We start from the raw sequence: 72,089 nt of genomic DNA, 5'->3' as shown, positions 1-72,089 counted from the left end.
AATTATTGGTACCTAATAGTAAATATATGCAATAATGATAGAAATTTTCCAAACAAAATTTTACAAATTATACCACATATTACACTCACCTCAGGTTCAGTACCAGTCTGAGGTCCTGATTGCGTCGGTTGCAGCTCTTTTACATGCTATTTAATAGAATTCCTTGGTATCGCCTAAATATAGGACCCGTTTTTAATTGGATTATTTTACATGGAAAAGGTTTTCGCTCAAAATATTTGAAATTCAACTTTTTATTTTCTTTAACTAATGCTATATGTGTGTGAATGCTTCACAGGTTTCCCTGAAGGTGAGCTGTTCTATCAGAGCGAACGTTTTAATGGTCAACTCTACTATTGTCCTGAGGGCGGTGAGCTCTGGGTCAAGATTTTCCGTGAAGTTATATTTATCTTCTGGCCGTAGTTAGAGTCGTTCCTGATTGGCTGTCGTCGATCTCATTGTTGTTTTTCGGTGCTGTCTTAATAATCTTGAGCGCTGGCTTCCATGCATGGCTGACTGAGTATCCCGTATCGCGTTGATGTATTTTTATGCCAACCTTATCTCAATAGCCTCAATAGTCAACCGGTCACAGTAACCGCTATAGTCTGTATGTCGTAGGGTGGCGCACGGGCCCGTGAACTACCTGAGCTGCGAGAAAAGGGGGAAGGAAAGGACCGACCAAAAAAGAACTGCATCCGACCTACTCGGGTAGCTGGCGAGCCTGCTCGCCAGTTCCTTTCCTCTACCCAGGCGGGGTTTAGAACTCGCGACCGCTAGGTTGACAGTCCCTATGTTACCCGGCGCCACTGAGTCCGGCAGTTGAAATAATTCCGAATAAAAGGTTATGTGGATTTAAGCACAGCTGATTTTATCGTTATGTCATTCCGAAATGTTTTATAACTCATGCCTTTTAGCAAAAGTGGTAAGTTTCCATCCCTTGGTATTTCAAAATGTTTCCTTCTTTAACTTTTTCGTTGCATGTCGGAAAGGCGATATCATATTGTCGAATATTATGAATATAGTGTTAGTCAATCGCGACTTTTAAGCTCTTAACTTAGGAAAACGCCTTTGGGAAAATATGTTATGATGTGTCTCTCCAAATTGACCCCCTCTGGAATTTAACCATTTCCATGAGTAAAATAGAGGATTGGGTTGGTGTGGTGGCTAGAGTGTTGGCTTCTCACCCGGCGGTCCCGGGTTCAAATCCCGTCAGCAGCAGAGAATTTTCAGAGACTGCCCGATCTCTGCTTGAATGTTGTGTGGAGGACATTTTAAGCGCAATACTCCGTCCGTTGGATGGGACGTTAAGCCATGGTCCCCTTGGCGCCTTTCAATAAGAGCAGGCTAATGCCAACGCCGGGTTTCTTTCCACCCTTCCTTCAATAATCTTCCCTCATGGTGCAAATAACCTCAGCTGTCGGTCGCCTCCCAATACCGTACAATGAGTAAACCCCCATGAAAATATTTTGGAAAGAGTTTTTCTCCAAGACGCAAATTTATTTGAAGATAAAGTCTGCAAATTGGATTTTGGTTATTTTATTTTTAATATATTTTTATTGACATGACCGATCTCGTAAGATAAATTTTACTAAGAAGAGTGTAATGTAGTGATTCGGAAATGAAGATTACCATTTCCAAATATACATTTATATGCTGTCGTGAGACATATCGTTCTCAGACTAGTCCATATGTGAAACTCTGCCCTGCAATTTGTACCTCTCACTTTCAAGAACTGCTAAACGTTTCCCTTCCAATTTCTCTTTGTCGGAAACATCCTTGTTTTACCTTCCCTATATATTGGCACGGTGGAGATGCTATCGTCACTCAGTTACTCCGTCGACACTGACAGTCTCAGACTCAGTCATCAGTCAGCCACTTGCTCGCCTCACGTCAGTGGTCGGTCTCAATGTACCCGTAAGTGGGAGTTTAAGTGTGGGAAGTATTGCTCTTACTACTGATACTCCTCGCTAAACACCCGTGTCATCACCAGCAGCTCTTCAACTTCCCGAAACATTGGTAATATCATAAATTTGGCTATTATAGACGAACAAATTCATTACTTTGTCTTTTGATGGAATTGATTTGCAAAGGGGTTTTTGGAAAAATGGAAATTAACTTTAAAATAAAGACTTTAAACATTTTTGTGTGACAATTCGCTTCTTGCCACCAAGAGCAAGAACCTACACTTTAATGGTGCGTTCGCGTAAAACGTTGGTTACAAGCGCCTGAAAACCAGCTGCTTCTTTCCGGCGTGTAAACGGGCGCGCAATTAATGTGGCTTTTCACATAAAAAGCTGGAAACAAGTTCTAGTCCTCAGTTGTCCAGATGTCTTCGTCAAGTGATCATGAATTTCTTTTAATTAGAAAACCTCGAAGTAGGAAAAGAGTAGGGGCGTATGGTATTAAAATTGAGTGAAAGAATCTAGGCGAGTGCCATCATCTCTTTCCTCCATAGAAGTATTACAAAACTAGATTCTTTTTATGTGTGAGAATGGTATTAAAGACATTTTGCTACAATCTAAAAAGAGTTAAGGGAAAATTCACAAAGAACCGGAGAAATTGGCAATAGCAGCCAATGTACCCAGAATAGCGACTGGTTGGCGAATGAAATTTCAGAAAATTACCGCACACGCACCGCGCCGCACTTCACTCCTATACAGTTGAAGTCTGCCTGCATTGTAGGCGCTTGAAATAATGTTTCAAACATTCTGTTTCGCAGGCGGGCGCTTCCGTCCGGCGCCGACAAGTCCGAACAAGCTTTGTCTGTCAGACACATATGAAACAATGAAGACTTTTACTCTCGCCTATTTGCGCTTATCGGCGTCGAGCTGTCGGCGCCGGTAAACGGCGTTCTACGCGAACGCACCCAACTTCGCACATTACACGTTTTCACCCGCGCGATCAAATCTCGCACGGGCTAAAATCGTGACTAGTTGTTTTTCATTCTGTTCAATTTTAACCGCACAAAAAGGTTATTTCATCTCTTCTGTTGAAAGTGAAACCGGGTAAAGTTGTTGGTATAAAATGCGACCAAATCGTTGCATTATGGATGATTTTTATTTATGACGTGGAAGGAAAAGACAAAGGCGCAATCTCCTTAATATAGTCTATACACTTTGTCTGCGGGTGAGCTTTCGTGAAAGGCCGGACAATGTCGGAAGGCTTCGCTGATAGGGGAGGGGTAGTAACGAGAGAGAAATGAGGAGCAAACATAACGTTGCCAAATGTACAGTCACTTTAAAAAATCGGTCCCCGCGGCCAGCGCGAGCGACTACGTTTTCCGCTGCGCTCGAACTTCGGGTGTCGCTTATGCCTTCTGTGCCTTGAATGGGCCAGTTTGACTTACTCTCACCATCCGCAAAATCTTACCGAGGCATTCTTCTCTATTCCTGAATTCTTCGCGACCTCCCCGACTCTCGGTGCCAGAACACAGGCGAAGTATAAGTTCTCAGTCACGCGAATATCACCGTAATAGTACTCTGAGACAGATGATCAGAGTAGTCTGGCTTGTACTCACATTGCCGAGACGTATCTGCCGCGCAACGCCCATATAAGGAAGGAACGAAAATAGGAATTTGCGTCTGAAAGAGTATTCTAAAAGTTGCCTCCAAAATAACATTCTAGATTATATCTGTAACACACTATTACCAAACACGAGCAATGCATATTTTCCGATATATTAATATTTTAGACACACTGATAGGCGCATTCATCATTCCTAAGCATTTTCTCGAGATATTAATTATCCTACAGATTTCTACGCGTCTCATCATACGATAAATAAAAATACTAAGGTGCGCCAAAGTACTACGTTTACTTCGTTATGATATTTATTCCAGTCGTTTCGAACATTTCCTTAAGAGAATATTTAAATAATGCTTAATGTATTCCAGGTATCAGTAAGTAATTAACACATTTCTTCGTGTTCATTGAAAGTTGGAATGTCCAAGCTGTTATCATAAATATATTTTCGACAGATAAAAAAGCCTTTGGAAATATTAATTACATGACTTGTTTTCCTCTTTCTTACCATTTTAAGGCACATTTAGTATTTGTTTTATCTCTCACCCTTTCACTGAGAGGTCAAACTAAGTCTTTCCCGTTTTTTGTCTCTTTTTTTCTGCTAGAATTAGTCGTAATTGGCGCCTGATGATATATCGAATAGAACTTACACTCACGTAATGAATACCTTGTGGCAGTCTTACGGGTAAAAAAATGCTGATCATTCTGAGACAAACAAAAAACTACGCATGCATAGTTTTCATCCGATAAAAATATACCGTGTTGGGTACCTGATGACTATTTATGCGCTATTAATAAAAACGATATGCATTAGCTACCAAATACAAAGCTTGTGATGTAGCGATTTACGGTGCGGAAACTTAGACGACGACGAAAGATGGACAAGGAAAGGATGAAGGCATCCGAGATGTGAGCATAAAAAAGCAACAGAAAAGGTGAAATGCAGGAAGAGAAAAAGAAATGAAGAAGTGCTATCCATAGAGGAGAGATTTGAGGTACGGGGGCAGGAGAGGGATGAAGGGAAGGACAAGGATAGAGTGAAAGGGCCCTAATTCAACGGGCGTTGTTGTTAATTTAAGTGTTAAGTTCAAGTTGGGAGGGGCGCAGGCGGGGTGATTCGTAAACTCTTCTTTGTACTCAAGCATAACCAGGATACCTTTATTGATACTCAAATATACTCCCTCTTTAATTTCAGAAGGGTAGGTAAATCATGTTTTTCTATGACCACCATAAATGGTTAACATACAATTATAGTTCCAAGCTGATATTGCTTGCTCTATTTTTCTTTAAAAAAATCTGAACAATACTATTGTATGAGTATTCCCCAGAAAGAAAAGGGCAACACTTCCTACGTCGCATTGTGATGTAAAATATGTGTCATTCTATTCAATTCCCATAAATATCTCGTTACTAATTTCATTAAAACATTATATTTATCTTAAAAGCATTTCAAACCAATCCGATTTTTCATTTGAAAAATATAATGTATGAGTTATAAATTCTCTCATAAAACAATTTCATTACCGTTAGATTTGGCCAGGTTAAAAAATAAAATACTTGATTTAATTTCTATTTTCAGAATATAAAAAAGTTGCGGTATTCAAAATGCAGGCACCACTTGTGCTCCGAATAAACTTAAACTTGGGGAATAACTGATATTTCACTTGTAAATATTGAAAAATGTCTGAAAATCCTTCGCCCTCGACATGGGTGAACGCGAGAATGGATGGTAGCTGTGAGGTAGACAAAATTAACATTAACGTATATGTTTCTGTATTTTTCTCAAGACCATGTTGAGAAAGAAATATTGAAGTATTATGGTCGAAATTTTCTGAAAATTTTATTTGTACTGTATGTGCTGTATAAGTTTACCAAACAATTCGGATGTCCGTCTCACATCCTCTCACGCGCCAGAAAAATCCTTAAATTATTATCCGGTTTCTTCGATGGTGGAATTGTTTGGCCGTCGTGAGGGGGTTCACGGAACCTTCCTACCTTTGAAATCGTGCTTGGGGCTCTTGGCGGGGGTTAAAGTAGTCAACTTGCACCATTTGCACAACCCGATCAAATCACCGATCGGTCACCAGCGGACAAGGAACGCGTAAGCAATACGCGAACATAGAGTTTACATTACTAAGGAGGCCCCACTAGGTGGCGGTAGCAGTCATAATTTGAACACGGGTCCCGCGCATTAATTCAAGCTCCAACTTTTGCCACTTGTGGCGCGACCGACACTACTATTCCTTTCATTTGGCTTGTTGTCAGTGGCGGCTTATGAGTGAGCGGCTGTTATCATCCTCTGTGAGCCGAGAATTTCACCGATTTTGGTGTTTTTTTTAGTATTTCTCCACCAGTAAGATATTTACGAAATATCATGGGTAAATCTCGGTGTTTTGTGCCCGGATGCAGCTCCGGCTACGATTGGGAGCTGAGGGAAAATAAGCGGTTGGGGATACAGGACCATAGCAAGAATTTTTATCATACAGACTGTCCCAAGGGTCGTGTGTCATTTTTGACCTGTAATTATAGTAACTTTGCATCGAGCAATATTCATGAAAATTGTCACACTTATGGGGAAAGGTCCTAAGTTTTGTTGAGTGTAAGCAAAATTTTACAATTTTGACCTTTTGACCTCACAAAGTGGGTCCAAACCAAAAATTTGAATTTGCCTTATGGGGTTTCAATGTTAAAAAAATCGAGATAGACAAAAGTGTGAATTTCATTGACCAATATGTCAATTCTTAGGTTTTAGGACACGAGAAAACCGAAAATAACACTTTTATTTACGAATATTCAACCGTTGACTCAGTAAGGTCACCGTCAAGGTCATAAGGGTGGCAAAAGGAATAGCATACCAACAAAGGTGTCGATCCATGGGTTTTGTAGGGTGCCCAAGTCATTGGTATTGTCCAAATACCCGTATTATTCACTAATTGACCTCCGAGGGTCACCACGGGGGTCAAAGGTCATAGAGTTAAAGTCGGGCAATCATAAAAACCAAAGGGTCAAACCATAGGTTTTGAGGGGTGCCAAAGTCGGTTAGGCTGTTCGTAGATCCGTATTGTTGATTTTTTTCACCTCCGAAGGTCACAATTGGGGTCAAAGGTCATAGAGTCAAACGTCGAGCCATCATGACAACCAAGGTGTCAAACCATAGGTTTTGAAGGGTGCCAAAGTCGGTTAGGCTGTTCGTATGTACGTATTGTTGATATTTTGACCTCCGAAGGTCATAATGGGGGTCAAGGGTCATAGAGTTAAATCGGCCCACCATGACAGCAAAAGAGTGTAACAATGTGTTTTAAAGGGTGCCCAAGTCAGTTTTGCTGTTTTTAAATCCATATTGTCGACTTTTTATTACCAGCGAGGGTCACAATGGGGTCAGAGGTCATAGAGGTATGTTTTGAAATAATAGGAAAACTAATGTCCCCAACCAAAGGTTGTTTTGTTGCTTGTTTCCTATTATTTCAAAACATACCTTTATGACCTCTGACCCCATTGTGACCCTCGCTGGTAATAAAAAGTCAACAATATGGATTTAAAAACAGCAAAACTGACTTGGGCACCCTTTAAAAAACATTGTTACACTCTTTTGCTGTCATGGTGGGCCGATTTAACTCTATGACCCTTGACCCCCATTATGACCTTCGGAGGTCAAAATATCAACAATACGGATCTACGAACAGCCTAACCGACTTTGGCACCCTTCAAAACCTATGGTTTGACCCCTTGGTTTTTATGATTGCCCCACTTTTAACTCTATGACCTTTGACCCCCGTGGTGACCCTCGGAGGTCAATTAGTGAATAATACGGGTATTTGGACAATACCAATGACTTGGGAACCCTACAAAACCCATGGATCGACACCTTTGTTGGTATGCTATTCCTTTTGCCACCCTTATGACCTTGACGGTGGCCTTACTGGGTCAACGGTTGAATATTCGTAAATAAAAGTGTTATTTTCGGTTTTTTCGTGTCCGAAAACCTAAGAATTGACATATTGGTCAATGAAATTCACACTTCGGTCTATCTCGATTTTTTTAACATTGAAACCCCATAAGGCGAATTCAAATGTTTGGTTTGGACCCACTTTGTGAGGTCAAAAGGTCAAAATTGTAAAATTTTGCTTACACTCAACAAAACTTAGGACCTTTCCCCATAAGTGTGACAATTTTCATGAATATTGCTCCATGCAAAGTTACTAAAATTACAGGTCAAAAATGACACACGACCCTTGGGACAGTCTGTATGATAAAAATTCTTGCTATGGTCCTAATACCGGATCTGACCCGTCCCCAAGTGTGCCTAGGTGGTCTGGTAATGATGTCAACGAGTGCTCTTCTTTATGAGCTGCGCAGGAATCATTCTTAATTCTCTAAAACATAGGTGCCGGAAGTTTAAAGACATGGTTGATATCTATGGGCCCTCAAACTTAATTCAGGCTAGGGAAAGTTAACAGCGTTTCCTTACCCACTTATTCTTCCCTTCTCTCAACGTGAATTAGCGTACCGATTTTGTGATTACGTACATTTTCACCTCCAGGAAACTACATAAACTCACGGTGATATTTATATTTTCGTGGGCAGTTGACACGAACTTTATTTTTTAGCAATGAACGATTGAGACATGGATTCAAATTCGCCGCAAAGCGTGCCTCTCGCGGCCATATTAGGGTGCCTTCACAGCTCCGCGTTGCGTCGACGCCACGAGAGCTCCCGCTCCGCCAGCAAATTTTGCCCTTCACAGCTCTGCGTTGCGAAACGTGGATTCAAATTCGCCGCGTAGCGTGCCTCTTGTGGGCGTGTATTGCTTGGGAACAACCGGGGCTCGCTACATCAGCGCCGCTATTTGATGCGATCGGTGGGAATCACAGGAACCAAGGGAGTGGAGAATCCTGTGTAGAGTATTTATGTACGCGAAGGTCGACTTCGGAGAATAACAGAGACGGCTGCGCCAGGTATGTGGACCGACTTTTGAAAGTGACTGTACATAGCTGCCCTACTTTGTCACTGAAAACAAGTGATTCATGGGGTGGCCACAGGTATTTTGGCCCCGGCTTCGAAACAATATACCTCCTCATTTGTAAGGCATGAGGATAATCCTTTCACAGAAGCCCATGACATTGTCAGCTACCGCGCTGAATGAGGCACCGTTGGTGAAAGGTATACTTAGTCACATACTAGGAGAACGTGTGAGGTTTGGCAACACTGCTCCACGAGCGGATTCACGATACTCACTCGGTAGAGGTCTGAGAGTGACTGACTGAGGCTACGCCTCACAGTGGGCTGAAATCGAAAAAAGCTGACCAAAAATCATATCTTCCATATTTTTATAATTAGCTCGACGAAATTTTTCCTAATATTTTTATTTAGGTTATATAGCATGAATATAAAGTCATTTTGCCGATAAATTGATCCTGGGAAATTTTTAAAAACAAATTCGCGGAGACGGAAAAGAACCAAAAACCGACTATTTGGACCGTTTCAGTAAAGAGAGAACTATTAATAGAAATTAATAGTTAGGAATAAAAAAGTAAGTAGTTTAACATGAAATTTAATAATTTCAATAAAAAATTTCATATAAAATGCACAAATTATTATTTTTAATATTATTAATGATTTAGTCAACTAATTTTGCGTCAACTTTTTGTCTGAAAGGACATACATAAGAGATTACCTAGCAAACAATTTATATCATAAACCAAAATGCCACATAAAATTATTTATGAACCATAATAAATTATCATAAATATATAAATCATAAGAAAACATGAGGGATAAATTTACCAGCCCACCACCAGTTTTCAACGGATTCTCAGCCGTCACTGTCCTCATCAGAAGTTGGCTCCTCTAATACAAGTAAGTTTCGTACATATTTTGAAACATTTCTTTTAGCATTTCTACATACAAACTATTGGATATTAGATGATCCGAACCAAGGAGTAGTCTTCGGAAAAGATCTCCCATTTCTGCTAAGCGCATAATTTTTCGCGTGTGGTGGGCTCTGAATCTTTTGATATCTTTGTGGTGAGATTCCAAAGCTTCCTGAGAAAATTGGCGAATTGGAAGCACTGCTGCCTTGGGAAGTGATGCTCCATTACACTGTACTTTTTTCACCGTGGGAGGCATGTAGTACCACGGATATCCATAAAAAGGGATACAGCTTCTGAGCAGTACTCGCTGAAATTGGCGTAATCTATCTCAAGTCCAGATGTCAGAGCTTTTAAAATAAAGGCAAACCTTGAGATGAGTTCCTCGCAAATGCCTATTTATAAAGGAAATAATGTCCTCACCAAATCCTTCTTCCAAAAATTCTAAATATTCATAACAAGTTTTGGAATTAATAAATAAAAATCTATTTAATGTGACTCTTTGATGGTAAACATACCGGTAATTTCTGATGTTAGCTTAGGTTCTGAAAAAAACGTTTGCCAGTGTTCACATTATTAGTCGTACCTTGACCTTGCTTTAACAAGGAGGCTCAAGAAGAGATTCATGCATATCTGTTGGGAGCGGTATGTCCTTCTCTAACCAACATCGAAATTTTACTGCAAATCTGACACTGGTTCTCTTGCATTATTTCCATTTCTGGATATACCAAATGAAAACGTATTTATCCATGACATTTTTCAATATTTCCTTTGTCATCTCGTCTTTCCCCAATTTTAACTTATCTGAAAGATATTGAAGGGCCACATTTTGACGACGGCGAATTTTCACTTTCATTAACAATAACGTCATGCATTTCTTTGCGGTTTACTTTCATGCGCTCCATTTTCTCTCAACGGTAATATCAACAATCTAAATCACCGCGTAAGGAAAGTGGGATTAGAACAAAATTCCTTGAATAATACACACGATCACAGAGATATTTTACTTGGAAAACGTACCTCTTTATCGTTCCGAGATATCCTTCACTAGTGGTAATTCGGCTTCAACGCTGAAATTTCACGATACAGGGGAAATAAATTCTGGTTCTTCGCTTCCGCAGCACAAGCACTCGCATCCTTTCGCACTCACGAAGATAAACTGACTAATTTTCTCGGTAAAATTGTGGAAGAGAATAGTTTTCAACCGATTGGAAAGTAGCATTTGTGGAAAACCGCGTGCGAGCTACATCGTAGAAAACATTTGCGCGGATGTGGAAGGGAAGCGATCCTCAACAGTGCAAAAAGCCCTTTCATAGACCTAGGAAATAAAGCAATAAGCGGCATTTGTACAAAGGGACAGTTATGAAACGAGTACAGAAATTCTTTAACGCTAGATAAGAATCATAACACGGTGGTTGGGTTTTCGGGTACAATAACGCGGTCGGCAGCGTAGTGCCCGCCGCAGCGGCGGCGCTCCGCCACACGTGTGCCCTTTCCACTGTTTGAGCTGATGGGAGTTTTTAAAGGGCTAGGAGGGCGTGAAAAGCAAAATATGTGAGCGTATAGTGTTTATAATTGAGTTTTCTAAGAATTAATATATAATGCTATGCAGCCACCCGATTTCCGAGACAATCTGACTAGCCGGCGCAATCGTTAAGGCCATTATATGTCTTATGAAAGAAATCGTAATGTGCCCTTGAAAAATTGGAAAAAAAAGATGGCATGCTAAATGCATGTAGTGTATGAAAGTGTAGAAAACTGGATTTCCGTCTCATATTTAACGAATTATCCTCGACTACAGCTAAGTCTGAACAAATGTTCGCATCTAACCACCGCGTCGGGCGGTCGGACATTCACTCACATAACTTGATGGAAGCGGCGGGGTGGCAAATTGGGGTAGGATTTTTCAATTGATAACTAAAGTTGACACTTCATTATATAATGTGGTGCTAAACACTTCGTGATGCAAAGTGAAAAACATCAAGTTTTTCTCTACATTATGTTAAAAATACGTGAAAAATAGGATATTTTAATTCTTTAAATAAAACTACTCGCGGCTGAGCTTTAAGCCACCAAGTGCGTCCACCGGGTTGCGGATGGTGGGTCAACCTCTAGATATAGAGGTTAGCTGCGATATAAGCAAGTTTACTTGTCGAATAAGCAGTCGTGGACAAAAAGCGGCGGGTATCCGAGGTGGTATGGGTCTATCCCTGGGTGAGATAGGCCATCTAAATGATACACTAAGCCTGTGAAGATACCGTGACTTGGCGATGAGAGGCCGCCAACAATTATGCCTCACATCACCCGGAGGAGAGGGTAGCAGCTCTTCTTCACATGAGTGAAGGTGGAGATCACGATGGTCAGTACAGTGACACTCATTTCACTTCAGGCGTGGTAACATTTACTTTAACGGCTGTAGTACTGCGATGTGGAAGGCAAGGGGAAACCACCACATTATTATCCCGAGGAGGCGCAGCTACTCCAACTTTAAATTGTCTGACATGGAATTCTCTTAGGTAAAAAATTCCGGAGGTAAACTAGTCCCCCATTCGGGTCTCCGGGCGGGGACTACCCGAGAGGGTACATCGGTCAATTGTGATAAAGTTATGAGGATAGGTACATGGAACGTGATATCACTCAGGACTTGCGGTAAGCTAGAAAACCTTAAAGTGGAAATGGAAAGATTGAATATCGACGTGCTAGGAATCAGCGAAATGAAATGGCCTGAGGAGGGAGACTTTTGGAGTGGAAGCTATAGGATTATACACACAGGATCCCTGAACGGTAATGCTGGGGTTGGGATAATGCTCAGAAAGAGCGCCGGAATGCGTGTGAAAAGCTTCCTACAGTACAATGAAAGGATAGTTATGGTGAAGATAGAAACTAAGCTAGTAGATACCGTAGTGGTACAAGTCTACATGCCCACGACAGACTACGAGGATGAAGAAGTTGAAAACGTCTACGATGATATAAAGGAAGTAATCTAAAAGGTAAAGGGTGAAGAAAACCTAATTGTTTTAGGTGATTGGAACGCTGTCGTCGGCGAAGGCCAGGATGGAAGAATAACCGGAAAATATGGATTAGGAAATAGAAATGAAAGAGGAGAAAGGCTGTTAGAGTTCTGCACAGAACACAAATTAGTGGTTGCCAACACTCTATTTAAGAATCACATGCGAAGAAGATATACATGGAAAATGCCAGGAGACAAAAGAAGATTTCAACTAGACTATATTTTAGTGAAGCAGAGGTTTAGAAACCAGATAAAGGACTGTAATAGCTACCCGGGGGCAGATATCGACAGTGATCATAATCTAGTGATGACGAAATGCCATCTGAAATTCAAGAAATTGAAGAAATCAGCAAAGAACACCTGGCAATTAGAGAAACTTAAGGAGCCAAAAAATCAGAACAGGCCTTTCAAGAAGTAGTGGAGCGCAAGATAGGACTATATCAGTCTGAACTACCTTAACTCAGTTGAGAATAACTGGACTACCTTAAGAAGTGGATTTCAGGAGGCCGCTAGAGAAGTTCTAGGGATAAGAAAATGTGTTAAGAAATAGCCATGGATCACGGATGAAATCCTAGACCTCATTGAAGTAAGGAGAAAGTATAAGAATACGAATACTGAGGAAGGACAGGCTTGTTACAAGAGAATAAGGAACGATATTTGCCGCCAAGCGAGGAAAGCCAGAGAAGCGTGGATGAGGAATATATGTGAGGACGTACAAAATAACCTCGTAAAAGGGAAAGTGGAAGCGGCCTATAGAATAGTGAGGAACCATTTCAAGGAACGAAACACAAAATGTAATAGCATAAGGGACAGGAATGGAAACATTCTAATTGAAAACGAAGACAAAGCCGAGAGATGGAAGGAATGCCTGGAGGAATTATACAACGGGAGCAAACTTAGCTCAAAAGTTCTCGAAGCGGAAAGTGAAGTTGAAAAGGATGACATTGGAGCAAGCATCTTAAGATCGGAATTTGACGCTGCAGTAAGAGACATGCGAAATAATAAGGCCCCAGGAATAGATGACATCCCAGCAGAGTTAATAAAAAATGCAGGAGAAAAGGTCTTAACTCAACTGTATAAAACTATCTGTGATATGTACTCAACAGGAGATTTACCTAGTGACTTCGAGAAGAACATCATCATTCCCATACCCAAAAAGAAGAGAGCTGAGAAGTGCGAAGAATTTAGGACCATAAGCCTGACGACACATGCGTCGAAGATTCTGACAAGAATCATTTACAGGAGAATTGAACGAAGAGCAGAAGAATTCCTGGATGAGGACAAATTCGGATTTAGGAAAAGCAGGGGCACAAGGGAAGCAATTTTGGCTCTTAGGATGATCATAGAGAAGAGAATGGAGAAAAGCAAACCAACTTTCATAGCATTTGTCGATTTAGAGAAGGCCTTTGATAACGTGGAATGGAATTCAATGCTTAGAATTTTGAAAGAATTCGGCGTACTCTACAATGATCGTAGAATTATTCATAGTTTGTATAAAAACCAAGTAGCTGTGATCAAATGTGGACCAAACGGTGCAGAAGCGAGAATAAGAAAAGGGGTGAGACAAGGTTGTGCGCTTTCCCCCTTAATTTTTAGTGTTTGCATAGAGAAAACCATCAACGAAATCAAGCAGAAAGCTTCGGGTGTCAATATCCACGGAGAAAAAATTAGTATGCTGCGATTTGCTGACGACATAGCAGTCATAGCCGAAAAAGAGAAGGATTTGAAGAAGACGTTGACAAACATGGAAAGGACAATGGCCAGATATCAGCTGAAAATCAACAAAAAGAAGACTAAGATATTAGTTTGCATTAAAAGAGAGGAGGCTAAAACAAACATCAACCTAGGAAAGCATAAGCTTGAAGAGGTGAACGAGTTCTCTTACCTGGGAAGCCGAATTACCAGCGATGGACGGAGCAAGAAACAAATACATAGTAGAATAGCGCAGGCGAAGAGGGCTTTCTACAAAAAGAAGAATCTTCTTACAGCTGAAAATACCAGCATAGAAGTAAGGAAACAATTCATCAGATGCAACATATGGAGTATGTTTCTCTATGGAAGCGAGGCTTGGACGTTGACAACAGCAGAGAAGTCAAGCATTCGAAATGTGGTGCTACCGAAGAATGATGAAGATAAAATGGATTGACCGTGTGAGTAACCATGAAGTGCTAAGCAGAGTAGGAGAAAAGAGAAGCCTCCTAAAAACCTTAAGCAGAAGAAGGGACAACTTAGTTGGCCACATTTTGAGGCACGATGGTCTGATGAAGACAATCGTTGAAGGACAAGTGGAAGGGAAAAAGGGCAAGGGACGGCCCCGAATGAGTTATATCGGACAGGTTATAAAGGATGTAAAAGAGAATAAATATGTAGCTATGAAGAGATTAGTGGATAGGAGAGAAGAATGGAGAGCTGCGTCAAATCAATCTTAGGATTGTTGACTAATGATGATGATGAAATAAAACTAATAAAAATTATCCCTAGAATAAAAAAATTCACTACATTAGATTTTAAAAATGTTAATTTTTATTATGTAATGATTTAAATTTAGGAATTTTTAAAGATAACGCAACAGTAGCAAAAAACTTCAGTCAATTTTTTCAAAAAATGGGGAAAATATTTTGAGATCATTTTTCATTAAAATAACAGACGTCTTCTTCTTTAAAAAAAATGAGCTATACGTGAACTTATGTCGGGGATATGGTCACTGATCATTCTATAATTTGAAAAAATAATAGTTTTTTGCAAATTAAGAAGTGAAAAAAATCATTTTTGGCCAGCATTTTTCGATTTCAGCCCACTGTGCGCCTACTGTTTGTTGAATGGCAAAGGCAGTCTCATGTGGAAAAACTTTCCTTCCCCTCATCTCCACTAGCGTTGGCCACACCAGCTAACCCGCAGAGATAAAATGAATGGAGTATAGGTTCATCCAATAAATCAGGGAGACTATTAAGTTGGTATGTCCCATATCTCAGGTTTTTCTTCGACGAGCGAAATCTAAACTTCAGCGTCTATTCCTTCCAACATTGATAAAATTCTGTCAAAACATAAGAAACGGAACCAAGCAAGGAACCAAGCCCATAGCAGTTACTGGAGACAGCTGCTGCGCGACTGAAACCGTCAAATCTGAAAGTTTGCATTTTATTACGTTGATCACTGAGAAGAAAGACGATGCGGTAGCTGGGTGGCTTCAGTGGCATGACGTACGACTCGCATCGCTACTTCAGTACGTTACGGGCCGAGGACGTTATACTTTCATGAATGGTTCCGCAGGAAAGGGAGACAGAATAAGGAATGGAATGAGTAGTAAAATTTATTATTATGCATCATTTTACTTTTGTGATCATAATCTTTGACGGGATTCTGAGAGCAGTTTTTTATTGGTAGAGGTCATGCCGCAGAATTTCATTCAGTGGCTGGTTTTGTCGGGGTTCCTCTGCCGTAGTAGTCCTTACAACCTGGCACATTGGATGGCGTATTGCAGGTTAACAAGGATGGGTCAAAGACGAGGCCGCCTTCACAAATGACATGCATGACTACCAACTTGCCGGATCCATCGTAGAGGCAGACATAGAAAGCGGTGCAGTTTTCAGTATCAGGGATAATTCCGGGTTCTCTGCATATCTCGCCGGGTGACGTAGTTGAAGTGGTCCCTGGTGGCAGGATGGTTGAACTCTGTTTGAGAGAAAATGAACATTAGAAGGATGTGCATGTCCACTGGAATTTTATCCTGCAAAATATCTACTTTTTCCTCTACTGCTGGAGACTGGACGGTACAGATCTAGCAGCCCAACAGAGGCCCTGCCCCCTCCACCTCCTCGTTCCCCTACATCCACCTAGCTTCTCCCTTTAATGTTCCCGCCAGCTTTGCCAGTCCCAGGAAATAAATGTATCGGAGGCCAAGGTGCGTATTGTAGGAGGTGGTCTCAGCTGAAAGTGGGGTGAGGAAGTGCGTTACGTGCGTCACGATGTTCCACATTGCCTTTCGGTTCCTCAGTGAAACTTGTGTGATAGCTCGTTTGATAAAGATCCAGAGGTTTTAGAATGTATGATGATTGGTGATGCGGACCATTTGATGTGAATGCTCCATTTCACTGTGAAATGGAGCTCGATATTCATTGAAATTGTTGAATTATTTTTTTTTGTCTAATCAAGTTCAGCTATTTGTACTCATTTTCAATTACAGATTCAGCTATTCCAGTAACAATGGAAGGTGCGTGGCGGCTTCCATGTCCTATTCATCATTCTCTCGTCAATTTGAAACTATTTCAATAGAAATGTTCCATCATTTGTACTTAATATTTATTTTTAATTTGCTTACTTTGCATTGATTGCGTAAATAATCTTATAGTTTCAATGGCGTTCTCATATCGTTCTGGAAATCTGAAAATGTAACATATGACGTGTGTGTTCATTATATTAGTTTGAGAAAACGTGAATTGTTCTCCTTTTTAATACCTTTGTCTGTGATTTCACTTGATGCAGCTGTTATCCATGCTGCAACTCTCATGAAAAGCTCATGTACTGCATGTTAGGTTGCGCTTTCAGCAGTCGTTCTTGTCTTATTTCGGGGAATGATAATATTTCTGATGAGTCAGCCCTTAAAATTGTCCAGATTCGTTCTCGATTCTGTTCATTTCACTACCTTAATGGAAGGTTACTTATAAATTATGTGCGGAATTTCTTCTATCTTGTTTTTCAGCTTATATTTAACTTTCCTAAAGCTCAAATTACTCCATTGTAAGCATTGCTACTTCGTGAGCATGAGGTTAATATTAGTACCCTCAGATATGATTTACCATGTAAATATGTAAGTTCCACACCCGGAAAAACGTCCTGTAAAACATCAAAACTTGGCTAAGACACGCTTATAGTTTTCCCTTCATTACTTTTTTGTGGCGAATTAACTACTACTGGTACTCATTTAGCTCATATTACGGTCTTCAATTAACAGAGGATATATAGGTATATTTTAGCCAAAATAATAGTTGGGATACATATTTACATTACATGTAACTGTTTTATCTTGTTGATAATAGAATTTCATTTGCAATTTAAAGTGACTATTAATCTGCAGTCGTGGTTTTCAGTTTAAATTTTAAAGCTGGAAATACTTAAAAATAAACGTGTTTACCTATTTTTTACGGTAGCTTTGTCCTCTTATGAGTTTATAATTCCAAATGACATGATTCATTTCGATATTTTACGGATGAAACTATAGGATGTATAATACTATATTTCTCCTTAATTTGCTAGTCTTATCATGCGATTGAAAAGGAAACAGGGTCATTCCGTAAGAGTATACAATGTAATTTGATCGCTAATAACGATATTTTTCTTGTAACTCATAATAATTTGATGCGGAAAGGCGATATCACGACCCGGTACCTACTTGTTATTCCCTGGCATACGTCTACGTTAGGAACTCCGTGACGTCACGCCCGCACGGCTGTTTCAGCTGAGACCACCTCCTATTATACGCACTTTGTCGGAGGCGGAACAAACGACGATAACCAGCAGCAATTTGGTAACACTATGAGGCAGAGATCGATGATTACCGCGCGGTCGATGTTTAAATCAGAGAGACACTGCAGACTATTCCACCCTTTCGTGAGCCACTCTTCTGAGATTGGCTAGAAGAGTGAAAGGGATACAAGCGCGTTCAAAGTCGCCCGCCATCAGTTGGGAAAAAGCCTGTAGTCCATAAGCACGTGCAAAATGGTGTCACAAACATGTCCTAATGAGTACTCTCTGAGATCCTACCAGCATCATCAGGTTAGAAGTCCTAAACTGGTGGAAACCTGGAAATTACGTGGGGATTAACTAATAATAACGGAAACCTTCGTAAGAACGTGGTCATGAGAGCTTTCTTTATTTCCAGTTGTATTGGAATTTCCGTTATTACAAGATTTTTCCAAATAAAAATAGAAATATTGTTCTCATCAACTTAGGTTATTTAAGGTTGATGCAGAATTTTAGTTTTTCCCAGCGTTTAGTTCTCGGTTTTCCCTCCGGGTTTGGTGTTTTGGGAATTAGTCCCTACAATTCAACCGCTGAGTCTGCTATCGCCTACAGAGGCAGAAAATGGAGCCAAATTATTTATTTATACCTTAGGATTCCATGATTCCTGTTTACTCATATAGCATTTTATTATGAAATTCCACGTATTTTTTTGGAAGCCTTTGTCTCTATTTCGAGGAAGTCTCAAGAAGAGAAGAGGAGAAGAGAAGTCTTATGACAACTTCGGCATGAAGACCGAACAACCTTAGAGATCTTCTTGTCTCACAGACCATCATGTCTCGAAATGTGGCCTCTGAGGCCATATCTCGAGACATGATGGCCCGACGATCGTCGAGGGATAAGTGTGGCTAGAACGGAAGATGAAGACCTCGAACGAAATGTATGGAACAGGTAAAGAAGGTTGTGAAAGAGAAGAAAAACTTAGGTGTGGGAAGATTAGCTGATAGGAAAATTAAGTGGAGTGCCCCGTCAAACCAATCTTAGGATTGTTGACTAGTTATTATAATGAGGCGTCTGTTATGGATTCCAAGGCCTTGGATCTGAGTTGCAAATTGAAAATTATTGGGATGCAATATACATTGTGTGTGTGTTAAAAAATAATTTATAGGTTGCTTGCCATGAGTATTAAAATTGCAAATACTCTGTTCTAAGACTCTCAGAGGACGGGAGATACCGTACGGTTCAGTTTTTTTAATGGGCAATATTTCTTCAAAATGTAATCGATGAGCAGCCCCTCTTGAAAGATCCCTCCGAGTCTCTTCTAACATATAAGTGTATTACTGTTCGAGGATAAAAAATTTCCCACTACTGCGTTTTTGGCAAAACATCTCTGAATACACAACTGCCAAAGAAAAGAAGAGTAAATTGTTATAGCTCCTGATTATGAATGTATGATTTTCATCTTCTCAGCTACCTATCGGTTCCTCTAATTCAAATGAACAAACTGTTGTTGCATTAGCGAAGTTACATAGAAAATACATGACCATATTTTCACCTCCATTTCAGAGCGGAAGTGCCAAATATTTATTCAATCACTAGACCGTTTCGTGTGAGCAAACTATCTTTCTACGCCTTACGTTTTTCTTAGTTTCATGAAATATACGAGAATAAAGTATCACTTCTGTTTCAGAACAGATGTAAATTTTTTTGAAATTACACTCTAAAGAACTCTCTAAATGATAAAGGGATGGTTTTAAGGCCTAAGATATCGGTATGCGTCGATCATCTCTAGATTTGGTCATTTTGCTCTCGGCAAACTTCAAACTATGCAACTAAAATCTAATGAACACAATGCTTTTTCACCCCGGCAACGTTTATTCATATAAAAAAATATTCCTATTAAAAGTAAAAGTTACGTTTTTATCATCATCAGTCTTCGGTGGCACCACATTTCAAATGCTACAACCCTTGACTAATCTGTACCTGTCAACGTCGAAGTTTCGCTTCCAAAAAGAAACATGCTAAGGCATCCATGTAGGGCATTAAATGAATTTTTTTCCTACAATATTTACCTGTATTTTCAATTGTAAGTAGATTCTATCTGGCGTCACAGATGTATTCAATGGTGTTTGGCGAGATGTTGTGGAACATAATGCAGTTATAAATGAAAGTGAAAAAACTTTGTGAATGTCCATAGTATTTTTTCAAGTACGACACGAATCACCGCTATCATCAGGTACAAATTTGTACCTGATGATAGCGATGATTCACTGAAACGCGTCGTACTTGAATAAATACTGTGGACATTCACAAACGCGTCGCACTTGAATAAATACTGTGGAAATTCACAAAGTTTTTTCACTTTCGTTTATAGATTCTACCTTTTGTAGAAAGTCGTCATCGCATGCTCCATTGTTCTGGCTATTTCTTTCATGCATTGTCCATCGTTGGTTAACAGCTTCTTACGCAGCAAAACTTTTACTTCTTCGAGCTTTTGTTATCCTAGTTAAATTTAACTCCTATTATCACGTCTCTCACTACAAACTAATATCTTAGTATTCTTTTTGCTCATTTTCAACTTATACGTGAAAGTGATGTTGTCAGAAAATTTAAGCATACTAATTCTTTCTACGATGATATTGAAACTCAAAACATTCTCCATGAATTCTTTGGCGGCTTTCTCAACGTAAACATAAAAAATAACGGGAGGCAGTTCACACCCTTGTCTAACTCCTGTTCCTATTCTATAAAGTTGGGTTGAGGAATTATCTCTACCATTGGGTTTTACTATAAACTGTTTCCAATTCTATGATGATTATAGAGCACTCCATTGTCTTCTACAAAAGTAAACATTGAATTCCACATCATATTTTCAAAGGCCTTCTTCATGTCGGTAGATGCTTTGAAAGTCTGTTTGTTTTGTTCCATTCTCTTCTCTTTGAGCAGCATAAGGGCTTTTCTTGTGCCCTTGCATGTCCCTATTTCAAATTGGTCCCCATCCAGCAGTTAATCTGCTCTTCATTCTACTCTCCTGTAGGAGATTATGGTCACATTTTTCGACGCATGATTCGTCAGGATCATTGTCCTAAAATCTTCACATTTCCTAGATCTCTTTTCTTGTGAATTGGAATGATGATTTTCCTCTCGAAGTCACTTGAAATATCTCCAGATGAGTACACTCCGCAGATAGTTTTGTGGATCTGAGTTTAAGTCTTACGAATGTGCTGTGCTTAAATGTCCTTACCTCATGATTGCCGTGTTGGCTGTTTGCTATAAAAGTCTGATTGGCTTGGTCCAATGTTACAATGTGAAATAATAGCTTTTTTATTGCATATTTGTATGTTCATATGGGATGTGATTGCTCTGTAAAGGGAGTAATAAGGATGTCCTTGTAAGAATAGGAGAAAACGGAGTCCTTCTAAACTTCATTGAAGGTTACAAAAAACCAATGGATCACAGAATAATGCTTGAAGGCAATCCTTGAAAGACAAGTCGTCGGACAGATTAGGAAACGGAAATTGAGAATTAGTTTTGACAAAATATTAAGGATATTAAAAGGAAAAAAATGCTTTAACATTAATAGGTGATATGTTAAAGCATTGCTACGTGAAACAAGTCTACAGTTTTGGACTCTGTAAATGATAGGCCTCAGTGCAAGAATCTTTTCATGGCTGACCACACAAGAATTCCGAAAAATTCTTAAAATAAGAACGTTTGTAATGCATGGTGACCTTATTCACCTTAAGTTTATCTTTAACTTACGGTATGGTCAGTTGTTACGGTGCTGGTTGGAGTCACGGTGCCAGTTGGAATCACGGTACTAGTTGGAGTCACGGTGCTAGTTGGAGTCACGGTGCTAGTTGGAGTCACGGTGCTTGTTGGATTCACGGTGCTGGTTGGAGTCACGGTGCTTGTTGGAGATGGTGGGGTTGGTACATCTCCTCCGTTAAGTCCGTCCAAGATGGCCGTGAGCAGGGGGAAATTGACGCCGTGACATCCTCCGTGGAAGTCATCGGTCTCAATACTCCACGCCATAACACCTTTGAGACCGAGACTGATTGCGAACCGAGCCTGAAGGGAAATGTTTGGTAAAATGGAAAAGTTAAATTCTATAAGCTCATCCAACAGCATATCAAGAAACCTATTAATTAAGATTGTTTCCCGAGAAGCAAGGAGTGTCTCCATTTTTTGGAAGCTGCAAATAATTATAATTTGGTAGCACAATGAAATCAAAAAAGTTATCATTTCACTTAAATTCAATACTGCGAGACCCAGTTTTCGACGCGGCACGTCAACATCGGTTGCATTTGCATAGAAGAGACAGAATAGAGATTGTCTTCGATACAAAGGTTTCTGCATTTTATTATGTCAAGCCGATTCCATGAAATCACGCCCAAAATAACGAATTTTTTAATAGCTACATCTACTCTATAGACCGGCGACATATTAATAAAAAATTTAGTGCCGAGTTTTAAGGGATTTTTATTCGAAAATCAGAATTCTAACATAACCCTGCATAATGCTTCGTTCAGGTTACGATTGTTCCATCGATCCTCGTAGCGACTGTTGGCGGAAGTAGAGATTTGAACGCATGTCCGGACAATTGTACGCGTAGTTCCGAGCGTTGCCAATTTACGATGGTTAGGCGCTGCAAAACCGGAAGAGGAAGCGACAAGAGAAAAACGAAAAGTCTGTGAAGCTCCCATCGCTCCATTTTTTTCATGGAGTTGTCCCATCAAGGAAGACTATGGGCGGAAGAAGAAATTTACGTTAAATACACGTTGAAAACAGTAATATCTTAACCCTACAACCCTACATACATACAGGTAGATACTATAATTCTGTGGAGCCAACAGAAGAACTTTATGGATTGACTATGGTTGGAACTATGCAGAGTAACAGAAAACGTATTCCTGAGCAATCGAAGGGTACAGCTAGTCAGAAGATTTTTTCAAGTTTGTTTGAATTTACAGACCCGAGATCTGGGAGTCCACCGGTGACTCTTATCATTCATCACCAAAGAGAAGCCTAAGAAAAATATCGTTTCTCTATCCACACAGCATATAGAAATCTGTTCATATCCGATATAAATGTCAATAATTGTTTCAAAAATAAATGTGACGTAAACTTGCTCTACTACAGCACCAAAGGAGTTGTTGATGTTATTGATCAGATGCTATGCAAGTATTCCACCAAAAGATCTACAAGAAGTTGGCCAACCTGTCTTCTTTGCACTAATCGACATTGCTGCCCTAAATGGATTCTCTCTTTTTATAATCATTTTCCTCAGTAAAATATCAAAAAAATTAAAAGGAGACATCATTTAGGCATATTTGTTATAGGCCTTTGTATAGGCCTTGAACTTATGCGGCCACAATACAGTATTAGTTGAAAAAGACAATAGATTTACAGAAGCAAATTTTATTGATGATGGAAGGGGTCGCGGATAGAAAAATACAGCCGTCATATGTTGCTGTCAAAGTAATTGGCACAGGAAGTTTCCACGCGTGCAGCAACGCACTCACATCAAAAAGAGAAAAACCAAACAAATTATAAAAAACTATGATTATATGCATTATATGTAACAGTTATAATTGCGGTTAACATGGCATAAAAACTAACGTATACAATACGAAGGCAATAATGCTGCCTTATCAGAAGATTCGAGTTGATTATTCATTAGTGATTGCTAATGTTAATCATTTTATAACTTTATTATAATGATATGGTTAATGATAAATAAATACTACGAACAATGTAGAACATAATTTTTTTAATTAGGAGACGTATTATGATTTATCATGTACTTTTAAATTAGGTAACTGAAAACAGAGTGGAAAATTTTAGGTTTATTTTAAATAATTATAAAATTGTTTTCCTGGAGTACGGTTGCTGAAAATTGACTTAAATTTGAAATACTATGCCTTATTGTTATTTTAGATGCACAGTTATGGATGATTTAGAAACTTAATTTTCAAATAAGAGCATGAAACCCGGAACCTCTGTGAAGAAGTTTTGTCATAATTTCGTTTATGATTAGTTTAAAAAGATTTGAAAATTTCAATATTTTTATTGCAATTTTATGACTTTCAGCTGGATAAACAAATTTTAAAATGTTTAAACAATGTAAAAACACAATTGTTGAAGATATACTCTGTTTCATGAGTAGTTAAAACGAAAAAATATAAGTGGACATTTTTTGACCCTCCCTTGGGCCACGGTGTAACCGGAAAAAGGTTGGTCCTTTAACCCTCATATGGATTCTCTGCGCCTTAGCGGCGCTCGTGGTTTTAAAAGTGGTGTAAGAATTTTCCATTCCAATGGATCATTCTGAAATTTTCAGTAGTCTATTTTTTCTGCCTTCTTCGTCTACGTATAAAATTTTGTTAGCATAGTGTTGATAGTTTACATTTTATTGGCCTCTAATGGAAAAAGTTACGTCGTTGGATTTTCGGCGCCGCTGCGGCGCTCAGTATTTCCTCGTCGCTACGTCATTGACTGCACTCCCAATGTTAATGTCAAATCATTTATGTTTCGTATGAAATGCTATAATATATTTATTATCATATTATTTATATTTTTAAACATTATAAACAAAATGAAATTGTAAAACAAAAGGAAAATTTTACCATACCTATTTTGCTTTCTATTACAGCTAAAAATCAAAATATTTGCCTCAATATGATGTTCATTGACAAAACTTCATCTTTTTACAAAATTATTCATAAAAACTTATGGCTAGTCAAAGTTTTTTTTCTCATGGGCCGCCGACTTAGTTTTGCTTGGACCGAGAATTTCCTCATCGTTACGTCAGGGTCTGCACTTTCAACGCTAATGTCAAAGCAATAATGTTTCATATGAAATGCTATAATCTATTTTAATCCTATTATTTAATTTTTAACTTATAAACCAAGTGAAATTGTTTAACAAAAGGAAAATATTACAATACCAATTGTGCTTTCTCTTTTAGCTAAGAATCATTACGTTTGCTTCGTTATATTGTTCATTGACAAAACTTCATCTTTTTGCGAGAATTATTCATAGAAACTCATGGCTATTCAAAGTTGTTTTTCCATGGCTTCCGACTTAGTTTTGCTTGGGCACCTTCTCCGCTCCGCGTCCACGTTACTGCCGTGGTGATAGTCAGCTTTGGGTAAATACTAGAGTGACTCTGTTTAGAATTACTCCAAGCAGCAATTCTAAGAAAAATTTAACACAATGCATTATCCGAATTCGTAGAATAATGCTTCCTCACCGTTGTGTGAATATTTCTCGCTGAATGAGTAACTGTAACTTGCCAGGAGATTCAGAAGTTTCCCCGACTACCGTGAAGAACACATCGCACAGTTATTGTTATATGTCTTGTACCTTTCATTCGAAAAAAATCCCTTTGCGGCTACGATAGTCTATACAAAATTGCTGGCGTTTATATAGCTACTGATGACGTGACAGTTTACCATTGAGGTGAAATCAAGATAACTACCCAACTAATTTTGTGATAGAAAATAATTTCTCTTTCCTGACGATGAGTTTAGACTTTACATGGTAAAAATCGTTTCATTATGAATAGATGAAAAGACAATTTACCATGAGGTGAAAATTTGTAAACATATATCTCGTTTCTATGTGTACTGAAATGTACAGATGTTTTATGCATTGGGGGTGTTACTAACGTAAAGGGATGAGTGAGAAGGAGAAAGGAGAAGGAATGCCAGGAGGTTGTTTTGAGGTGAAGGGGCAGTAGTGTGTAGACTGCCAAGGATCGGGGAATACCCAGATCGTTAGGACAGGTAGGAGTAGAAAATCCTTATCGCAAAAAAGGTTGGGAGTGCAAGGAGGCAATTAGATACAAAAGCCTGCTTTTTCTTCATCCTTCTAACGCTGCATGAAGGACAGGGAACAAAAGCCTTGTCAAAACGCCCCGCGGTGGCCCTCCCTTCATTCCAAGAAGGTCCAGCTCGGTGGGTCATTAGGGTGGTGAGAAGTTCAATCAAGTTTTGTGGGAGGGGGTAAGAAGGTGGTGAATGAAGAATAAGGGAGCTTAGTGGGAAAGTATGGAGAGTCTCAATGTTTGGGTCAGTGAAACGCTAAGAAAGGAAACGGAAAGAAAATGTAAGGGAAGTCCTTCCAAAGTGAGGGTATTTTTGTCACCCCAGAGCATATTATCATCAGTTTCTCACGCAGATTTGGACGAAAAAAAGGCAGCCGCTCATTCCCCTCTACCACCAATAACACATACTTCTAAGAATTTATTTTTGGACTTCCCACCAATCCAGGAGTAAAACCAAATCTTATGCACTCCCACGCAAAACATTTACCCGTCCATATCTAAGGAAACCTTTCGCTTGGGCTACACGTCCCCAGTGGGGGAATGGGGCTCCGTGGTAGGAAAAGAGTACCGACTCTTCTAGCTCCATCTCCAAAGAAGCGTTGAGTTCTTTGACACGCCGCTTATCATCCCATATTATTTATATTTCAAAAGCCATAAGACTTGATTTTTTTAATTTCAGGACATAAGCTCCCAGATAATTAGTAAGATTTGTCTTGATCGCCAGAATCTTGTAAAAATCACGAAAGTTACACTCGTCTCTTCACACTTAACCTACATCTGTTCCATTATTAACGTTTAATAACTTATCCTTCTATATACACTACAAAGATATAACATATGGGTGGACGCATTGAAGCAAAATTATGCCATATGGGCATAAACGAATTTTATTTGGTCATCATTTTTAGCATTTAGATACATCAAATTATAAACAATATAAACATTAAAAAGCGGAGTTTGCCGAGCTCTGCATATCAGAAAAATATTTCAAACAACAATTACTCACGAAATTAAATCTTTCACTCAAAAATAACATACAAAGGGAACTGAAATAAAGAGCATTACGGCAAGAAATGGAAAAGAATGCAGCGTTCAATTTTTTTTTGTTATTACTTCAACAATAAGGGTTTAAATCTAGCAAAACACGGTAAGAAATAAAGATAATAGATGTATTTACCATTATCAATCAAAAAACTTGTAAATTCAGGCTAACTTTGAAAGATAATAGCAAAAAATGACGCGGCGCCGCTGCGGCGCCGAGAATCCAACGACGTAACTAATTTTGTAAATCCATATGAGGGTTAAGGGTTAATAGCTGTACTAACCGTCAGTGTCTCGTTCTCTTTAGATTTCAGCACTGGAGGGCAGCACAGGCTTCACCGTCGTCGTGTAAATGCACGATAGTTCTTACGATCGCTGGAACAATCATAATCTGAACAAGGCATTGGGAATAGTGGTCACCGCGGCTGTATTTGGAAAACATATCCGGTCCTAGGGTTATGGACGCGTATGTTTTTGCTGATGCAACGATTTATTGAAAAGTTGATAATTTGATTTCGTTCGCCTGAAGAACTATTGCATCAGCAAATGCATGGTAAATTGGTGTGGTTAAATTTTAAATAGGATCGAAGTGAAAGTCATAGAGTGATAAGAAATGGAACATGAGAAACAAGTATCTGGTGGATAGGATAGTGGGTAGAGCTCTTGGCTTCCAACCGAAGGGTCCTTGGTTTGAATCCTGGGGGAATACCATTTGGTAGACATCACAGGAAAATACACTATGTCCGCGGTGGCCCGTTGAAAGAAAATGCTCCCTCTATCTTTAGTGCGTGAAAATTACCTGTGGTGTAGTTTTGCTCAAGCTGGTTCACAAACAATTTAGTTTATAAATTCAAAGTCAACCGAATATTCAATATTTGATGTCTCAAAAAAATGCTTTTGTCACAAATTACCCGTATTTAGTTTAATAGAACATTTGAAAATATCATGAAAATTCACAGGAACGTGTTATTAGTCCGGTATTTTATAATGTCAAATCATTCAAATCGAAAATCTTGTCAGTCGTTTAATACTTACAATGATTTTTTTTCTATACATTTTAATACTTGAATGTGTTTTTTTAAATTTTTTTACGATGTGAACCGTAAGTAATTACACGCATTTATTAAGTTTTCCTACCTTGGTTTTCATGGATTCTTGGTCGTCATAGCCGATCCATTGGTTTCCACTGTAGCTGTACGGAGCCATAATGTATTCATCCCTCTCCTCGGTCCATGCCGCTGGCTTTGCCTTCTTCTGTTCACAGATCTATGGGTAAAATGTGAAAATATCCACATTTCTAGCTTTCAATAAACTTTTATACGACTAATACTTTTATTGGAGAGTTTTTCTGACACATTTCCATAAACCCAAGAGGCTGATAAATTAATTTCACTAATTATATACCAAAAATAAATCACATCATGCAATGATTTTATTCCTCACGAGCATTATCGCCCCTAAATGCAAGACTTAAGGTTTGCCAGATTTTTTTCTGGTTTCCAATTTTCATATTTTGATTTGTTTACGGATATTTTCAATCTACGATATTTTTACCAAAACAATGACAACATTAGATTCCTTCATGTAGCTCACCTTTTAAGCTCAAACACGGATTGGTCAATGTAATTAACAGATATATGTTCTTAGATTTTTTCTATCAGGTAATTTGCACCTACATTTATTTTACTTTGTTTGTAATAAGTCAGCAGTTCAATAAAATATTCGTACCGCCGCGCTGCCGCAAAGTGATAGCTATGTATGATTTGACACTTTCCCGGCGAACAACATGTAAAAACTTTTCTCGGGATACCACGCGGGTAAGATTATATGAGAGCGCCGACGTTTCTGGTATCGACTCGCTGCCCATTCTCACGGCTTTTCTCGGCGCTCTCATATAATCTTACCCGCGCGGTATCCCGATAATAGTTTTTACAAAGTGATAGCTTTTAAACGCTGTCGGACGGGGAACGTTCTTTTTCCCCTAATCGTCACATTACTTCCCGATCAAAAAATGGCGCATTTATTTATATTACCTTCAACTACATTACTTCATTACCATTGTCCTCAGTAGTAAAACATTGCTGAAGCATGAAAGCAATTCATTGGTCCTTGCATCTAAAGCATACTTCTTTATAATGATAGCGCGTTGTGATAATATTATCAGGGACGTTAAGGGTGGAGGTGGTGAAATATAATGAAAATTCAGATTACTTTCCGTATGAAAGAATTCTCATGGACCTGGAATACAACCACGGATGCTTGGCATCTGCGCATAACTCTTCAATATCCAATTGCTATGGTAAATCGGTAACCTGGTTGGCGCAATAATTCACGCAGTGGTCCGAAGAGACAGAGGTCATTGATTCGATTCCCACCTCTCCGCCCCGGGAATTTTCTTTTGCCAGAATGGTGTGATGAATACAATTATCTAAATGACATTGGAATGTAAAAGCAGCAATAAAGCCCAGTGGAGTAAAGTGAAAAGTGGAATGTATAAACAGTAGCAAAGGTGAGATGCCTGGAGCATGTGATTAAGGATTTAAAACAGAAATACAATTTCATCATCGTCAGTTGTCAAAAATCCTAAGATTGGTTTGACGCAGCTCTCCATTCTTCCCTCCTATCCACTAACCGTTTTAAAGTGATGTATTTATTCTCTTTTACAGACTTAATAATCTTCCCTATGTAACTCTTTCGGGGCAGTTTCTTACCCCTCTTCCCTTCCACCAACCCTTATACGATTGTTTTCATCAGGCTTTCATGTCTAATAATATGGCCAACTAAGTTCTCTCGTCTTCTGCTTAAGGTTTTTAGATGACTTCTCTCTTCTCCTACACTTCTTAGCACTTCCTCGTTATTCACACGGTCGATTTTATTTTATCTTATTTATTCTTCGGTAGTACCACTTATGAGTCTAAAATTAACTGATATGACTGTTGACTAGAGTGCTTCGTCAAACTATTTTTCAGATTGTGGCTTATGATGAGTTGTGTTATGGGTTTTTTATATTAATTTTTTTAGTATGAGAGAGGTGATATTTGTTTACTCACCTCGTTGTATCCGATGAAGCCAGCCTCCCTGGTGTACGGCCCAGAGGTTCCAGGTCTCGATGCAGGGGCGTAGAGACCCGTCTTGTCCTCTTGTGATAGGGTGAAAGTTCGGCCGTGGAGCCCGACACCCATGACTAGTTTCTCAGCTGGTGCTCCATTCTTTATCCAATAGTTCATGGTGAAGTTCTAAAAAACGATTTCATAGCGCAATTATATTCACTGACTACTATCTTGGACAGGTAATAAGGTTAGAACTAGGAATGAATCGATTCCAAATGTCGATTATTGATTCCACATATTCCCGGGAATGCCTCGTTCGCATTACGATTGTCCGAGCGATCGTCCTAACGATAGTTGGCCGAACTAGTCGTGTGAATACATGTCCTGAAAATAGTTGACGTAGTTCCGAACGTTCTCACTTTACGATGGTTAGGCGCTGGGTGACCGAAAAAGGAAGCGACAAGAGAAAGACGAAAAGCTCGTGAAGCTCTATTTTTTTCATGGATTTGTACTAGGAAGAAAGAATATTGGCGGGAGAAAAATTATTCGGTAAATACTACACGTTGAACACAGTAATATCTTGTACCTGCATACCTCAATAGCTTTGCTAACCGTCAATTTCCCGTTCACTTTAGATGTCAGCATTAGAGGGCAGCACAGGTTTTACTCATCATCGTGTGAATGCACGATAGTTCCGACCACGAATATTACAATAGAGGATTCTCAAGTCCGCCGCTAGAATTGTTGTCGCTCCGCGCGCATTATATTCAGTTTTCAAATATCGCCACCTGCGGCGCCACTAGGCATTAAGATCTACCTTTCACGACGAAATGCACGGCAGCAATAGGGGACTGAGCCAGTAAATCACATTAACCACACTAGTAAAGCATGTGAGGCATTTTCCAACTGAAATGAAACAATCCGACCACTTCTACCATCGACCAAAACGAAATATCAGAGCTGACAATCAAGGGGGAATCTGTTATTAGCAATTTTTTACGCATTCACATACACGGCAGCAATACGTAACTGAGCCAGTAAATACTATTAACCACACAAGTAAAGTATGTGAGGCAATTGTCAACTGAAATGAAACAATCCGATCACTTCTACCATCGATCAAAACGAAAAATCAGAGCTGACAAGCAAGATGGAATCTGTTATTAGCATTTTTTTTTGACGCATTCACATACACGGCAGCATTCCTGAACTGAGCCAGCAAATCATGTTAACCACGCAAGTAAAGCATGTGAGGCCATTATCAACTGAAATGAAACAATCCGACCACTTCTACCATTGACCAAAATGAAAAATCAGAGCTGACAAGCAAGGGGGAATCTATTATTAGCAATTTTTTGACGCATCCACATTTAACGCACTGGCTATCTCCCTACCATCTGACGTCTTGATCACGCCCAGAACTTTTACATCATACCATGGGCATTTCAGCTTCCTAAGGAGAAGCCACGGTGTCACGTCCTGCCCAAACAAATTATTTTTTGAAGGAAAAAATACCGAGGTAAAAATATTATTCTACTTAACCATTGTTCACAAAACAGCTTCATGACAACCCACAAATTTCATAATTTAAAGGCCCAAAATAGCATAAAATATTATCATTTTCCCCAGAGGAAGGTATCCTTCTCCCACCCCCTGCCCCTCCAGGTAGTCCTGGCTACGCCCATGTAAGCATCAATAATATTCCTAAGCTGGAAACATATATATAATATAACATATTTTGATATCCTATACTGTGATCAATGGATCCATGGCCATAGATGAACAACTCTCCTCAACAAAGAGGTGATGCCTCCCAATAATTCCAATACTAGCACCTCAAGACTGCACAACAACCAAGACGGTATGTAATAAAGACAGCTATCACATTACTTGATGTAATCCACTTATTAGGAAGGATACGAATTATGATTTCACAGAACATTGATACCCATTTAATATAAAAACAGTACCCTTAGAACTTGATTCATAAAAGGAGGAAGTATTAGTGAGTAGCAGGAAGTTGATGGCAATGCGAAATAATTATGGAAGATTAGTGCAACCTATCAGAACAATTTTTAAATAAACGAACCATAGTTCTTTCACTTCAAGTGAAATTCTTCTACAACAATAAGTTGCTGAAAAAAGTTAACTCATACAGAAGAGCAGCAAAAGATAAAGTCAAATAGAAGATCATGCTCAATATTTATTTGACATAATAAAAGGTGGTGCAAAAGACAGTTCACAAAAATGTAGCACAAAAATTTTGACTCCACGGACACAATCAAGGTTCTTCTTGCCCCAGCATTACCTCATACAATAGCCCTTCCATTTCCATATTTTTGAAGTCAGCCGTAATTAATGTACACTTTCATGGTAGAACTACAATGATATATATTCCAGAAGGGATCCAAAATACTATTCCACAATGGGCATAAGTTGTAAGAAAAATAGTCAATGTTCTTTCTTATAGACGATGTTTGGCCAATCAAAGCATATCTTATAGCAACTGCTGCTTGTGTAGCCTCTTGCCAAACCAGAAGTGGGTGGGATGTGATTCAGCTCAGTTCACCACAGCCACAGATATGCTCAAGAAAGGTGCAGGAGTCTCACAATGCCAACGGGTGCTAGTAACATTGATCTGTAATATTGAAAATGCAAATAAGAATGTGTACACCATGGGCATGCATATAATGAACAGCAATTTTAAGCAATGCAAAGCAGGAGTTAGTTCACTCAAGGTAATACGAGGTAGGTTGCAAAGTTGATTAGCAATGATTAAAACCATCAAGGAGGAAGAGCACGGAAAACATAACTACCAAAGATGCATAATTTACATAATTATCACAGGAATCTATCAAGTAACAATCTGATGTCATAGGTGGATCCAGGGGGGGCACGTGCCCCCCCAGACCCTTAAATAATATGCAAAAGTTTTAATTGCGTTAATATTGTTGCCCATTATCATTACATTCGTTTTGTATTACGAGGTATCCTTGTGCCCCCCAGAACAAAATCCTGGATCTGCCCCTGTCTGATACGCTACCACTTCACAAAAGGGTATATGAGTGTTAATCACCACTTGAATGCTCAGGAAAAGTTTTATTTTCACATATGACTGAAGGGACAGCGGCACCAATAACCACCGCCACCAACAGAAAATTAAAGACTCAAAAATTTGAAAAACTCTACTTACTAATGAAAACTTACGAATAAAGGCAAAACCAATACTTTCTCAACACGTCAATGGTGAGAAATTTCCCCTCTATTGTCCATTTTACGTAAACATGGCCCAAGTCTGTAAGAACCATAACAATGGCCTCCAATGAAAAACCAGTACCACCGACTCGCAGTTTGATGAAAGTTGGCAATTTTCATTCTTCCACGTAGGAATGAAACAGTGTAAAATATTTCTTGCCTATGTCTACTCGTTTTTTTTCACGACATTTGAAGTCTGGGTGAAACTACAGTTTATCAATGAATGCGGTCTCCAGAGGCACTTGTACTTCCAGTGGGAAATAATTTGTCTCAGCCATACTTTTCATCAAATTCTTATGAAAATTTGCACGTCTACTGTAGAAGTCATGAGGATTCCAAATACTTATTGAAAGTTATGCTAAGTGATATTGAAAAACTCTCTAAACTGTTATGTTTCACTAAAATTTAGAAAATTTTTCGTCAAAAACATGGTGCTATAAAACATCAATTTTTGACCTGAGGCAATATGTGAATCAAGCCAAATTATTTTTTCTAATATCCATATACATAATCGTGGCTGCATTAATGGCCTCTAGTTGTCTCCGTATGATTTGCGGAGATAGTTAGGCCGTCTCGGGGGTGTATCCTTGGTATGAAGGTTTATGATGTAAAGAGGTTCACTACATACAGGTTTTACTGTAGCGCTATAGACTTGGTTTGATCATAATCAATTTTAAAAATCAAAAGTATAAGTCTCAACAAAATTTCAACTTACAATCAAAGTGCAATTGATGAGGCAGCTTTAGCAGAGCAATATTTGCTTGAAGAGTGGTTTTATTAAAAATTTCACTGCTCATTTTTTCATTGAACATATTTCTTAGTTGCTACCATAACCTGCCTTGACCTCACATCTCCACGTACCTGAACAACACCAGCATAGATGGTGAATCTTTGTCCTTTGAAATGTTTCGGAGTAGCGTTTCATGAATATGCTTCATACCAAATGAAAGAAACACACCTGAAATAAAGAGAAATAGATATAAGATGGAATGACAAGATATTTAGAGCACCAAAACAAAGAATGCACACATACCATCAACCCTGACATCCAATAGCTTAAATGCCAAAGAGAAGGAACGGCATAATCCATTATCAATTGAAACAACTATGAGGGGCAATAGCTGATGCTTTCAAATAAGTAGTAGATGTACCACATGACTCCACTTCGTGCCAAATGAAAGAGATAAACCTGAAATAAAAAGAAATAGATACTAGACGGAACTGAATGAATGACAAGATATTAGGAACACCAAAACAAAGAATCCGCACATATCATCAACCCTAACATGTCATAGCTTAAATGTAGTATCATATATTATATGATGGCATGAAAATTCTAATTTCTACACACATTACCATGGCCTTCACAGACAACACTTGCATTCACTGTGAATGAGCTGGTTCAGTGAGACATAAGTCAAAGGACATAAGCCATAAGGAGCCAAAATAGAATTCCACGATGGACTTCAGCCATAAAAAAGATGGACAATGTTCATCTTTATGGCATACAGTTAGCCAATAAGAGCACATGCTGGAAACCAATGTGATCAATGCAGTACCACACCTAACTGAACGCAGGTGGTAAGAATTTCAGTTAACTGTAGCCTTATGTCTACATAATAAACACTGAGAAAAAGGTGAAGGCGTAGAGTATATGAAATGCATAAAAAATAAGCGTCCAAGGGAATATATGTTCAGCCTTCAGGGAGGGCAATATTTCATAACTTAATGAATTTTAATGAAATTAACACATAAGAAGGAAAAAATATCATCATCCTGAGTAGATAACACTGAAAATACTTGTACCATGCCACTTAAAGTGAAAAGCATTGAAACTAATAGTTGGTATGTAAGTATAAGTAATATAATAAGAGCATTAATAGAGTGGTATACTTACATTCACAAAAAGTAACTCTGCAAACTTCTGTATCATGAAAAAAAGCACTATGAAAACACAAGCATTCAGAGTCAGACATAATACAGGCACTCAAATTTTAACTGTTTCCCTCTTATGGTTAAGTCTGTGAATGGAGACAAAAATGACTAACAGCTTATACCCCATTGTAGACCAGGCCTAAGTCATGATATTGATTGCTGAAATTTGTTGGAAATGTTGGGAAAAATTCGTGAAATATTATAAAGCCAATTACCATATCATGTGCATCGCATTTCACGCACTTAAGGCAAACAAAATCAAGTAATTTCGCCCCACCCATCAACAGGCTACTGAGTATTGCCTTCATCCTCCCACGTAAAAGTAAATTTGACATTAGAAGGGAAGAAACATAATCTACAATAGATTATATTTCTTCTATTACAATACGAAATTAATTTCTTCACCAGCTCCATTACTTCATGAACATTTACTAACATGATTTAAAAGGATATAAGAGGCAAGAAAGGAATAGGACAAATGACGCCGCATTAGTAAATCCAACGTCGACTGCATGGTACACCAGAAGAATCAGTGGGTGTAGCATAACAAATGTAGACCAGAATTAGGACACTCCAACAGCATTAAATTCATCAAAAGTGAAAGAGTATTTTTGAAACTGCTCACTTAATTACTACACTACAGTAAACAAATACAGTAATATGATTACCTTTCACCATTGACGGCTTGAACAGACAGACCAGCACATATCTGTTACTCATTCACATCATCAATGAGACGAAAAACAGCGAGGTTAAGAATTTTGAGTTCAGGAATAGACATCTCTCTTCCATAGAATAACACCTGAAAAATCCCATAAAAATATATTGACTCAAAGCACAGCTTGCGATTGCACAGACACTACATGTATATATTGCATTAAGCACACTTCATAGGCGGAAAACCACAAATCAGCGACAAACGAGGACTTCACCTTAACTTTTAGGAGAGCGCTGCTTTTATTAATCACCACTGTTTTTTCGCACTGGACCCCGGCCACTTGACGATGGAACCGTCTAAAAGTTTAATGTCGGTACACCGCTCAATTGATCCCTCTGGAAAGTGGTCCTAAAAGCCAACATCTCGTTCCGATAACTCCCTGTTCACGTGGTATCACCCGCCACCATTTCTGCATTTGGGCAACATTCTGAAAAAAATTCATCCAATAACAGCTCCGATAAAATAACACAAGTACATAACTCCAAAGCTCACGCGCAAATTAATAGTAATCCTGCCACAATGCAAGACGACCAACGACGCCATTAGCATATTACGAATGCCAGAATCTAGACCTCGTGAGTTTCTACATGATAATTCCAAATAATGAGCAGTATTATACTATAATCACAGCTTTTTTAAAAGATAAAACCAATTTCTTTGCATTCTCCTGGTCCTTGAAAGCATATTCATAAAGGAACATTGTAATCATGCCGGCATCCACACACAGCGACCAAGACACGCCGCTACATTGCATTTCTATCCAAAGCTTCACGGCACAATCACTTGTTGGGCTCATGGAATTAACCTTGAGTCCGGTAATAAATAATAGTTTCAATTTTTAATAATTTCATCAAAATCTACCAAAAATAGGTGATTTACTTACCCTTGCTTGGAAGAGGCTTTCGTTGCGTACGCCCAGCTCCTTACTACGTCTCTTTTGGCAATAGTAGCCTCCTTTCCACCCAGGGACACAGCAACGCCGGTCAGACCTCATTGCTAAAGCCGAATAAAACTGAATCTACGACTCTCACTACAAAAATTACTGCAAAAATCCGATTAAAGACGGAGCGCGTCGCCCCACTTCCATTAAGCTTAATGGGGAAAATTACACTGACACAGATATCAATGCCTAGTGGCGCCGCTCTACGGCCAATGTTGGCGATCGAATAAAATGCGCGCCAAACGGCAACAGGTGAAAGGCTACCCATTGGCCCTTCTGGAGACTCCTGTAATGGAGTCCCCTTGGTTCCGACAATCGCTCGAACAATCGTAATGTGGATGAGGCAGAACGGAATCGGAATCGATGATCGATCGCCTGAAGCCGATACCGATTCCATCGATTCTAGGAAGATAAATATATATTTTGAAAATAGACCTTAATCTTTGGGCATAAAGGCCGCACCTTAGCCATTGATCACTGTACATTTAAAAATATATGTGTGTAATAGTTTAAGTGTTAAATATTTTATTAAAGGTCAGGATGAATCTAATTCTATATATGGAAAGATAGTACTAATTTGCAAGTTTCAATAAATAGCCTTTTGGGACTCTTGGTGGTCTTTGTTATTTTATTCCATTAAATTCTTGAATTTTAATTATAGCGATGCTGCTGACAAATCAATATTTCAACTTTTTGTAGGAATAAGAATCGATGGAATCTGGATTGAGAATCGGGAATCGATTTTAAAGAATCGGAATTGGAATCGAAATCGGAAAAAGTGAAATCTACTCATCCCTAGTTAGAACCTTGGAATCGCTGTTTTAGAAAATATTGGACACCACAGCGATGTTGACGTTTATTTTTTAAACCAATTTAGAACTTTATTCGATGCATTGTTTATTTTTTAGCATCTAACATATCTATGTGAATGATACCAAAATAAAACTTAATCCATTTATTTATTTTAGTAAGTCATTGAACTTGGTACTAGGGAAACATACGATGTAATATTCTACCTCAAATTTCTGATAATGCGTTATATAAAATGGACAATTTATTCCATGTGTGTCACACGTTTTTTTCCTTAAAATGTGCGTCATACAATATAGAAAATACGCTTTGCTAATAGCGTATAATATGATTTTTCTGGTTTCATTAAAGTACTGTAATAGTTGCTCACAGAAAAAAGCTGGACTACATCACTGAAGATTTCAATTCCCGCCATCTAAATATTTTAGCAAAAGTTTTTTGAAAGTACATTTTAGCGTTAACTGTATATTTATTGTATTTTTGTAATACATTTCTTGTAAGTAGAACAGTATCTTTTCGTCTTCTGGCATAAGTAGATTACGAGTCTCTCACCGCCCGGGAGGATGGGAAAAATTAATTTCGATTAAAATCTAAAATCGAATTTTAAATGCTAAAGATAGAGGAAATAGAGATCGAGCCTTGATCATGGAGTTTCGAACCATACTCAATTTTTTTATTTCGAAATTGACCATTACGTTTGATCTCAGCAGCGTCACCACCGGGCTATGATAACGTCATCCGTCCCATGTGATAGGCTTTAAGGCCAGTATAATTGAAATGCACGCCCCCCATCATCAAGAAAATATCTCATTCACGTGATCATTCGTAAAAACTTTAGTGAAGCGGAATAGTTCCAAGCGGTAATCCCTAGGTTAATATCCGTGCATTTCTAAATGTACGACTATTAATTAACGCAATACATTTCTTGGTATTTTCACTGCTGTTCAAATATCTATTTCGACGGTTTTTCGAATGTTTAATACATTTTTTGGACAAATTGTATTTTCTTAGAATTTTCGATTTTTTCGATTAATCGACCTTTTGGTTCAAATTTCGATTTTTAAATCGATTGCTCGAAAAATCGATTTTGATCGACATTTTCCACAGCTAGTGCAGTTAGATTTCATTTCGAACATGATGCATAATTCCTAAGGTCTATTATTTTTTCATAAGTTGCCTGTATTTCAATTGCTTTATTTCATAATGAGTTTTCGGGTGCCTTCTACTATTGTCTCATCGATGATACTGTGTTCAATGAACTCAAGCACCCTATTCCAATACTACCTTGGAAAATGGTGGATTCGATGAAAGAAATCGCTCATCGGGTTTTTCATTTTAAAATTAATGCATTATCCCCGTCTTCATAATAAGTAACAGGTCTCATAGAAATATGAAAACTAATTATGTCATAGAACTGAATTTTTTTCTTTAAATTTCCTACCAGGGAATTGATCCGATCACATCTGAGTGATAAGTGGTGAAAATGTTTGCTTCCCCGAAGTTAATTAGTCATTTCATAATTATTATATCATTGTAACAATTGCCTTCATTCACAGCCGCAATGTCAACCCATCAACATTTACTTACGATATTTGAGTACACGAAATCACCATAGTCCAAAGGATTCCTGTACAGAGGTGAATGGTGTCCTGTGACTGTATCCCAGGAACCATGGTAATCGTAGCACATGACGTTGATTAGATCGAGGTGCCTGTAAAAAGGAACAAAAGCGAATGTATGTTAGGTAACTCGTGAAAACCCTATTTGATAAGTTTCTGGATTGAGTTTCAAGAATGCTGCATATTTTTGATTACTCGAAAGTGAAGATCAATGTCTTTTTTAACCATTGATATGTACCTAGAATTGAACAAATGGAAAAGAATGTCTTTAACATTCTTGTGTGTAACAGCTATGATTGTACATGCGTGAAGGAAGGTTGATGATTGAAAAAACGAATAGTTGCGATCATGATTTTGGACTTACTTCTAATGATGTGCGCCCCATGCGACTTACACGTAAGTCATGGAGTATCGGAGGTTTAGTGGAATAAATATTATGTCCGGTGCAGAAGGAATTCATCATCGAGCTTACAAAAATATAAAAGAAAGCTGCGCGATTCGTGGAGGAAACTCTGGGAGCAAACGTTATAGAGCTTTTCTATTAAATTGGCTGGGGGCCGCGAAAGGTTCATGGCTACCTGGAAGCCCTGGAGTGCTTGAGCTATTAAGAAGAGATATCTATCAGAGTGACTCGGATAGCGTAATATTAGAGATTCATTTTCCTTGGCACGGCAAAAACGATAAAACAAGGGATATTTTGTCGTCCGGATTGGTAGGGGAAATACGGGAGGAATGGGACAGTGGGAGGTATGTGACAGTTCAAATTTATCTGTCTTGATTTAAGTTTTTTAGCTCTTGTTTTTCTCACATATATCAGAAGTAGTAGCTGCATTTCCTCCTAAAATGGCTCCTGGCTCACATTTCTCATTGTGAGTTAACAAGGGGATATTGGTTTTCACACCGATTATGGAAACTTTCGTGAGATGCTTGAACTTAAGATTTTTATTATTTTAGCTATGGCTTTCTCTCGCTGGAAGGACTGATGAAAATTCATGTCCTTTTTGTCTATACCTGATAATTTTAATAATTTTTAGTTGGTTTCTAAAACCTAATAATACATGAGAAATAAAAATGACCCTTAAGGGAGGTCTGGGACGTCATATATGTTGAAGGAATGGGACGGGGTCCCACTCCTTCCAAGCACTATTATTTTTTGTAAGTTTTATTTTAAAAGGCATTTTAATTTTTAGTACATATTAAGAAATTGCGCCTAATAAGTAACCTAGAATGGTAAGAGTGTAAAAACCCGGATATGGTTCCAGTGCCAAATTGTACCATTTTCGAAACTGTGAAGATGTTTTGTGATGAAGGAAAAGTGTGTAAGAGGTAGCAAGAATAAAGAAATCATCAAAATCTGCATTACCAAGACATGCAATGAAAGCATTTGCTTCCAAGGACAAAGACAGTGTAATTTTTCAATGTACTCTGATATGTGGAATGGTTTTCCTCTTTTTTACTACACAGGGAAATCTTTTAGTAATGTGTATGATGATGGATATAATTTAAAATTCACGCGAAAAAGGGCATCCAATTCAAAAATTTTCTTCCCTCAATAAGAAGACATTAGTTTTATAGAGAAAGAAGATAATTTTCTAAAACTGAATTATTCACTTTTGTTTAAAGACTATGAAAGAGTGAAATCATTGTTCACATTTACTAATGATACCGTAAATCGTGTAAATATGGCCAGGAATTACTAAAACACCTATCATTTATGTATTTTGAATCAATCACCTATTTTTATAGCTATTTTTGTACATTTACATTAGTAACCCATTCCTCCAGGATGAGGGAGGACTGGGACAAATGCCATATGTTCAGAAAATGCTACATTCCACTGTACTCACCCATTATAATTTATCGAAGAGTTTTCTATGGAATGTTAAGGGTTAAGGTAACTAAGGATTGCTAAAAATTGGATTTAAGCCGCTAATATTTTCACAAAAATTGTATTCCAAAATGTTCCCCAGCCCTCCCTAGTTTCCCCTATTATAGGGATTCATCTCTTCCGAAAAATAATGCAATTCGATTTATTTTAGATGGGTCTCAGGAGTCAAATATCGCGGCTTTCTTTCCTTATATTAAGCGGCTTAGTTCCTTCCCCCGCAACAACAGCTTTTGAGGCAGAAAAAGGAGTCGTGTGAGTATGTACATCAATGAAATGTGATTCCTATACAATCATTAATATTTCCTATACTTACTTTCCCATGGCTGGAATATCGTAAGCAGGGTCGATCGTTCCTTTGAGCGGAGACACGGCAGCTGTCATCAAGAGACCGTGTTTGTCGAAGATTGCACGCATATCGGACAAGAATGCGGCGAAATTTTCCTACATTAGAAGAAGAGGAAGCAGTGTAGCCAATTGTTTCATATACATTTTAAAATAGTGCAATGCGCTGACTTCAACTTAGACTCTATGTTTTGAGTCTTAAAGTGAAATGCAAGTAGAACTCATAATGCGGATAGTGAAGACAAGACTTTAGCTTTACAATTCTTAAATCAGAGACTGAGTGTTTACGAAGGTTTATGTAAAAGCAGAAATATCCCACCACCTACGTAATCTTTATATTGAATCCTTTAGGAGTGTTATTATAAAAATTATTTATGAAGTAAAATGTCCTGCCCCTCTTGGTCAAACATATTAAGAGCTTTCTTTTCCTCCTATAAAATGCATTCTTGCATCAGTATCTTTGCATTAACATGGATTTTGTAAATCATTTACCCTTTTTTGCTGTTTCAATAATTAGGTCTTCGAGTTTCTTACATATTTCAAGCATACTTTCTCCTTGCAAATCATTATAGATAATTCATCGTTCACTTCTTTCTCATCCACTACATATTCCCTATCCTCCAAGTAGCTCTTATCTTGGTCGCCTTTAACCTATCCACCCCCTTTTCTCAGTACCCCAATTATTCTTTTAATGACCACGTAATCGGAGGAAATGCTATTTAGTTATGCTAATTAGATAAGCTAGCGGCGGCTTAGCTAATTAATAAGCTAAGAGAGAATGCTAATTAAGTGATATATGTACTTATACCTTATCCTCAGGTTTTCCACCTCTCTGGGATGGATATTGCCAGTCGAAATCTAAGCCATCAAATCCGTATTTCTTCAGGAAATCCACAGCGTTCTCCAGGAAATGCTTTCTGCTTGATGCATTGGAAATCATCTATAACAAAAGGTTAGATACCATGTCTTTTTATTCTTAGGTTTTCGAATTGTACGCTTAAATTTGTCCGTTAACACATTATGCTAGGGAAGTGACGAGAAAAAGTCTATCTACTTCTACATATCACCCAGATAGTCTTATATAGTCTTAGGGAAATATACGTGCTTATCCTTAGGAAATGGTTATCTTGCTTACGTCTGAGTATTTGCCTGATCCTTCTTTCCATCCTCCAATAGCAAGAAGCGTCTTCAAGTTAGGATTATTCACCTTGAGCTGGGTGAAACGAGTGAAGGCACCTTATCGAACGAAGAGTAAAAATGTAAACAATAATTAATACACTTTAAAATCACAAAAGTAGAATATTGTATAATGAGGTGATATGAAAATTTTTATTAACATTACGCCTATTCGATGTCACCGATTTTAATTCACATCAACACATTAATCATCCGTAATTAGAATGACCTCCGCAAATGTCTTTTGTAAATAATTGTAACATTGTTTTATAAATAACGGGAAATTTTTCAGCTTTTCGATCCTTCATCATCTTATTAGAATATTTGTGGCAAAAAAATTAATACCCCCAATCCTTTCGCACATAAATTAATGACGTCATTAACTCTTGCCGAGCAGGTCATCGTTTTTTTAGCACTTTTTGGCCTGGCACATTTTCTTCACATGGTTTTTAAATGCTCAGAACTCTTATTAGGGAGTAATTTTCTCAATAATATTAACCCACGTTATTTCACTCATTTAAATTTCACCATGAAGGTGTTGTCCTGAAAGCTGCTATCCAAACTCCGCGATATCCAAACTCAGAATACTTGGATCTAGCTATTAAATAGTCTCTTTAGAACCCACGAACTTGATTTTAAATAATCTGAGCGATATATCCCTTAAATAATAACATATTCCCATTTCGGAGCAGAATTATTTTAAATTCTCTATTTCTTGATCCAGTGGAATGGCTTATTTCAAATCTATAGTCATGTATTGTGATCTTGTCTGTAGAAGCCGTGGTGGTAGTCACCAACAGATGTATGGAGACCAAGGGAATTAGCATGATATTATTCATTTGAAATTTGAATTTCCCATGTTTTTTTGGTCTTCGTTCATATCCAGTTCCGCTCAAAGTCCGACTTTCTCTTATTTATCTAGTTTCAATGGCATTAAATTGGTTTTGCCTAATGATCTACTATCATGCTTTGGTGCAGTATATTTATCTATCAGTCATATTTTAAGCACCCGGAGTTGACAGGATCGCAGTCAGGTTGACCTGCTGGTTAAAAAGAGCTACGATGATTACACAATTCAAAAAACTAATGGGGAAATACTATAAATCTTGATGTAAAACAAATGATCACCATCTTCATCGGAACCTTCAGCGTTCTAATGAGTACTAAATTGGAAAAAAATGCTCTCCGTGTATTTCTTTGGCAATGCGGATGGTTTTTGGCTCCTGTATTGTGGATAGTTTCTTTTCTCTTTTTGTGAATCTCTTTTGCATTATTTCCTGACCTAAATCACTGATCTGATATGATAAAATTCGCAACGATACGGGAATTCTCTCATAGTTACTGTATAACGCCCAAAAAGACATGATGAAAACGCGAAGAGATTATCGAATAAGTGACTCCTGTATCTGTCTCAGCAAAATTATCCAGTGCGAAGTTTCTTCTGAATGTGTACAGGAGAGTGATCACGAATATCAAAGACGAGGATGCTCAAGTCAGAGCCTCTAATTGTGTCGTCATCTGAGTCGCTTTTAAATAGGTTTCGAAAAGTCGCTACATCGTCGCTGGCAGACAAAAGTGATCCTAGTTTAACGGGGAAATATGGTATACATAAGGGTGTTAACCGTAGTTTATATTTACATGATTATGTGATCTATCAAATGCATAACTATTCAATGCTATTCCTTGCAAATGCAAAAATTATGCTGCAAAACATAGGAAAAACAGGTGGATCGCATTGTACTCATAACCGCGGCGCAGACATTCTTGAAATACGATGAAGTGTCAACAGAAATCAGCCTCATATGGGATGGAATTGAATCTCCTCTATGCAGTCCCCATCAAGGAAGTTCGGAGTGGGGGGATCGGATTGGTGTGGTTGCTATATTGTTGGCTTCCCACCCGGTGGGCCAGGGTTCAAATCCCGGCAGCGGCAGAGAATTTTCAGAGACTGCCCGATCCCTGCTTGAGTGTTGTGTGGAGGACATTTCAAGCGCAACACACCGTTCGTCGGATGGGACGTTAAGCCGTGGTCCCCTTGGCGCCTTTCGTTAAGAGCAAGCTAATGCCGACGCCAGGTTTCTCTCCAACCTTCCTTCCATACCCTTCTCTCATGGCGCAAACGACCTCAGCTGTCGGTCGCCTCCTCCAAATACCAACTTCGGAAAATGATATCAAGTGAGGAGGTGTTGCTGAGAAACGGCAAACCACTTGGGCGGATCCCTTGGTGTTATCAAATTATTTGAGCCTAGGTGAATGACATCGGTTATTCGTTACGATTAGCTCGAGAATTAGCTAAATAAGCTACGGATCGCACGACGCAAAACTAAGGTTGTCTTCACTTTCATTCCCTGTTATAATTGAAACTTGAAAAATTGGCACAAAAAAACCTGTTTCGCGGGACTTCCGTGTACACTAATATCCATTACGAAGTCTTCAGCCGGATGTGGTACTGATAACTTCATATATATTCACAGTCTATTACTTAAGGGAAGCTCAAAAAGGGTTACCATGCATAAATTTGTTACGACGGCAATGATACCCTTCAATTTACCAGTTCTCGGCCTTGAAAACAGTTCTCTTTAAAAAAAATTCCGTTTCCACTCGTTACCTCTTCCATCGTGGTCATAGAGGTCGTTCGATGGATCCAAGGACACCATGACGCCCTCGTATTTGCTTAGTCCGGAAAACTCGTAGATGACATGGGTGCAGATGGTCGGGTCAATGTCTTCGACGTCGAACTTTCCGGCTCCAGGGCGGTACACTGCCCAACTCCCGAAGTAGCATACCAGCACCTTGTCCTTGAGAACCATGGGCTTGGACCCTACGGCCGCAATGCCGACCAGCAGGAGCAGCAGGGCAATCCGACATTGTGCCATGGCTATCCTTGCTGCATGAACGGTAGAAGAAACAATTGACATAGTGCCGATCATTTGTATAACTTACATTGTTTCTAACTACGTATGCCAGAATGAGTTTCTACAGACATTTTTTCACGCGTATAGACATAAGGTCACAGAAGAAATGCATAGGTTTCAATCCAAGTGTTCCTGGATGATGCCTTGAAAGTCTATGCGAATGGGAGGTGAAAAAATCACTAGACTCGAATACATCTGTCCCATCATTTGTATGATAAAGAGCACTTAAATGATTTCATTCGCCGGTTTTGTCGCCAAATGGACAAATATTCCGAAAGGAAATCTTCGATTTTATCGACGTTACTGATTATACATAAAAGTTTTCACATTTTTCAAAAGTACAGTAGGTATAAGTAAGTATTTCAGTTATCAGTCCATTCATTGGGATGGCTTGTTTACTTCCAATTCATTGCTCAAAGCTCATTGGTGCGACGTTCCAATTGAGGTATTTAGTTTTAGACCTTTAAAAATTATCAAATGATTTTCTGCTGACATTTTTTCACGCAAATAGACTTAAGGTCACAAAAGAAATGCATAGATTTCAATCCAACTGTTCCTGGACGATGCCTAGAAAGTCTAGTCCTGCTGCCTGAATGGGAGGGGGAAAATCACTTAATTCGAATACATCAGGCCCGTCATTTGTATGACAACGAGAACTTGAATGATTTTATTCACCAGTTTTGTCGCCAAATGGGCAAATATTCCGAAAGGAAATCTTCGATATCATTGGAATAACTCGCAGGTAATATTCTGTGAAAAACTGTACTGAATATACATAAAAGCTTTCACATTTTTTTAAAGTATTAGTAAGTATATCAGTTATTAATCCATGCTTTTAGATGACTCATTGACTTTCATTTCACTGTTTAAAGCCCATAGGTATGAGTTTTCAATTGAGGTGTTTACTTTTAAATCTTCACAAAACATTTTCGGTGATCGTTGAGGCTGCCTTTAATTTTTTATCATTATTACATAATGCTGCAAGTAGGCTATTGCCTGTTGGCAGCATTAGATTTGCACCATGAATAAGAAATCTATCTATCTATTAACAAATTAAGAAACAGCAAAGGCACCTATTATAAAAATAATGCATTAATTCTAATATTATACAAAGGCAATTGAACATTGACCCCGATAGCCCAATTTTAAATACTACATAAAATACATTAATTCTAATATCAAACAACTATCAATGAACATTGGCCCAATTAACCCAATATCAAACTCTCCCTAATAAACGACCACCTAATTAACCAATAAATGATGAACACTTTTTCTAAAAATGTTTGCATTTGCGAGGAAGATCATAAAAATAACTTCAGTTATATCGTTCGACTCCTCCATTCCTTGACATAGGAAGTATTTTTTCAAAATGTCTGTTTTCTGTTAGTTTAACTTAATTTTGAATTTATGATCTTTCCTTCCTATGTAGCAAGGTGAGTCCAGCATTAGACTTATTTTTTTCTAGCCCCACTCTTTTATAAAGGCTTTTTACACCCACATAACCTATTTATAGTCCTTCTCACTTTTAGAGGTATCCATCCTAAACCCCTCAGCATAGATGTCACACTTTCCCCCTTCTATGTTTCCCTAGAGTACACCTAGCTGCCTTTCGCTGAACCTTTTCAAGCGTTTAAGATTTGTTTTTACCATGGGGGTCCCACACCGAAGTAGCATATTCTATTATAGGTCGAACCATAGTCATGTAGGCCATTTCTTTGGTTTCTTTTTTACTCTCTTTTATATTTCACATGACCCAATGCAGAGTTTTATACGATTTTCGCACCACCTTATATATATAAATTCCCCAATCAAGTTTTGATTTTAAATTAATCCCCGAGCACTTAAAGTCGTCAAAGTTGGCAATATTTTCCCCTGGCAAGATTTATTACCGGCTGTCCTTGTTCCTCCATCTCGTGAATGTAATTTGCTTGCATATCCTCGTGTTAAAATCCATTTTGTTGAAGATTATCCATGAAGATATTTTATTTAAATCATTCTGAAGGGTACACCTGTCAATTCGCGATGTTTTTAAATTAAAATAGAGGGACTAGTTTGATGTGAACAGATCCTTATAGACGTAACAAAGTGTTGGATTGTTGTGATAATCGCCGTCTAAAACTTGAAGCTCACTCTACATAATTAGCTTTTTTGGATACGGAATATCGTAAAAAAAACTATAAATTTCGTAATCAAACCCGAAAAAAAAATAAATAGAGCTTATGGCATAATATAAATAGCTTTTTTTATCATTTAAGGAATTACTATTGCATTTGAATGAAAGAGAGGCCTAACACTACGTCAGTGCTGCTTTTATTTCCCACAAGGGCTAATGTAAGAAGTTGATTTAAATAAATTTTCTGTGCCAACGTCGTGTTGAAATCACCTCTGTGAAATGTACTTCATTTTAGTTATTGTTTCACAAATTTCTGGTATATTTCCCGGAGTGACGTCTGCCATCTACTATTACCACTGTACCGATACCAATATTCCAAAAAATGTATAAATAAGCAAATGATAATGAATATTCCACTCACCTCAGGTTCAAATTTGGTTCTAGGTTCTCAATGGAGTCGTCATGTCCCAATGATGGGAAAACCGAAAAGCGCGTCTTATATAGTTTTCAATCACTGGCTTTATCTCTTCAAATTCTGGTCCTATCGTCAAGCGAATGGTTAACATGGAAAAGATTTTAGTTCACTATTTTTGATTTTTTATTCGTGGAGTTCCATATTAAGCGCCAAATTTTTGACCACTTCACCGTATCGACGGTGCATACGTTTGGTGTTTTATCTACTGAAAGAATTCAAAATTCTTTTCTTTATTATTATCAAAATTCACAAATTCGAAGGTTTTTTGGCAAAAGAACCCGTTCTACACTCTTATCAGCTAATCTCTTTAACTCGCACGTGAATCTTCCATTTTTAATCCCTCATTATTAATTTCACGCACTTCGGTAAAATTGGCATTGGAAATCGGGGATTTGGATGGTAAGTGGACTGCGAAGTGGTCGAGAAAGGTTCGTTGTTCAATTCCCGTTCCAGGAGAATTTTTTCTCATGCGAAGTTAAGCTGAGTGTTAGTATCACCATATAACGCCTAAATCTGTTGAACTCAACATGATTTTAGCGCTTCTTTCAATCGTTGAAGCACATGGAACGGAGAAAAGAAGGCAGTGCTATACGTGTAGATAGGAGTTTTACATCGTCTGAGATTACCAATGCATGCACGAGGCACCGAGCTCAGGGAAACATCTCTTAATAATCACCTATTAAAATTGCCTATGGTCAGAAAGTTTCCTTCGTTTGATAGGGTATTAATAATCCGTATTATAGCCAAGCGCTACCTGCTAGCAGCCTGCATCGTAGCGGTGCTCGTCGCCTGCATTGAATTTCAAGTATTCTGTGCTAATTCTACTGATTCAGCTTTCAATAGCACACCTCGAATCTATTTCGTCAGGGACTCTGGAAAAAAGGTAGACTGATATCAGTTGAATGTGTTCTTTGAAACTACCAATTACAAATCCATTTCTTTAGCCAATGGGATAGTTTCCTTCATCAAAGAAAACGACAGGCATTAATTGCGATTCGTTACCCACCATAGGTGTATTCATAATATATAAATTATTTTTTTATAAATCCCAGTTTATACTAATGTAATGGTCAATTTAACCTCTAAAAAAGGCCACATTGGCGGCCATTCGATGTCACTCCTCGTGAAGTCGCAGGGGCCCAGATGTTATACGAGTATTCAGGAGTTTTACATCGTATGAGGTTATCATGTATAGGTTTACATGTATGAGGTACGAAGCTCAGGGAAACATCTCTTTATAATCACCTGTTAAAATTATCTATGGTCGGAAAGTTTCCTTCGTTTCATAGGGTATTAATGATCCTTGTTTAAAAGCAATCGCTACCTGCAAGCACAGTACTCAACTACGCTCGCTGCATATTCAAGGTGCAGTCGGACGAGTGCGAAATAGCACCTTTCTTTAACTTTCTCATCCGGAAATCTTCCCACAATACTTTTACGAATCCTAATTTCTTCAGGGCCATGCCGCAAATATTTTTTATATGTGTTCCCCATGTGAGGTTCGAGGTTATCGTAACTCCCAGGTACTTCACTTCCTCTGTTGCCTTTATGTTAATAGGTACTATCCACTGCATAAACATGGTTATAGTTGAATTCCGCAAGAAATTTACCGCCATGCATTTGCTCAGATTAATTTTGAGTCCCCACTCTTAGCTCCACATATGAACGTTGTCTGAGTCCGATAATAGAATTTCATATCAGAAGGATTACGGACATTCAGAGACCCCTTTTAGCAATCTCGTACAGTCTATGGATGATCTCGCATTTCTTATCGTTTTCTGGACATTAAAGAAGATATATCGCTCGGTAGGTATGCTCAACAGAATTTGACGTAGCTTTTTATGGCTATGCGAGAGTTAGGCATGCATCACGAAGGCAGCACTTTACCTGGCACATATTACAATTATAATAATTTTTGGCGTATTTTATCGGTTGTGGTAGATATGCATTGAGTAATTACGAAGTCTTCTGGAAGTACCTCCTCCAAATATGGGCGTCCATCTCCAGTTCGCAATAAGGCCTATTTCCTTTCATTATACGTTGGCCCAGAAATATCTAGCGGTACCATATGGCACCAGGTGATAGTGCAATGCTAAACGTAACTCATTTGTCATTTATAATAGTTAATTTCGATTTTTTGAGAATTTTCTAATGATAATAATGTTTTCATTTACATTCTTCCGAAAATTTTACTTTTAAAAAGCTGTAATTAACGCATTTAGAGCCGTTTTAAACATTGAGAATTTTCAACTTGCCCAAAAAATGTCATTTTTAGTGCAAGCATATCGATTTTCTTTACTTACGCTTAATGTACTGTTAATACGAAGGTTTTACTATGTAACTATGATTGTCATAACATGTAAATTTCATATAAAGTATAATTATAATATAATAATTATTTGATGTGAGCCTAATATTTGGGATGTTATGATGCAAAACATTTTTGCGGTACTATATGGTACCGCCAGGCGCTTACACTGCCGTGTTATGGCGGAAAGGGTAAATACGAATGTTTCTGCGGTTTTCGTTTTCCAGCAGTTCTTTACTTAGCAGTAAAATATTTTTTATCATCTATATTATAAATTTGGTGTTTTTTAATGTTACTATGCAAATAAATGTGTCTATAGGTTAATTTTTTTACGTAACGACGTCATCTAAATACCGAAGGCCCTGGTTCGTCCCCATTCTTTCACTAACTTTTACTATTTGTGAGCTACTTCACCGAGGCTCAAGAGGTGGGAGGTTTGATTGTAAAAATTGAACCCTTTTTAGAAAGATGAAGAGAAATAGTAGCCGCGGGCTCAATTGGGAAGAGGGTAGCAGAGGGTACTTGCTAAGGGGAAATTCAAATACGGCTGGCGGCAAGAGACGACCACGTCAGTAAGCAAGCTGGCGGCAAGAAACGACCAACTGGCGTCACTTCGACAAGGAGCAGCCTACTACTGCGGATCACTTTGCTTACCATTTGATTGCAAATCCGAAATAAATTCCAGATACTGCTTTCAATGCATTAGGTGCTACTGCAAAGAGAGGATGAATACCTTCCTTCTGACTGAATAAAGGTGAATAACTTGAGTGGACGCTAATTGTGCTCGAATTTGAAGTTATTGTTCAAAAAGGTGGACAAAGCTGAGTTTATGTCTAAAGAAATATCTGAGAATCTTTAAAAGTGTATTGAACCTTGGCCGAGCCGTAAAGCACCAAGAATGTGTAAAACAAGGGAGCAAGAACCCGTTTTGAAACCCAAGAAAGTATTTCTTGTAATCCTGATTACAAACACACTGTTCAACGAAGCTTCCCCATCCACAATTTTTTAACTGTTCATTGACGAGAGTGACTAGTGAATGCATAAAACGATTTAATTAATTCATTTTTTATTTTAATTTACTCGATCGCCTTACTGTACAAATTCTGCTTCCATCAGGCACAATATTGGAATTGCTGAGTTCAGGCGCAATGTGCCCGACAGGCACAAATGTGAAAAAAACATTATTAACTCTGAGCATATCTCAGTGGCACACCCTTAAAGTTTAAATCACCATTATTAGTGTAAAGGAGCACTTAAAATATTCCTTATTTGCTTTGTGTATACCCATTTAGACACCGTCATACGTCCCCGAACCGATCCAGCAAGGTGAGATTTAACGTGCTCTTTTGGCTATAAAGTATTATTCTATGTAATTTATTTTAGCATGTGAACTCTATAAGATCAGTGTATCTGATGCGTAGTTTTCCGAGGCGTTGTCAAAATGACGTCTCCATGATTTTGGGTTTCACCGCGTGGATTTTCTTTGCGACGACAGTTTCTCCGGTATTCCAACCGGCGTCTTCCGGACGATGTCTTCACCCGCGGTCCAATCCACGCGGTGAAACCCAGAGCATGGAGACATCATCAAGATCAGTCTTTCGAATTTTTCTATCTTATTTATCTAATAATACTTTTATTTTGTTCTATCGTGCCATTACCTTGCTTAATCACGCTGAAAAATACGCCGCTGTTCTGTCGGCATTACTACGAAAAGTGATATGCTGCATAGAGCGTTTCAAAAGAAAAATGCTACCATAGGCACCAAGGATCTCTGCTGCCTAGCGAATAAAAACTAAGTGGCGCTGTGCCAGTCAGATCCATTGCTAACTGAGGATGATCAATTATTTTAGTATTGGCATTTAATTATCCACAATCATATGGAGGCAAAACATTTGCGTAGGTTTTTAGATGAAATACACCTCAAATGCTGTTATAATTGGTTGTTGTGGATTGCGGTTGTGGATAAAATTGGTTGGTGTGTTGGGCGTTACAAACGCGTTCTAAGCTCATAATAAATTGCATATGATAATTAAATTTTCAAGAATGAAGTTTTATTGATTTTAAAATTATCGTTAGTTTTTGGTGTGATAATAATACTTACTTCTATAAAATTATCGTTTTTTTTCAATTTTGCTGTCTGACCGCATTTCAATGAGCGCAATTTCATTCAAGGTTCGGATAAAAATATTCTCATTCTTTATCCATAATATAACATTGCATCTGAACTATTTTTGGTAAGCACTGCAATAGCGCTTGCAGTCATTTCAAAACTTCTGTTAATCAAAAGAGGAGCCTCAGTTTTCTTTTTCCTTCATACATAACTCTCGCCAGGAGTTGTTTTCTGCAATTTTTTCAAAGGTAAACTTGAACCCTATGTTCCCCGCGTTTATTTTTTTAAATTACTGTGGCTGTCATCATAAGACCGTTTTTGTAAAAAATTTCTCCCATCTCGGAGAGGAATGTAACGAAGTTTGCCAAAGAAGGAAAAAAACTTGATTAAAAAATTATCATCGATAATCGTGTATTTTTTGACTCGTGTTCCTCCATGTTAAATATACTCTTTTTATCCATAATTTGGCTTATTATCAGATGCATAATTATGATATTATTTATTGATGATCTATCCTTGTATTTTCTTAAATGGATGTCAATGTTAGGATTGGTTTTTAGTATTCATTTGTTTTTGCTTCTGTGTTTTCAAATACCCTTCTAATTTTTGTGAAATTTATGACCTTTTAAGAAGTTTTAATTCTCTTCTCTTATCTTATCCTGTGGCTTGCCTCCTCCAGTGCGTTAACCAAGAAAGTCTTCCTGCTCTGTACATTGGACACCATCTGAGGAATCAAATTTTATTTTGAATGAATATTTTTCAATATTTTCCAAATATGACCAATGAAAGTTTTATTAATTAAACAGTGTTTCGATGGTATATATAACTGCAGCAACGGATCCCTGATAGGGAAAAGATGGGGGCTAATGGGCTCTTCTATCCTTTATATAATCGACAACTGATTACCATTTTATCTAGTGTAAATTGAATACCATAGGCTACAGCTACTCACACCTTGGGCATCCAAAGTGTCCATCTATATTACATAACACGACATAATTATATAATTTCTATTACATAAACACACATCGACAAATATCTTTGGGTGTTATAGCCCCCAAACCCCATTCTGAATCCGCCACTAAAGTAATCTGCGCATAAGTAATTTTACCTACATTTAAGGCCGAATTAAGTTTCCGGTCAATTGAAAGAAAAGAAACTTACTATGAATATTAATATCTTAATTCCTGGTTACACGATACTTTAACACATACGATTTAATGTCTTCTATATACAAAGCCCACATAACACTACTCACTCATACAAATGTTTGGGGTAAACGAGACGATATGCGACAAAAATTCTGATGACGACCCCTTCTAAAGTTGTCCGAAACCTTAGAAAAATTTTGAAAACATTTAATTTCCTATTAATTATGTCTATTCAATTAAAATTGGTATTGGGACTAGTTCAAAAGATGGCCACCGAAATCCGATGGCAGCGCTGCGATCATTAAAAGGAAGAATATAAAATTATAACAGTAAGTTTTTTTTATAGAAACTAAAGCATCAGGAGTGGAATAGGAGAAGTGAAAAATGTGAAGGAGGAGCCTAAACTAAAACATAGGGTAGGAAATTTACAATGAAATTTTTGAAAAGTAAAATTCTTCTTGGGTTGTTTCCATATGAACAAAAATTTATTTATAACAACGGCTATTAATTATTGCCTGAGTTTACAGAGAGAATTGAATTTAAAAGTTTATTGGAACTGAAATTTGTCTACAAGGAGCTGAAGAGAAGTAGACAAAGGAAAAGTGGAGAGTAATAAGAAATAACTGGAACGAAAATAGTAGTGAGATAAGGTAAGATATTCATTTGATGTTGCAATCACTTTAAGAAATCATTTTATACGAGCCTGACAGAGTCTCTAATTTAACTCCAGTTCATTTTAATTCGTATTTTAATTACGTTATGGTGTTAATTATATAATGAGAGGCATTTCAATTTCATTTCAAATGGTCTCAATTATGATAAAAATTGATATTTTCACAACTAAGTTTTTTTGAGGAACTAAAAAGAATACAATGCATATTCTATGAGCCTTACAGTCCCTGTAATTTAACTGTAGTTTATTCTATTTCGTAGTTTCATTGCGTTATGATGTTGATCATAAATTGAGTCACATAATGTAAAAGATAAGACTAGAAATTTATTCGTGCGGTACTGTACTGGAGCATGCGCCTAACGATTTTCATTGCATATGAAGAAAATACGTTTGAAACACTGTTAGGCTGATAGAAAATTTATTTTAATCTTTAGAGTACTACTAGCTGACTCGGAAAACATTATTTGGCCATATCAATAATTTCTAGTCAAATAAAAAAATGACTCACTTATGTAAGTGAGTGAGTATATGGTATATGACTGAAAGGAGAATGTAGCTCTGTGAGCGATGATCACTTATAATAATAACGAAACACCAAATACTGCTTAGTGCAATGGAGTGTGCGATATTTTTATTGAGTCCATCTTTAGTCAATACAAACACACTGGATGGGTTACACACTCGAGAACATTTTACGCATACTTTTTCGTGTGAAAAATACGGTGTTTCCAAATCTAAGCTACAAACAGACACCTTTGGCCTTGTGATTTTTTTATTGTCATTGCGAATGCCGATCTAATTGTAAATTGAACCCGTTTGAATTCAATTGGCATATCAGTCGGAATAGTTGGGATTCGTGGTAGTAATAAATGTTCTCCTCGTCGCAGTTTCAAATTATGCATATATTTCTCTTTTAATTGAGAATGTTTTGTACGCACCGAGTATTATTGTATTAATAAGGGCCGAAAATGATTTAGGCCTTAAACTTTAGCGAGTGAGATAAAGCTTAAAGACCATTTTGTACCACTATATCAAAGGATTTATTTTGTGACTAAACTTAGAAAGAAATATGAAACAATATAAACAATATCGACGGTCGTCAAGGGGCTAGTAAACCGAAAAGGCTTATATTTCAACATTTTTATGTTTTGTTTTCAAAATTCGCCGTAAATCACGTGGATGATGAAAATCGCTTGCAATAATATGCAATTTTATTTATTTTTCTTTCCAATGGTATATGTTTCAACTATTTTTAACCATTATCACTAATTAAAATATGTAAAAGAAAAAGGACTGCGGGCATTAATAACGAACTACACATGTATTTCTTATGGAAATGATTCAGGGCCCATTATCGGGCCTCATGGGCTCTGCGGAAGAATAAAAAATCATTATATTCTCAGATCTACTGAATATACACACAAATTTTCATAGGAATCAGTAAAGCCGTTTCGGAGGAGTTTGGCAACAAAAACTATAACATGAGATTTTATATATTAGATAAATAAGCGTTTTATCATAAAATATTGCTTCAATATTGTAATGCATATTCAATACGATCGTTTTACCAGTAACAAGATCTAATGATTATTTTTAACTTAGCCTTTTTATTTTGATAATCTCTTTTTATCCTTGTAGAAACTTTTTTTCGTTAAAACATTATTTTTATATTATATTTTCATACTACTCACTCGTTTAACAGTTAGAGTGAAGCTATTTCTTATTTTTAAGATAGCCTTCATATTTCTATATACTAAAATATTTATCATATATTCTGCCGTATACTAAAGTGCCTGTTCTCATTTCCGTTGCAGAATTATTATGTTTGAGACGGAATCTTTCGTCGTTTCCCCACAGTCTTACATCACAGTGATAGTGAGTCTGATGTGCAACACTGTTCCCCAATTATTTCTACGGTTGGTTTGTCTTCGTTGCACGACACCAGCGAGGACAGTAGAGCTTTGCCATCCATTTGCGGAGTTGGGAGGCCGACGAAACGTAAACAAGGAAGACCCTAGGTGCTCGAATCCACTCGCAACGAGCAGGCCGTGGCTGCTAGAAAGCACCTTTCTCTAGCCAACCCAGAGCGCAACGGTAATGCTGTACAGCGGTATGCTGACGCCAACCCAGAGATAAACCGTTGCACTGTCCGTCACTACGCCCGGACTCACGCTGAGGCAAGGCAGGAAAAGTTAGCTCGGTACAAGCAAGAGACACTGTGGCACCTGCCTCACCCGCTACGACATACAACGCTCACTGAAGAGTACTTTGGAGAGGACCTAGGAAAAATCAATACTTGTCGACTAAAAGCCCCATCCTTGTTGTCACCTGAATGCTTCAGATGCCCAGACTATGGAGCTCTTCCATGAAGAGAGGGGTCGAAAGAAGTGCTCCTGTGTTGAAGGGGCCTACAACGTCCTATGCCGCTTCATGCCCTTGATACCCACTTTTACGATGATCCGCAATTTCTCCAAAAACCTAGGCGATACAATCACGCCTTAGCGTTTTCTGCCATTATCATTCCCCAGGGATTTCAACACCCACGCCACGGTCTCATTTTCATCAATATTCAAGGCAAAATGTACCATTAGATGAAGGATAATAACTGGTTAGAGGAAAGGGGCGTAAGATGTAACACCCTTAGGGACAAAAACGGAGAACTAATGATTGAAAACGAAGGCAAAGGGAAGAGATGGAATGGATAGTTGGAAGATTTGTACAAAGGAAGCAGCCTAAGAATGAATGCTATCGAAAACGAGAGGGAAGTGGATGCCGATGACATGGGAGCCCGAATTTTAAGACCAGAATTTGATGTGGCTGTAAGAGACCTTAGGATAAATAAAGCGCCTGGCATTGATGATATTCCCGCAGAGCTTATTAAAATGCAGAAGAGAAGAATTGAACCAGCTTTACAAAATCATTAGTGAAATGTAGTCGACGGGTTAGATACCAAAGGACTTTAAGAAGAACATTATAATCGCTATTCCTAAGAAGAAAAGAGCGGAGAACTGCGAAGATTTTAGGACCATAAGCCTAACCACACATGCGTCGAAGATACTGACACAAATCATCTATAGAAGAGTATATTTGGATGAGGAGCAATTTGGATTCAGAAAACAAAGGCACAAGGGAAGCAATATTGGCCCTAAGACTGCTCATAGAGAAGAGAATGGAAAAGAACAAGCCAACATTCGTTGCGTTCGTGGACTTAGAGAAGGCTTTGGAGAATGGAGAAGGGAGTGGAGCACAATGTTTGGAATCCTAAAAGAAATTGGGGTTCTTTACAGTGACTGTAGAATCATCCACTTTATACAAAAACCAAGTAGCGGTGATAAAATCAGGGCCCGGCTATGAAGAAGCAAGAATTAGGAAATGAATGAGACAAGGCTGTTCATTGTAACCCGTAATTTTCGATGTTTACATTGAGAAAGCCATTAATGAATTCAAAGAAAAGGCTTCGGGAGTGAATATCCATGGAGAAAAATAAGCATGCTAAAATTTGCCGACGACATAGCCGTTATAGCAGATACAGAGAAGGATTTGAAAAATATTTTTGTTAGCATGGGTAGGGTAATGGGTAAATATCAACTGAAAATAAGCACGAAGAAAACCAAGATATTAGCCTGCAGCAGAAGAAAAGAAGTCAATACTAACATAAAATAGGGAATCAAAAACTAAGAGAGGTAGATGAATTCGGTTATTTGGGAAGTAAGATAACTAGTGACGGGAGAAGCAATAAGGAAATCATCAGCAGAATTGCCAAGGTGAAGAGAGCATTCCACCTATAGAAAGACCTGCTTACAGCGGGAAACTTGAATATGGAAGTAAAGAAAAAATTTATAAGAACCTACATTTGGAGTATGCTCCTATACGGAAGTGAGGCATGTACAATGATCGAGGCTGAGAAAGCAAGGATGGAGGCATTCGAAATGTGGTGCTACAGAAGAATGATGAAGATCAAATGGATCGACCAAGTTTAGTAACGAGGAAGTCCTAAAAAGAGTAGGAGAGAGGAGAAGCCTCATGAAAACCTTAACAAGAAGAGGAACAACCTTATGGCCTACATCTTGAGACGTGATGGCCTGATGAAGACAATCGTTGAGGGACAAGTGGAAGGCAAGAACATAAAAGGAAGACCTAGAACAAAATATATGTTACAAGTAAAGAAGGATGAGAAACAGAAGAAATACGTAGGTGTGAAAAGATTAGCTGATAGGAGAACTGAGTGGAGAGCTGCGTCAAACCAATCCTGGGATTGGTGACTAGTGATGATGAGGTTATTCAATCACAGCTCCATGTATATTGACGATGGTGGTGAGCGCGATCGTCATCAGTTGATGGTAGAGCAACAATTTGACCACACTAGCTATTTCCACGAGAGCATATTTGGAAGAACATAATCCTCCCATCGCTCATTTCCGCCAACTAGGAATGATTCAAGCTGATAATGCGCGCAATGTCTTTGCAGCTACCACAGGACAGGTTATTGTGCTCAGTTTGAGCAACCCATTTGGAGGAAGGTTATTGTAATTCTTGCTACTGAGAGCACTCCCTTAAATCCTAGCCAGATAGCCATATGGAAATGCAGGGAGGATTTACACCCTGAGAATGTATCCATCCTTCATCCCTTGTATGAGCTGTTGCAATATCTCCTTTTATACCCTCAGGTAACACCTAGCTGGTATCCAGAGCTCCGTAACTACAAAGGTGGTCTCTTCTATATTACACGCATTGTCTCCTCTTGTCTAAGCCACGCTTCTCCCAGTTTGGGAGGCTGTCTGAGACATGGCTCGAGGATATGTACGCCCGTATTGAAGAGAACAATTTGCAATGTAGATGAGATAGGCAGGGCTTTTAGGGGCGCTCCTTAGGAACAGTTGCAGAGAAGAGTCTGCTGTCCGCAATCAGGGTAATATGGGTGGTACCGGGAGAGGTGCTGGGCGAGGCCGACCCTTCGGGAAGGAAGTGAGACCTATCTTCCCCAGCGAGGAACTAGGTCAAGGTAGCGCTCTGGGCGCGGTAATCCACACTTAGGCCGCCATTCGGAACGATGAAACCATATTTGGAGAGGGAGATGTTGTTTCTGGTCGAATTTATCTGCTGCAGTCTTTTTTGGAAGTCCTCGGTGGCACAAATCCAAATTTTTCAATGTCACGGCAATCTTTGGGCGGCTAGGCTCCCCAATATACTGTTGAACTATGACAGCAAATGCTCAGTGGCCAGAAGTGAAACTGTCGACACATTCCAACAACCCTAGTGGGAATCCTATGGACATTCACAGAGTTTTCCACCTCAAATACCAGGAACTTCTGCGTAATATTCGTGGTGGAGTGTTCTTCGGAAACTACGATACATAATTCATGTGATTGAATTTCAGAAACGCGGGTTGCCCCACCTTCATTGTATGTTTCGCATTTAGGGAGATGGCGCCCGTCAAAGTGCGGATAGAAACATTGTTATCCGCTCATGATTCCTGGTGATTCAGGGTCCCTGTGGACCTCCTAACAGGACCAATCTGCCATGTGGGGACAGTCAGGCTGGGAAAAGCCATGTATTTACCCAAAGCTCACGTCGATATCACATTCGTTGGAGACGCGGTATTCGCACATTACAAGAGGAATAGCTCTAATAGCACAGCTATCCAGTATCGTCCGAATGTGCAGATAAGTGACTGCATCGTGGTACCATACAATGCTGCGGCCCTTAAGACGTTTGATTGCCGCATTAATCTTGAGATATCATCTACATGCAAAGTTGTCGAATATGTATTCAAGTATATTACCAAAAGAAAACCACTTTCGCGCGTTGCTGCAGTGGATGACGGTAATGAGGTTGAGCAAACAACGGTACATTGCCTCTAGCGCTGCTGCCTGGCGGACTCTCGAATTTCCTCTGATCGGCCGAGAGCCCACGGCATATATGATTCCAGTCCAATAAGAAAACAGGCTGTTTGTGACTTTCGGCCTCGTCAAGAACGTCAAACACTCGACAATCCTTTGTCCAAATTCATAAAATACTTGAATAGACCACTTCTTTGTTGATTTGACGAACTCACTTATGCTGAGTTATATGAGAAATACCGTATCCTGACTGAAATTCCTCCCAACTCACGCCAACCGATTATTCCTCACCCTGACGCAAAATGTAACTACACCTCAAACAGAGATCCTGCAGGACCAAGAGGCTTTTTGCACCCAGCAAGTGCAAGATGTACACAGCAAAGACAAATTGATAATGCTTTTTCAGTTTCGAACCGCCCGTAGAGTTGAGGATACCATAGACGTGGTATAACCCGCAGAGGTCCTTGATAACCCATATGTTTTTCATAGTAGAGCCATTCTTTGCACTCAAAGTAATAATGTTGTACCTGACATTAACGCGCAGGTGCTGGTCTCTCTGGCAGGTGACACGCATCACCTCTATAGCGTTGATACAGTGAATGACATGTAGCCATTTGATATTGATGCAGATCTGCTCAACCACACTCAAGGCAAAGGAATGCCTGGCCATGTTTTTTCCTTGAAAGTGGGTGCGTTGTGCATGGTAATTAGGAATTTGAGCATCGCGGAGAAGCTGGTAAATGGCACCAAAATAATTATGGCAGCCATTAGTCCGCACTTGCTAAAAGTCAGAAATACTGGAAGCAACGAACGGTTTGGTATTACTAGGATACACCTTAAGTTTCCCATCGTACAAGGCAGCCCCTTGGAAATGACCAGGGTTCAATTTCCCCTATAGGTGTGTTATGCCATGGCAGTACACGAAAGTCAAGGTCAAACAATTACCCAAGTTGCCCTTGACTTCCGATCAGACTGTTTTAAGCACAAACAGGCTTTTGTTGCCTTGTCTCGGAAGTCGCTCGCCAGATGAGGTCTTGTAGCTCATTATTCCCGAGCGCCCGCTTGATGGAGATCCGTACGCTAGAAATTTGGTCTATCAAGAAATTTCACGTTGACTCGTACATAAGTTGTTAACTTTATAATTTAAGTAGTAGTTTAGTTAGCGGTTAACTTCCCCTACCACTCTTTGTTACTTGCCTTGATCTATTGATAATCCTTAGTTTGAAGAGTTTGTTTTATTCATCGAATTACTTTTTAAAAACAAAGCCAAAATAAGCGAATATAAAAATATGGCTCCTAAATCCTGCGTCCAGTCTACTCGTTGACAGGAATTTGAAAACGCGTAATGCGCGGCCATTGGATGACGTAACAAACATACGTTTTATTGATAGTTCAGCTTTAATTGTTCAAGACGGCAAATTGGCATAAGAAAAGTAATCTTACTGTCTCGTCACGATACGATATATATACGTTAAATAATTTGAGCAGCTGCGGGTATAGCTATCTGGAATACGTGGCATCGTTCAGTGTAACACCACACAACCAACACTCTGCGACTGCACATTTTTATCATGGTTAGATACGACGAAAAAAACATTCCTTAAGGGAAAAACGGTAGCCAACATTGCATTAACTAGCAGAGTCACCACAAACGGCCGTAGGTGTCTTCCGTGGGGTGTGAGGGGAAAAGCTATTATATTCATACATGTTCCGTTCCGGTCCACAAAAATCGTTCATGCATTCACGCATTAAATCGTACGCATTAATGTGCCGTGTAACCAGGCCTTTATAGTGGAAGTTATTTGAACCGTTACCTCCGATAATCGATACCTTTTAATCAAATTCACCCGATGTGTAGTGCAAAACTTGGATTTTTTTATTTTTTAAGCAATGGTGATATTTATTGTTTCCATGGACGAATGACCGACAGTGGGCGGGAAATAAGTTGTACACAGTCAGAAATGGATAATTCGCTTACGTCAGATTATTTGGGCGATCCTTCTTTACTTACACACATTACTTGCACCAATGGCAAGAATCGTCCTCAGGGCAGTGATCTTCTCCTTCAACTTGGGGAAACGAGTGAAGGCTTCTATCGAAAGAAGAGTGAAATTGTTAGCTATGACATTATGAATTTTCAAATCACAAAAATAAAATAAAATGGAATGGGGAGGTTGAAAATTTTTATTAGCATTGTGCTCCGGTGATAGCATTGATGTTAATTCATGTCATTTAAAGTTAAATCATTGTCCACCATATGTCCCATATAAATTATTGTAATGGCGTTTTATAAGTAAAGGGAAATTTCCTTTTTATTTTTCCATTTTCCATCAATTTATCGATATATTTGGGGATAAAAATTGATGGACTTCACTCTTTAGCGGGTTTATTAATGACTTCACCAACCCGAACCGAGCAGCTTGGTGAAACGAGTGACAGCATCTTATGGAATGAGGGAGATTAAGATTTTAAATGACAATTCCATTAATAAAATCACCAATTCATTAATATACATCAAAGAAATATAAAATTAAAACAAGAATTTAAATAACTTTTTACATATGTACGTTTTAATCATCACACTGGCATCGATATTTCATTCATAAAAATTGTACGTTATGCATAGATACTTTTTACTAGGTACTTCCAATTCAGTGTTGAATTATTTGTATCTTTGGCAGAAAGACAGAAAATTACGAAGAGGAAAAGTGTATCTTACGTGTACACCTTAAAATGAATATTCCAAGTTAGGGGCGATCCGGCTGCTCTTCGTCCTTGGCAGGGTGCTCTGGCCTAAAAAAATTATTTCAAGTTCAAAATTCAATATAGGAAAATGTACAAAAGCACCTCAGTACTTGACAAAATGTTACGGTCAATTTTTGTTGACTGGTTGTGGATAATTGAAGTGATTTGCAGTTCTCACAAAATTGAAATAATACCTGAATTTATATGCCATGCGTACTATCTTTTCAAATAACATGTAGAAACCTTAGCATTCAATTTTATTTATGGGGCTGGGATGGTGAAAACCTTAGTATTGGCACTCGAGCTTGGTACTCCAGCGGACAAGTATAGTGTATATTAGACCATAAAATAAATTTAAATTTATTCGTGAATTATTTTCTTCTTTTGCTCGAAGATAGATAATGAATGAAAAGTAAAGAGAAACCTACCTTTCCATCCCTAATTATCAACTTGCTGTAAAGCGCAAGGGGTTGGCCTGGTGTTCTGACCTTGTTAATGATTTTCATTCGCTAGATAAATTACAGGCTCCTCTACATGTGACCAAATAGATATTGCTTCTTTGGCTGCTTTTCAACAAACATTTTGCGACACAACCAACGCGATTTTATTTTAAACAAGTTTTTAATCGAAGTATGCATGCATATTACATTTGTAGGTCAACGCGTAGAAATGATTACTCTCTTATCGATATTTCAACCATGAAATCCATATTTTACGCATCGACAGTTTTTGCTTTATCTAAAGATATTCCACCAGAAAAGGAGATTATTAAGTACTCCACAAAATAAATTCGAATTAATGGGTGAAATATTTTCTTCTTTTGCTAAGAAATATTATATGATGATTTAAAAGGAGAGTATGCTACCTGAAGGAAAAGAAGGGTATCTTACTTGGACGTGGTTGCCTAATGTTCTGGCCTTGGAAAGAATTTCAAGTTAAAGTTAAATACGAGCAGAAGATGTGGGATTTTGCTTGAGGCACTTCTACTTATTTTTTAAGAATATTCTGAATAAACTGTCAAACAATGTGGTGATTTTTCTTGGAAAAAGTTTTATTGAAACGGCTTCGAATTCATGGGTGATCATCGGCGAATCAAGGATATCGACAAGGAGGGGCCAGGTTGAGGTATACTCCCAGCAGTACAGGGGGGCCAAACAGATATAGCATTTTATCTACTGTCCGGCCGCCGAGAGTTGTCCGATAACATTTAGAAGCATCTAGTTCGGGGTAGGGGGCAAGGTTGCCTGGTGAGAGAGAGAAACGCCCACCTCACATGTAAACAAAACGGTTTCGTGAAGAAAGGAGCCAGAAGGGACGATGAGCGCGAAGGACCAAAAGGAAGAATCTCCTGCTTTGGTGATAAGAAGAACGGGCTTCTTTTGGTGGCTCAGACTTATTTCAGTACTTAATATGCATGTGACAACGTCGTATGACTAGGCGAGAGTGTGAGGTGCGTTTAGGGGATAGCGATTGGCTGCAAACCGTGCTTGGGCAAGGTTCTCCTCCCCTCCTTTTGAACTTCCATCGGATAACTCTCCCCAGCTGGATTGTAGTGTAAATAAGACGCCCAAGGTGAGTGGCCATAGACGCCCTAGCCCTGCTCTGGATCTGCCACTGGATGGTAACATTCCAAAGTGTGTAAAATAGGCCTAAAGTTAACGGCTAAATTGAATTTCAATTACTTAATATAGGTAAATATATCGGAAAATATAACTAAGTTTCTATCTTAGGTAGTGCGAAAATTCCACAGATAATTAAATCATTCGCCCTGACCGGGATTCGAACCCATAAGGGAAAGTTACGTGGAAAGGGCCCAAGTTACCTCAGTTGACCATACTCATTATTGCTACGCAAAAGAAGCTTCAGTCACCTCTTGGTGGAGGCCAGCCGCGGACCTCAGATGGGACCCTCGTCTTGGGGCCCGGCCCGCGGCAATTGTACCTACGCCGCGGGGGCTGGGTGGCCCGTGAAAATCACCACGTCTCCGGGGACCAGATTCTCTACCGCCCGGAACAGCCAACTCTTCTTCACTCAACTCCGCCAGCGTGCTGACAGTTATGTCAACAAAGGCCATGGGCATCGCGTCCACGGCTGACTCCCCCGGTGGCTTCCGCAAAGGGGCCGGGTTGATATTCGGCCCCACATAACCCCGTAAATTTGACTCCCGGAAAAACCAATCCAGGAAGATCGGATCTTCTTCCCGGCCCTCCGTCGCGTCGGCGGAATCGAGTCTAGTAGACTACCCGTCGACGCGCCGGAGAGCGGGGTGCTGGGTGGGGTGACGGTGTTGATGCTCCCTTGAGTTTCCATGGCCCCTGGATACATATGTGCTATTGAGTCCACCGATGGAGGGACCTCATCCACGCCTTATCCTCCTCGCTCCCTCGCCCAACATCATCCGCATTCCTCGCCTGCCGTTTGCGCTTGCCTGCGAGAAATGAAGGATATGTTAGTCCTATAATCTTTCAATTAAGACTAATTGGAGCTTTCGTATTTCGTATTAGTTGAACTTGTTGTTGAAAATTGAATTTTTGTCTGTATTTTAATTTTTAATATTTGATACATGCAAGGTTCTTCAGCAAGTTGCACTTGATTAAGTGAGAGTATTCTATCATATACAAGATTTTATTTTTATTTAGTATATTTATATTCATAACATTATTACTAGAGGAATATTTTTATACCAACACAGTTTATATATGTACATCTTGAAATGAAACTTTCGAATTTGGGACGATACTCCTGCTGGTGGCCGTTGGCCTGATGTTCTGGCCTAGGAAAACAATTTCAGGTTCAATATTAAAAATAGGGAAATTAACCAAAGATCTTCAATGCATCAGGAAATATTATTGTCAATGTTTGTTGACTGCTTGTGTATTAATGCAGTGATTTGCAGTTTACACCATATTTAAATATTATCTGAATCTATTTGCCATTTGCACTATCGTTTCAAATGACATGTAGACCCCAAAGAGTTGCATTTTATTTATAAGTCCGGGATGGTGAAAACTTCTATGCTTGGCACTTGGTACTCCAGCAGAAAATTAGAGGGTATGTAACACCATGAAATGACTTCAAATTTATTCGTGAATTATTTTCTTCTTTTGCTTAAAGAAAGAATATGAATGAGAAGGACAGAGTAGCCTACCTATGCACCCCTAATTATTAACCTGCAGTGAAGCGCAAGGAGTTGGCCGGGTGCTATGGCCGTGGGAATGATATTCATTTGCGAGATTAATTGACAGATGATAAGGCAATTTACCGTAGGACGTCTACATGTGACCAAATTCATAATTCTTCCTTGATTGCTTTTCAACCAACATGACTATTTGCGGTTTCAACAAAATTTAAATCAAGGCATGAATTCATATGCCATTTGTTGGGTGAAGCATAATGATGATTAGATTCTCATCGTTAATTAGCAATTAGATAGGTAATCCACGCATCGATAATTATATATTGTGTAGTTATATTGCACCAGAAAAGGGCGTGTTAATTAGACTATAGAATAAATTCGAATTATGGGTGAAATATGTTCTGCTCTTTCCTAGATATTGCATTTGAACATTTTAAAAAATTAAGAAGGGGCTTGGTGGACCAGGAGGACGAATACTAGATCATCGGGAAAATGAAACTCCACCGCCCGGACCACCCATTGCTGTCCATCCTCTACGGCCAGCGCGCGGACGACGATGTTTACAACGCCAATTGGCATTTCGTTCGCGGCTGGCTCCCCCGGTGGCTGCCGCGGAGGGGCCACTCCGTTGTCCCTGCTGGCATAACCCGCCCCAATATTCTCGTCCTGGAAAAGCCAATCCGGGATCATCAAGTCGTCTATGTCCTCCCCTGGAGAATTCGGTCGAGGTATACTATATCTCGGTGTATCCGATTCCGGGGTGCTCGGTGGAGTGACGGTGATAATGGCGTTCGTCTCCGGATCAATTGATGGTAGTGTGTCCTCCGATGGAGGTACCTGATCCACTCCTACATCCTTCTCTCTCCCTCGTCCATGCTGTTCGTACTTCTTTGCCCTTCCTTAGACCGCGGGTCCATAGGTGTACCGCTTCTGCCGGTTGAGGTACCTGTTCTAACCCTATTCCCTCCTCGCTACCTCGTCCAACATGATGGTTGTTCTCCGTCCTGCCGTTTGCGCTTGCCTGGCGAGAAATGAAGGATATGTCAGTCCTATAATCTCTATATGAAGACGATCGTCGTAGGGCAGGGGATGGAAAGAAGGATAGGGGACCGTCCGCAATGATCTACGTAGGGGACGTCAGTGTCATCACTCTGGGATGAGAGTGATAGATATACCGTCCCAAAGTCTTAGAGAAATAAAATATATTTGAAACAATAGCCTATCTTTAACATTAAATAACTCTATCTGCTTTAAGTTGAATTTTAAGTGACAAAATGATATGAAATGTATTTCCAGGCATGTCATTTTTTTCAAAAGTTTTCCCGTAATTAGTTTCCTGTGGGTGGGGTCACTCAAGGCCCCCCTTTTCCCCTCAAAGCATAATAATAAGTACGCCACTGTGTCAGGTTATTAAGGATGGAAAAGAAAACGCCAATATGAAATAAAAATACCGATTTCCAGTGAGGTAGCCAGAGGACATCAGGGAGTACGCGACCACCAAAACCATTTATTTAGGAGAAAAATATTAATCCATAAAATGAATTAATTTTGCTCCAAACGATATATTTTAACAAAACAGCTTTCCGACAATCCTTTGATCGCTTAATTACAGGTATAAGTGCCAAAATTGCATAAATTGTGATTGTGAAACATATCTAGTGTCGCCGCGAGACGAGACGAGACTTAAGCCAGTCTCGCCTCAGTCTCGTTTTCTGACCTCGGGTACCTTCTCGAGTCTCGTCTCGTGAACCCCAGTCTTGTATCGCTCTCGAGTCTTGAACGAGACACTCGTCTCGTCTCGTTTCCCCCAAAATAAATTTAGCATTGTTTCCATTGCGTGCTTAATCGCTGAATCGGTATTCTTGAAATAGGAGAGCCATAAATATGCATTGCAAACACATTTATCTGGACACTAGTTACATGAAACTGGGGCTAATATCATTGATTTTATTGATACTCAATGAATAAACTAGTAGCATAAAAGAAAATTTTCTACAAATGGAGTGTAGGCACAAATTTACTGCAGAGAAATCCACAGAAGATTTAAGAAAATAACCGTAAAGATAATGTAATTGGTATTGGAGGTAATATTCGCTTTAAAACTTGCCCGCAAAAAATCCACAAAAATTGTTCAGGAAATCAATTTTCTAACTTTTTTGGATCATTTTATTTCAGAGATATTTAATATAGACAGTAGAGGTTTCCGTGGAGTCCTCTCTCTTGAAGAACTCATTCCCTCCAAACTATCAAGATTCGTGACTCGTCAAAAACTGCTACGGGCGCACAAAAATCGTTACACAGATGTTAAACGAATTGGATTGGGAGCCGCTAGAGACTCGGAGGCTGCGCGCTAGGCTTAGATAGCTTGAGTAACTGAGTATGGATATCTTCAAGAGCGACACGTAGATCATATTATAACCCCACTAAATTTCCAGGTACGACAAAAACGATAAAATAATGGAGACACTTAGGCGAACGGAAAGGTGCGGGAATTTGTTATCTCCCACGCACAACAAAGGACTTAAATAAATGCTTGGCGTAATTTCGTTGGAACATTTCCTTTATATATGAATACCGCGGGTGTCCTGACTTCCCCCGCCACACGCCTATTGAGGCAGCTTGCGGGGTAGTATGCAGATTTAGATGACCACCATAAAACTTTTACTCACTAAACGGCCTACTACATGTGCACGGTAGTGTCTTTATTTGTCAAAGAATTTGCCAAAAACTTCCGTTTTTTTAGTCTTAAAAATCCCAAATAAGCAGGGGAGAATTCCCCAGGCCCGCGGTTCCCCGCCCTTTGGTACAAGCGTATCACTGTAGGTTGTGACAGCACGAATTCAACTAAAATTCGAACAACACGAATCGTGCTAAAATTCAGCACGAATGGATATTCGTTTTGAATTTTAGCACAAATGCGTAAAAAAAATCCATAACTGTATACAAATAAAACCGGAGTTCGATCATCCACAACGGTCCGACGTATTTAGTAGCTCCCTTAGACAAGGCAGGTGGGCGACTAAGATCTGGCTACTAAGATAGTAGCATACTAAGCTTAGTAGCCCTTACTAATGATTTATGAATACCATTGTGCTAGTATGCTTCTACGTAGAACGCTACTTAGGCGTTAATAGCTTACTAAGGAAACTATGAATACGGCCGTAAGTAGCCAATTCTTATGCCTTTTTGGTGCTCCAAAATACAAGATCGGTACTCAAATGGTGACGATGAATCAAGTTTCATTCATTTTAGCACGACCTAATACGGAAATTTCCTGACATTGGGAGTTTTCATGAAATAGCACCATTTCTCTCTATTTTGTAGTATTTGTAAGCGAATTAATGTCAAATGTATATACATTCAACCGGTGCACCACGGTCAAATTTGTACACAAATGTCTGTGTCACATTTTGATACAACGAACGTGCACTGTCTCCTGCGGTCAAATTTGTATCCTACTATTTTTCGGTCCAATCGTTTGTATCGAATGCGGTTTGGTTCAACAGGATAGTGCAGTCTCTAAATTTCCAGCTAATTGAATGAAACCAACCAATCACATCGCCCTTGGAAGAAAAAGCATCGCCAAGAGCTGTCACGTTAGGCATCACTAAATTATCATTCATGCATGCATCAATTTAGCATTCATGAAAATTATAATAGACAAATAGATATATGTTTTTGATGGCCTATTTCGTCGCGTGATGGGGCTCTAAAACTGCTAATGAACAAATAATTATCACAACAAGCGATGATAACTCTCATCAAAGACATATCTATCATCATTTATTGCTAAGATCACATATAACAAAGACTTAATGTGCAATACGAAGGATGCAATGTTTTATAATAGCTCTGTAAGGAGAATATGTTTCGGAAAAAAAGATATACGTACGGAATCGAGGCCGAAATCTGCAATTAAGCTTTATGGATGGTATGTTTTTAGCAGTTGGAGGAATGACTGCATATGTACCACTTGAGCCTGCCATTTCGATCTTTATGGTAATAGTCCTTATTCCAGCTGCTCAACTCGTTGGGGGAAATGTGATTTCAGCGATCGTTTACTGCACTACTGCGTCACTTACACATTACACCAACGAAGCTACTACGTCCATGGTTTATTAGTTACAGCTCCTTATCCAACGCATTTCGTACTCCTCTTCCTACGTTTTCAATTCTCTAGCCAATTCTAATGCCGACACCGGGTTTCTCTTCACTATTCCTTACCAATCTTTCCCTCATGTTGCAAATGACCATAGTTGACGGTCGCTATTTTCCAGAACTTATACCTCTGAGAAGGGAAGTGAGTTTATGAAAAAAAACTTCAAATTTTATAAATATAGAGTCATTTTATTTCTTTACGATTATAGCCAGTAGACGGAATCCTGGGAGAGTTTTGTTGGGGAGGGATCTTGTAGCTAAAAGTTGTTCAGCGTCGGCATTCTGCCGGCGTCGTTGCAGCCTGGCACCTCAGACAGTCAGGTGCAGACTCCCGCGACTGGGTCGAAGGCAGTGCCGGCACCACACCTGACCTGGGTCATCTGTTAGTTGCCGAAGGTGTTCTGGGTGCAGAGGTGAAGATCGTGTGGGGTCAGGGTTCATCTCGGTCTTCTTGCAGATCTCTGTTGGAGGTGGGGCTGGGCGGGAAGGGGTTGTGGTTAATGGTGGCATGGTTGGACGCTGTTTGAGAAATAGAATGAAGATATGAAAGATTCATATTTATAACACTGCAGCTTAAACATTTAGTGGTTTGGTAGGGTGTGTTCTATTCTGCCAGACAGGCACTACGCCATAAAGGCGAAAGAGGGGTGCTTTCTTAGAATTCGGGTGTCCTACATTTTGAGGTTTGAGAAACATGTTTTTTTAAGTCAATTTTTGTCGATTTTTATATATCCATAGACACAGGCTTCAAAATAATCTATATTCTGAGGAATACAATGGTGCAAGTCATTGATACACTTTGGACTGCCAGGTACCTGCACATAATGGTAGCTGTCGGCCTAGTTCCAACTTTGCTGATTTATATTTTATGATAGAAAATTTTGATGTTTTAATTGCACTTATATGTTTCATAGCTCTCCATTTTATTCCCTATAAGTTACATTACATTAGCTACACCGTACGTTTGAATAATGCTGCAATATTACGGCATCGTTGATGCTTAAGAAAGCGGCTGTAGGTAAAATGTATTAATTGTCGTAGGCTTTTGTTTCCCAAATCATTCTGATATTAAAGATAAAATTTGAATTCTAAAGCCCTGCCAGTAGTAGTCGACATTATCCCATTTTTAGAAATTTTCGAATGAAAGACCCGATCTCATTTCGTAAATTTTAATACTTAGTAGAAATAAGGATGAGTTCCCCTGAGATTGCTGTCTACAAAGATTGCCCCCCTTCTGGACAGTTGTCCGGTGCCCGACCAGTGAGAACATATTTTCTTTCCTCGTGGTAGAGATATATTGTGTGCATTTGTGTTTATTCATGGCTTGATGAATAATATCGTTGAAGGATTGATTGAAGGTAAGAATGGTAGAAAAGAAGGCCTTGGATGTGATACATATAGCAGGCGAGGAAGAGTTTAAAGATGTACAATTTTGTAGTACTTGAAATTTTATCTAATGGAGAATTTTTGTGACAGTTGCAATAAACCAATCTTCGGATTGTCTGTTTATGGTAAGTATGTATGTTTTGGCTTGTTACTATATTGGAAAGAAGCCTGCCTTTTAAAAACAAAGCAACGGACAATTTTTTTGTCGAACCGTAATAAACATCTTAGTAATACTTAAAACATCCAATTCTCTCATTAATCAAACACAATTATAATATTAAATGTTAGAAGCAACAAACATCTTAAATACCGAGAAGCTATTTTGGCGTCAGTGCTCCTTAAGCCGCAGAGATGCAAGATCCTTCATATTCTTAAGTGATGTTTAATAAGTTTGTAGTGAATTGTACATCTTCAGAGAAGTGTAGACGTAGTGTTGGAAGTAGTAATGATATTATGATATTTTTATTACAATCGTATTGCGGGCATAGGTGTTTATTATGCTAAATCTTTTGGCGCCCTAAATTGAAAAAGGTTAAGGAAATGAGCATGGGTACTAGCTCTTCACGGAGGAACTTCACGTAGGCTAGGCATCACTTGTGGCAAATTTTTGGAACTAAA

At 38.7% G+C, this 72,089-nt stretch overlaps 1 protein-coding gene and 1 long non-coding RNA gene across 2 annotated transcripts; both read right to left on the bottom strand.

Annotated features, from left to right (window-relative positions):
• Window positions 1-15,798: 15,798 nt before the first annotated feature.
• LOC124164906 (probable chitinase 2) lies at window positions 15,799-45,323 on the bottom strand. Its single transcript, XM_046542136.1, has 9 exons — window positions 45,067-45,323; window positions 42,418-42,518; window positions 42,091-42,222; window positions 41,254-41,381; window positions 39,021-39,144; window positions 29,776-29,961; window positions 27,863-27,991; window positions 21,616-21,924; window positions 15,799-16,068 (listed from the first exon to the last, which is right to left on the bottom strand). Exons 1-9 carry the CDS (start codon window positions 45,266-45,268, stop codon window positions 15,799-15,801), a joined length of 1,581 nt encoding a protein of 526 aa, XP_046398092.1. The 5' UTR covers window positions 45,269-45,323.
• LOC124165771 lies at window positions 31,959-36,927 on the bottom strand. The gene is made up of 6 exons (XR_006866312.1): window positions 36,567-36,927; window positions 35,898-36,110; window positions 35,634-35,767; window positions 34,064-34,219; window positions 33,892-33,988; window positions 31,959-32,413 (listed from the first exon to the last, which is right to left on the bottom strand). It is a non-coding gene; the product is annotated as an uncharacterized LOC124165771 (long non-coding RNA).
• Window positions 45,324-72,089: the final 26,766 nt, after the last annotated feature.

This window comes from Ischnura elegans, chromosome 9, assembly GCF_921293095.1.
Source record: "Ischnura elegans chromosome 9, ioIscEleg1.1, whole genome shotgun sequence".
In the NCBI taxonomy this organism is placed as follows: domain Eukaryota; kingdom Metazoa; phylum Arthropoda; class Insecta; order Odonata; family Coenagrionidae; genus Ischnura; species Ischnura elegans.
Note: the sequence above shows the minus strand (reverse complement) of the source record. Positions and strands in the feature narration are given on the sequence as shown.

Excerpts from the sequence above, each read along its gene's own strand:
- LOC124164906 (XM_046542136.1), bottom strand. The coding sequence starts at position 45,268 with ATGGTTCTCAAGGACAAGGTGCTGGTATGCTACTTCGGGAGTTGGGCA. Across the intron at positions 41,382-42,090 it reads GTGGAAAACCTGAGGATAAG|GAAAATTTCGCCGCATTCTT; the intron begins GTATAAGTACAT and ends CTTCTAATGTAG. Across the intron at positions 16,069-21,615 it reads CCGTAACAACTGACCATACC|AGTTCAACCATCCTGCCACC; the intron begins GTAAGTTAAAGA and ends TCTCTCAAACAG.